The sequence below is a fragment of the Diabrotica undecimpunctata genome, chromosome 8 (genome assembly GCF_040954645.1).
Source record: "Diabrotica undecimpunctata isolate CICGRU chromosome 8, icDiaUnde3, whole genome shotgun sequence".
In the NCBI taxonomy this organism is placed as follows: Eukaryota; Metazoa; Arthropoda; class Insecta; order Coleoptera; family Chrysomelidae; genus Diabrotica; species Diabrotica undecimpunctata.
In genome coordinates this window covers 122,964,668-123,036,756 of record NC_092810.1, presented here as the reverse complement: position 1 = coordinate 123,036,756, position 72,089 = coordinate 122,964,668, and positions in this window count along the sequence as shown.

Sequence of the window (72,089 nt, the reverse complement as noted above, 5' to 3'; positions counted from 1 at the left end):
AACCTATTTTTTTTTCTAATTTTTGCAATTCTTGTTATCAATATACTAAATGTTGCTTTTCATTTTAGATTTTAGTGTGACAAGGATACTATTACTAATATAAAAGTAGACTGTTAATTTTTTCATTTATATAGTATAATTTCAAAATTATATTAAAAAAGCAATAAAGACTTCTTTTATATATTTATATTCACAATAAGTAACTTTTATAAATCATGTACAGAACAGTTCAGTCCTACGAAGTGTGAACTCCCAAGATTAGTTCATTATCAGGAAACCTTTCATTGACTCTATTAATTTATATACGTGCTCTTTCACAACTCTCCGGTAATACCCAGTAGACCAGCAAAACTAATTTCAAAGCAAAAATTGCCCGTTTTTGATACTTACAGAAGTGGAATTAAATATGTGAGTAGCGTCCATTTTTCATTATGAAGTTTAATCTACGCCAATGATTCGGACATAAAACTTATTAAATCGCAAAGCGCGCCATTCAGGAGATTGGTCTTTCTAGAAAATATAAGTCTGAACTCTTAATTTTTATGCTGGTCCTGTCAGGCTAAGGTGCGAGAGAGTTTACTGACCATAGTACATGGGAGCATTAAGTTGATTATTTAGTTTTCGACATTAAACGGTAAATGGTTAACATCGCATATCTGAGTATTAAGCTATTGCAAATCAAAAATATATGAAAAGTCAAAACGGTATTGCATACAACAAAAAATCTCTAAAAATCTCTTTCTTTTTCTAAAACACAAGACTGTCCCTTTATTACACTTCGCCGAGAAATCCTATGCTCTTGATAAAATCCAGCAACTTTTCTATGGGTTTACCAGTATATACTTATGTAACATCACTAGTATATCATATTTATTTAGAAGACATGTAGGGGAGAGTGGCCCAAATGATACTTGCGGGCAAAATGATCCTTTATATTATTTTTAGGACTGGTAATGCCATCTGTATTTCTAGTGGCGTACCCACACACTTCTACAGTCAGTTAAATATAAGCATTTAGTGTAGAAATATCGCCTTTCCAGAATTTCCCGAAAGTTTGATTGTTACTTTTAAACAAGTAGGAATGTTCAATTGTAATGTAATTGCTGTACATTCAATATTTTGACGAAAATTTAAGATGTTTACAAAATAACAAACCTTTACCGCTACGTAATAAACATGGCTGCCAGCAAAGTGTACCTGTTCTGGCAAAATGATCCCTATGCTGTCGAGTTAAATGATCCCGGGATAATTTTGCCCTCTCTATTAAAAAAATTAGGGTAAAAAATATAGAGGTGCCGTTGATGAGTTTAGAGCGACGTTGTAAGGGGAAAACGAGCTAGACGCAAACCATTTAAAGAAACTTGGAAACAAAACTAGCATATTAACCGAGGAGGAACAACAGCTTGTATATACTAATATACATACCCATATTCCCAAATATCCATATTTCATTCTTCACATGGAAAGCCGAATATACGGCCTTACCACCAAAGACGAAAGTCTATGTCGTACTAACTCGTAGTTAGAAATGCCATTGTGAATAGGATTTCGGACCAAACAAAACTAGTTGATGATGACTAGTTAAAGGATTTTTGCACGAGACATCCTCTACTTGTACTTAGATCTCCTGAAGCAACATCGAGCATCCGCACACGTGCTTTTAATAGAACTGTTGTTTGCAAAACAAAATTTTTCAGTTTGCTTAACAGCATTTATTGGATAAAACGCCATTCCAGCCATTCAGGATATATAATGTAGATGAGACATCTAGGAGTACAGTACTAGGAGGAAAAAAACTGTAAGATTCTTATCAAAAGAGGTCAATAATAAGTTGGTAGAATAGTCTCTGCCCAACGAGATGTATCTGGTATCGCAGTCATTTGTATGTATGTGGGAGGTTCATATTTTCCACCGATGGTGGTTTTTTCCCAAAAGAGGATGAAGGAGGAGTTAAAAGATGAGGCACCGCCAGGAGCAGCATTCAGATGCAACGATTCTAAGTGAATAAATTTCGATGTGTTTGCAGATTGGTTTGATCATTTTATAACTTGCATTAAACCATCAGCAGAAGCACAGGCGCTCCTAATTCTTGACGTTTACCTTTTTATATTAAGAACTTAGATGTCATTGAAAAAGTTAAGACTAATTTTGTTACCATGTTAAGCTTGACTTCGCATACTACACGCAGGCCACAGCCATGCACTAGAAAAATGGCTGAGTAGTCACTCAGGAAGGGATGTTACAGTTTTTCAAATTTCGAGAATTATTACTGAAATTATTACTGAATCCTACATGAAAGTCTGCAACGTCATGAATACTAATAATGGATTCAAAAAAGCAAGATTATACCTTACAATCCAGATGTTTTCTCAGAAGTCGATTTCACAGCGGCTGACGATACAGTGCAAGACAAAGCGAAAAATATGCAACAAACTGAAAATATCATCATAACAGCTTCTTCAACTTCAGTTCAGCAAACTCCTTGTAAGAAAAATTGTTGTCCAGCTCATGTTCAGACAACGATGGCCTTGACGAATCAGAAACTAGGCCTTCTTTATCCGTTATTTGTCAGCATATTGACACTGGCTCCACAGCTGTACCTTCGACTTCGTTTACTATTTTCTCGAAAGATATTTGCCCATTTCCCAAGTCGTCACAACCACGAAGCACTACTAAACGAAAATCTGTTGGAACGGTTAGTCTTACAATCACTACTTACAAAAGCTTTTAGGTGAGCGACAAAAAATTAAAAGTTCTTAAAATAAAAAATAAAGCTGCAGTTAAGGGAGTGCAAAAAAGGAAAAACAAAAAGTCACGTTTAAGTTTTAAAAAACAAAAAGGGGGACCTACATAAAGAAGATTTGGATGCTGAAGAAGATGCATAAAGCTTTATTTGTTCTTATACTTTTCCAAGATCTCCCGCAAGAGAGGGCTGGGTGCGGTGTAATATTTGCAAACGTTGGGTCTATGATGAATGTGCTGGAATAGAGGACAATAATTGCCAACCTTTACACCTGCAATTATTGTAATGAACATGCCAAGATAGATAGAGTTCGTAGAAAAATGTAATTATTGTACTACATAACACATATTACATATCCTACATAAGGACACTAACATCAGCAGAAATAGGAAGCGATCATAAATTGGTATTGTGCAAAATTCGACTGACAATACATATATGTGATAACAAAACACCAGAATACACCATAAAGATTAAAATCGAAAGCTTACAGGATGACTTCACAAGATACTTATTGCAAAAAAAAATAACCGAAAAAATTAGAAACACATATATCAGAAAAAGTAATAAAGTCGAAGAAAGCTGCGCAAAAATTAAATATATTATCTTAGCCTCGGCCAAAGAAGTTCTTGGTGAAAGAAATATAAATAAAAATAAATCGTTCCCAAGGTGAAAAACTCCATGATTTTGTATAGACATAAAGGAAAAATTTAAAGAGGAGAAAAAAGAATACCTAAAATACATATCATCCAAAACACAAGTGTCTTGTAAGAAAAATAAGAAATGATCACTGGAACGCTTTTCGAAAGAAATGGAACATGATTTTTACTGTCTGCAAAACGAAATATGGCGCTTCATAAGATATCAAAGAACGAAGGTATAGGAACTAATAACAGAAACACATAGAAAAGGACAAGTGTATTGACTACCTAAAAATACTCTATGTAGAGAAAGAACAAACGACGCTACAACCGGAAACACCAGAAATTACCACAAATGAAGAAATTAATTTAAATTGTCAGGAAGTTCGGAAAATACATGAAAAACTGAAGAACAGAAAAGCAGCATGTAACGACGGGATACCAAATGAATTACTGAAATATTGTGAAGCAGCAATGACAGAACAATTAACAACATTAATCAACAAAATTATAAAACACAATAATATACCGGAAGAATGGATAACAAGCGAACTAATTCGACTATTCAAAAAAAAAATCGGTTGCCTGTAAAGTCGGTTTTACGGGCGAAGATTTTACGTGACAACGTCTTTTTCTCGGTAGAATATTTATTGATATGAATATTATTAAATTGCACAATAGGAACAAGGAATTGAATGAAAATAAGAATTGCACAAATTTTAACTATAGAAATATATTTTGTTTACTAAAACGCTCGAGAAAGACAGAGACACAAACACGCACCGATTCAACGTGCCTAATTCTCTAGTGCCGCGCGCGCAGCGGACCGATCATGTTTGAGTGGGAGAGAGACGCAAGGCATTCGCCGGTCCGGCGGGCCTCTCTCTCGTTCGGTGACTCATCGTAACAGACGGCGGGCGTTACACTTTTTCATGAGTGACTCCGAGCCACAACCTAATTTAAGACGTTGTCACGTCAAAAGGAGATAAAAATAGCCAGAAGCAAGAGGTATAAACTTGTTCAATACTACGCTAAAACTTATCTATTATTTACTAACTTACTTATCTATTAAAATTTTACAAGTGCTAATAAATCAGAGCATTAGTTTAGCAGATAAACAACAGGGTTTTCATAGTGAAAGATCGTGTACAGATGCAATATTCATCATCAATTATTTTATGAATTATATTCAATTTGAAAATTGTTATATATCTTCTTTTAGTATTATATTTTCAGCAGTAATTTAAAACTATTGGCTATCTACATCACTGTTTTTCCATAAGGTACAAAGATAGACACCAACTGATAATATAAAACAAACAGAAAAAAATCTGTACAGTTTACTTTAAAAGTCTTTACATAATCATCAGGGAACGTATCGGTCTCTTCGGTTTCGTATGCAAACGCTTACTAAGGTTATTCATCTGAATAGATACAGTGGCGTAACAAAATAAGCTGATAGTATGAAATAAAAAAACAGTTAAATTATTAAACAATCATATTATATATTCACTGATACATACAATCATTAAGTTAATTTTTGCTTTTGTTTAGTTGAAAGTCAAAAATCTGTCTTCACTTCAATGTCTAAATGTTATTTCTCAGATTTTCTCAGATATGTAACAATAAAACACTGAAAACTTTGTTTTCAAAACTTCCACAAAATTTTGTGGAAGTTTTGAAAACAAAAGTTTTCAGTGTTTTATTGTTACATAAAATGAATTTCCATCAAGTAACGGTCGAATCCATAAATTATTTCTCAGATATCTCTATTTATCAGGAAATGTTTTTATTAATAAATTAATAAAATTTATGCCCTTATGCTATTGAGAAATTTCTTGATCGTACATTTCGGTTTACAAATAAAAAGCAAAATAAAGTGTTCAAATAATTGAAGGATGTTTTGAATTAAAAGGTTACAAGGAGCGGATAAGCTTTGGTCCTGTACCTTATAAATACGGGTGACATTCCAGAGTTCGAACACAACAACGTTGCTACATTCGCGGATGACATAACCATTCTAACGGTAGAAGACATCAGTGAAGTAGTAATTAACAAGCTGCCAACATTATTAAATTTAATACATTCTTGGAACAGAAAATAACGAATCTAATTAAATCAAGCCCAATCTAGGCCTACTAATTTCACAAATAAGAGAATATAATACATTTCTGTAGCATGTAAAACATCTGAAAATTATTTTTATAGGTATCATTTTAGACGAGAATTTGCAGTGAAAAGTGTATATCACCTAGAAAATAAAGAAGTTTAATATTGGCTAAAAGAAAATTTATGGGATTGGTGAATGAAATTTTACATGAAATGTTAAATGAAATTTTGACTGAAACTAGTATAGATATATGGTGGTAAATTCCAAGTCTACTCCAAGGCTAGTACTCTAGATACTGTTATTCTAATTCACGAGAAGGATGTCAAAAAAGATGGAAAAATTACTTTGATAGTTTACTAAATAAAAAATTTGACAGAAAACCAGTTGAGTTTGTAACGGGACAACGGAGACTGTAAGAGCAATGATCACCAAAATAACAAACAAAGAAGTGTTTCAAGCACTTCAAAAAATAAAGAAAGGAAAAACTGTTGGACCAGATAATATTCCTGGGAAGTGTGGAGAAACAGTAACAAGTTGGCTAACAGATTTATTTAATAGAATTATGAAAGCTGGACAAATACCAGACGAATGGAAAGGCAGTAGTACATGTTTACAAAAACAAGGGAGATATACAATAATACAGAGCCACAAAACTATTTAGTAACACCATGAACTGGCTTTATGCAACGCCTGTCAACAAAAGATGCAATTTTCGTTACAAGGACATAATATTAAAGGAATCAAGAAACAAACAGAATAAATAAAAAAATCAAATAAAACAAAATGAATCACAGATATTAGACATTAAACTATTTAAAGAAAGAAACTGTATTGTTACGAAAGATTTATCCCACATAGGAAAAGTCCATTGACGAAAAAGAAGAAGTAGTTCGAGAACATTCAAGATGACATCGAAAATTTTTGAAATGTCTAGTGAAGTTTGGAGCGTCAGAAAATATATAATTATATAGTTGTCAGTTAGTTAAAAAGTATTGTAATATTTTTGGTGTTGAATAAAGTTAATTTTCAAGACGTGTAACATTGGTGACAGCGGTGGGATAAAGCAATATTTAGCAGTTGTTAGTGGTAAATACAAGATCCACTGAGTTTGACAAAGAAATGGATACGTCTGGACTCCCTGCATGGTTTTTAAAAATGAAAGAAGAGAAGCGTAGACAAGAAGAGAAAGCGGAAAATGAGAAGCGTAGGCAAGAAGAGAAAGAGGAAAAGGAGAGGCGTAAAAAAATAGAGGTAGAAATTATAGATGGTTTATCCCAAATTCACGAAAATTTTTAGTTAGAGAAAAGTCAAATCACTAGTAGAATAAATAAATTAGAAGAAAAACCAAACAATTTTGAAAATAGAACAACAACAAAATGATTTGAAATCTAATTTACAAATACAAATAATTGAGTTAGAAAAAAAATTAATACCCAAGCTTCTTTATCTAATGTTTCAGTAACTAACGTCGAATACAAAAAAAAGGCTTCATCACCTTCCATAATTGAACCAGGTACAATTAGAACTAGTAAATTTTTAAAACCACGCTCATTCGATGGTCAGACAGCATGGGAAACTTATCGTTTTCAATTTGAAGCTGCAGCTAGAGTAAATGGCTGGAATGAAAAAGAAATGGCAGCTTCTTTTATGGTGTCGCTTCGAGGACAGGCAGCAACCGTTTTGCAATTCCTTCCCCAAGATGCACCCAGTTATACCTCTCTCGTTGAAGCTTTAGAGACAAGATATGGCCAGCAGCATTTAAAGCAGGTTTTCCAAAGTCAGCTAAAAATTCGATATCAAAAACATAACGGAACCCTGCAAGAATTTGAAGCCGACAATAAAAGACTATTGCACTTGGCATACCCTCAGGCACCTAAAGATTTTCTGGAACAAATTGGAATACAGGCATTCATAGATGGACTACAGGATGTTGAAATGCAACAAGCTCTCCGATTACAACATCACAAATCGCTAAATGGAGCACTAGTCTCAGCCCAGGAGTATGAAGCTGCAAAAAGCATTTTCAGATCTCGCCCAAAATTAAGAGAAATGAGATTTCAAGAAAATGAAGAAATCACAACCGCAGATAACCAACAACCTATTTTATCCCAAATTTTAAATATACTGCAAAATCTTCAACAAAAACCTCGAAATGAAAACAAAAGATGTTTTAATTGCGGGAGAATAGGACATTTTCAAAACAATTGCAGAAGCCGATCCCAAACAAGGAGAGAACATCCAAAGAATGAGGCTAGAAGGTCGCCTAGATCGACATCCAGATGCCCATCACATAGTCCTATTAGAAATACTAGTAGAGATAGGTCTCTAAGAAATCGATCTCCCACAGAGAGAGGGAACAAGTATTTAATGGGAGCAGTGGATAATTTTTTAAAATGGCCTGAAATTGTACCCTGTCTAATTAAGAAGCGACTACAGTAGCAGAAGCATTTATAACACACGTCGTATCAAGACATGGAGTTCCTTTAGAGTTACATTTTGGTAGAAAAATTTGGTAGACAGAATTATGGCAAGAATTAATGAAAACCTTGGGTATTAAGAAAACGCGCACTACGCCTCTCCATCCTCAAACAGACGGAATGGTCGAAAGACATAATAGGACTGTTTGTCAATACCTTTCAATGTTTGTCTCTGATAATCAACAAGATTGGGATAGTTTAATTCCTCTATTCCTGTTACCCTATAGAAGTTCCAAACATGAAGCAACTGGTTATTCTCCATCAATGATGATCACCGAAAGAAAAATGAAGCTTCCTCAAGATCTTATTTTCGGAAGATTGCCTCCCTGCGAAGAAAAACGTTCATCCCCGACCTACATTGAAAATTTGAAAGAAAAATTAGAAAAAGTCTACGAATTTTCTCGTAAAAGTTTGAAGGTTCAAAGTGATAAAGTCAAGGCCAGGCTCGACATGCATGCTACTGGTACAACTTTCGCAAGAGGTGATCCAGTATGGTTATACAATCCCACACGTAAGAAAGGACTTTGTCCGAAACTTCAACGAAACTGGAAATGCCCGTATACCGTCATGCGGAAAATAAATGATCTAATCTATCGCATCCAGTTTTCAGCTAGTAAAGTAAACCCAAGGTAGTTCATAATCATACCATGGAACTGATCCACCCCGTTGGCTTCAATCGATCCCCGATAGTCCAGTTATTCGAGGCGAATAACTATAAAGGAGGAAGCAGTGTTACGAAAGATTTATCCCACATAGGAAAAGTCCATTCACGAAAAAGAAGAAGTATTTCGAGAACATTCAAGATGACATCGAAAATTCTTAAAATGTCTAGTGAAGTTTGGAACGTCAGAAAATATATAATTATATAGTTGTCAGTTAGTTAAAAAGTATTGTAATATTGTTGGTGTTGAATAAAGTTAATTTTCAAGAAGTGTAACAGTATTATTAAAGATTAAGAGGTAAACGTTCCAATTTAATTATATTCTCAATATATGCACCAACTGAAATAGCATCAGAGGATGGTAAAAATGAATTTAACATCTCTCTAAATGAACTATGCACAGAAGCTCCTAATCATGATATCAAAATAATAGTATGGGATATAAACGCAAAATTATTCACAGAAGAGTAAGTAATACCGATGACAGGAAGACATAGTCTGCATAAAATTACAAATGTCAATGGATCACAATTGAATGATTTTGCGAAAGGCTGCAAACTGATCCTCACAAACACCCAACTTGTTAGAAAAAAATTTATAAGATAACTTTGAGATCAAAAGCTGAAAGAATAAATAATCAAATAGATCATGTGTTGATTGATGGAAAGCATTCTAGCAACATAATAGGAGTAATAACTATAAGAGGGCTAGCTAGCCACATAAACCATTTACTCGTGAAGGCCAAGCTCAAACCCAGAATTTTAACACAAACAATAGATAAACAGACGAAGATTTAGTATTGACAATATTAACTAAAAATAAGCAATAGGTTTTGGAGATAAATAAAAATGAAAATGAAAATGTAGATAAAAAAATGGCACTCCATAACAGGACTTCTATTACAAAAGCAGCAGAAAATATATCGGAGAACAAAAAAAAACGAAAGTAAAAAATACAGTGACGAAGAATGCGAGAGAGAATTCAACAGAGAGAGAGAGAGAGACAGAGAGAGAGAGATGCAGCAAGAAGAACACTAAGACAAACATGAGACAATATATATACAACAACAAATTGAAAAGAAGAACATAGACATTATCCAAATAGATGGACTAAATACTTTGAAGGACTCCGGAATGCTCAGAACATCACTGATAAAAACAATGATAACGATGGAAGCAATGGAAAAAATAAGTATCATTGAAATATAAATACCTCCACCAAGCCTAGAAATAATTATAAAAGCTATAATAACCCCAAAAATGATAAATTCTCTGGTCTGGACAATATTGACGCAGAGTTAGTGAAAAAATGCGATCATGAACTTATAATTAAAATCCATTAATTACTAGAAAAGGCTTGGCAACAAGAAATACTACCGACAGAATAATGTTGCAGTAATATTGTACCAATATATAAGAAAGAAAAAGAGAAAATGAAAGGAAAGCATCGTGTATGAACTATAGAAGAATTATTTCACTGATCAATACTACGTATAAAATATTGGCTTCGGTATCGCTAAAAAGATTACTACCATACGCCGAAGAAATAGTTGGTGACAACCAGCATGATTTCAGGCCTGGTAGATCGAAAATTGATCAAATAATTACTACTGGACAAATTCTTGAACAGTATTGGGAGTGTAATCAAGATGTATATAGTATCTTTATAGATTTTAAATAGGCTTATAATTCAATTAATCGCCTAAAACCTAAAACTATGGAATGTAATGGTTGATCTGGGCATACTTAACACACTAGCTGCGGCAAAGCGAATGTGTGTAACTGCACAATTTTGAATAGGAAGAAAAATATCAAATGCTTTCTACGTAAATAATAGATTGAGACAGGGAGATACTCTGTCCTCATTGTTGTGTAACCTGATATTAGAGTGTGTCATTATCAGTATATTACGTATGGAGATAAAGGTACAACCATGAACTCTACCAATAATTGTTCTTTTTTTAAAATTCAGATATTTCGATGGGCTGGTCATGTAGTCAGATTTAGACTGAAATATTGTCGAAAAGAGCCCTAGATTGTATAATTTATTTTTATTTAGTTAATGGCTTTGTAGATTGTATAATGTATGTACTAATTTTTTATACGTGAGTACCTGAAGAAGATCGACGCGGGACTGGCAAGGGTGGAAGCATACTTTGGAGGAGGCCAAAGATTGATTTGGGTTGTAGCGTAATTGGAGGAAGAGAGGGAGAGAGAGAGAGAATATGCCATGCGAAAAATTTATTCGAAAATCAAAGCAGAATAGCTGCCCAGGGAGCAAAGATCGTTCTCGCCTTTGCCGATGACGTAGATGCAGTAGCAGCAGCATAACCAATATTAGAAATTAAGAATATTTTCACGAGCTTTAAAGAATCTGCATTAAATATTGGTTTAGAAGTAAATGAAGATTTACTATTTTTATAAAGAATAAGTCACAATTTTATTTTAAAATAAGTTTATTTTGACGTTTCGATTTCCACTTCGTAAAAAACTCTCAAAATACAAAACGTTATTCATTTGATCAATTTTGTTTTTGTTACTTGCTAAAAACTTCTAATAATTTAATTTCATCCGAATTATTCATATTGACAATTCAGACATATATTCTACATTTTAAAGTATATATATGACTTTAAAAATATATTGTCAATATTTTTGAGTTTCGATCCTGGGCTGAGTTTATTAGAAGATTATAACATGTGGGACATCAAAAAAAATTACAAGGTAAGTTGGAAACCTGGCATATTTTATTTAAAAAACTTATAAAATGATCTTTGTCATGATTTACCAAATTTAGAAACTTAAAAGCTTCTTAAACAATTTTTTTTGTAAAAATCTAAAAACTTGATGACATTCCAACAGGTATATTTAAAATGCCGAATAACGAAAACATTTAGCAGCTTAGGACATTTAAAACCAAATCTACAAACTGGGAAGATTTCCGAATACTAGTCCATCTTTATTACGGTAGAAGAGGCTTGGGAGACTTTGGACAGCTTTTAGAGATACAACCAAAACAAGGATTAGAAAATTAATTTAAGCGCATACTATATTTTACCAAATACAATACATATTAACTAACGTCTAGGCAGTTTTTCATTGTGTTAAAATGATTACAGTCCTTATGGGAGAGTATAACTCGCAGAGGTGCTTCTGTCCATAGTCTCTTTACCCCCAAAGAGAGGATGGCCAACCATAAAGGAGATAATGGACAATGCATTTCGCCAAAACAACCTTTATTTTTAAGAAAAACTAAAACATTGTATATTCAGAAACTCTTACAAAATTTATAAATTTAATAATTAATGTAAAGTGTATTGTGATAAATTTGTATTAAAATAAATCATTCCCTCATATCTTGCTCTATTATCTTTTATTGATGGCTTAGAACTACTACAATATCAGTAACACTCACTGTAGCTGTGGGCTTAGAAGTGAAACTGAATCTATTTGATGGCATATTTTTCTTTAAAAATCTGACCTCATAATCTGTTTGATCCCCATTATCAACTACTGCCACAAAATTTCTAACACGTTTTTTCCCAAACACTTTGGTAACAATGTAATCGCACTTAGAAATTTCTGTATCTAGCCTTTCTTCTTTTAATTCGAAACTATCATCTGACGAATTATCGTTGTACTCTACTTCATCCCTCTCGGAGTTCGATGATTCCTCCTGTAGGATTTTCTTCTTAACTTAGTTCTTTTTTTTTTATTTGCGACTATATTTTTTCCCTTCAAAGTTTCCTCGAGTAGATTTTTCTGCGGTGTGTCGGTTGCAATGATACATCGGCCTCTTTTCCTACCTCTATTAGAAATTTTTCTAGCAGGCGCTTTTGGATAGTTCTAAATAAGTTCTGAGATATAAAATTATTTGTGTCTTGTAATGAGTTGTTTTTAGGTGGTGTTTGCGGATCTGAAATTTTCTGATCTTGAACCGAACTTGTAGATATTGTCAGGTATAGGATGATCTGTGACAGATGAAGATAGAAAATCCTATTTAGAAAATATATTTTTATCAAATGAAACAATCGCTGTGGATCGAAATCCAGATTTTCAGATTGATGTCAATTTTGTCAGTTCCCATTTTTCTGGTATTTCTTTTTCATTTCTAATAGCTCATTCATAGGCTAAACTTCTGGTTAATTTTGGGTGTAAGACCACAAAACATTGACGAACATTTAAGTAAATAATTTTCTAATTGGGTTTCCATAGTTTCCATCTCATTTGTGAAAATTTGTGATTTATGAAAATCTTGGTTAAAGTTCATTTGACTTTTGGTCACCCCATAGTGCTTAGCGCTCTTTCGGATGCCCAAGTTATTTTTTATTACATCCTCGACGGCTTATTTCATAATTATAGGTTCAAAATTTAAGGATTTTTTTTGTTGTAAATGTTTAGTATTTTTAACGTACTATCCTACAAAATAAAAAGCCATATTTATGATTTCATAAGGAGACAATGGACATTGTTAGGAGACTATGGACATATGTCCATTGTCTACTCGGTATAGACAAGAAAGAGTTTTTCGCCACAGAATGAAACGTGTTCAGAAATAGACTTAGATTATCAAACCCTCGCCAAAATACAAGAATATAAATACTTTTTATATTGGAAGCATAGCTTACATATATACCATCTGAAATTACATAGTACTTACCAAAAACAAAAAATATTCAGTATTTTTAACACTATGTTCTTACTAGAGTCCTCTCTCGGTACACACCAAACTTTATTTACAAAGATTCTTTTAGCAGTTCAGTGAAGTCGCTAATCATATATTTCCCGGAAAATTTAAACGCGTCCATTCTCTGCTTGTGTAAAAAGTCTCCCAGGCCTCCCTTAGTCCTTATTACATTGATGAGTCCCAAAATGCAGAATAGATCACGTTAAGGAGAACAATCATGCTGTCATACTGACAGCAAACAAGGGTAACATTTTATTTATTTAAGCAAAACAACATAAAAAACATCTTACCCCTTGCATGAATGAAAAAAGATCGAGAATATAATTTAATATATTAAATAAAATCATAAAACTTTGACGCTACACTGAATGAATATTTTTTATTTTTCTCGAAGTTGCAGTTCATTTTGCAATAAATTGGTAGTAAATATGCAACACTCAGTATACAAATTATCGATAAATTTTGCCGCTTTATTCGAACAACGAACGTTTGTTAATTAACTGGCGATTTGGTTGATTGAATGCAAAACCTTGTTTTATTTTTTATTTTCCCGTGTAATACGAGGTAGGCTGTGCATTATCCATTTTCTACATAATGAGGCATTCTCTCATATCGACATCGAAGACCGATTAAATGGGCTCCATGCATAAACGATTTTACATTATTATAATATTTTAAAGCGCCCAAGATCGTGATAATGCTATATAGATTTTCATCTATCAATTCTCTCCGTAGCTCGATTGCTTTTTGTATAAATGATTGAATAAAGTATTCCCTTGTTATTAACTCTTAGTTTTTTATATGGAAATAATAACAACACCATCAAACCACAAGAAACTAAAGCATTGACTTCGGCACCAAGTTAAAATATGAATTAATTCTTCTAGACTTGATAAATATAGGTAAATATGCAAATAAAATACTGATAAATATGATAAAAATAGTTTATTAAAAAGTTAGTTACAAGTAAATTTTATTTTATTAATGAATAAAAAAATATAATACTATAAGGGCCGGTTGTTCGAACACTAATCAAAACTTGATTGTGATCAAATATTTAATTACAAGCAAATACGTCACAGCAGCTGTCAAAATTATTAAAAATTGTTTATTATTATTATTGATTTATAAATAAAAACATGAAATTAACATCAAAAAGAGTTTAGTTATGGTTTATTTTAAATTAAAACGCAAAATAATAAAATTGAATAAAATAAATTTGTCAACATAACCCCAAAATGTGACGTATTTGATTTTAATTAAATATTTGAGTTTTGATTAGCGTTTGAACAACCGGCCCCAAATTATTAAAAAGTTAAAAAGGTATTAATTATATTTAACTAATTAAGTATTTATACTAATTACTACCGGAAATCACAATAGACGAAATAAAACTAGCTCTTAGAATACCTAAGAATAACAAATCTCCAGGCGAAGATTGTGTAGTTACTGATGCAATTAAAATCGGAGACGCTTACCTACTTAAGAAAATAAAAAACCTTTCTCACGTGTTCCTTTTGGACAGTAATATACCCGACAAATAGCACAATGCTGAGATAATTCTACTGTACAAAAAAGGAGATCCTTATGAGTTAGAAAACTACAGATCTACAAGTCTTCTTAGTCATCTATACAAACTTCTTAAAAGAATTGACTTGGAAAAAAAAAATTGATTTCTACCAGCCAATAGAGCAATCGGGATTTCGTATCGGATTTGGAACAAACGATTACTTACAGAGCATTAAAACGGTGGTAGAAAAGACTATCGAATACAATCAACCACTTGTTCTGGCTTTTGTAGATTTCCTTAAAGTCTTTGACAGATACTGACAAAATCCTGGAAGCACTACAAGCATGCCGCATTGACTACCGATATACAAAGGTAATTTACAATACATACAAGAACGCAACTATGTCGATCAAACTATTCAAATTTAAGAGTCTAAGATCTATGATGTCCCAGACATGTTCAATTGGGGATAGATCAGGTGATCGTGGTGATCAAAGTAAATGGTTCATGTATTGTTGATTCATGAAGTCAATATGCGGTCTGGCATTATCTTGCCAAAAAATTGGGTTTTGGATGGTGTTTAGGTATGGAATAAAATAAGGCTTCACTACTTATGGAATATAGCGTCTGGCTGACATATTATCTTTGATAACAATTAGTGGTGATCTGCTATTATAAGCAATTGCACCAAATACCATAACTCCATGGTGTAGTAACTACCCGCTCACTATCAAATTATAGGTCACGTCTTTCACCAGCCTTCTCACTGTTGCCCGACCATCGTGCATTCCTAGACAGAAGCGGGATTCGTTACTAAGAACCACTTGATTCTATTCCCGGTTTTATAGAATTCTTTCTATACACGAGGGCAAGAAGATTTTTAGCTGTGAGAGGTAGCACCCAATGTGGAAGATAAGAAAAAAATGTCAAACTATCGTATTCGGCGATAGGGTAAGTCAGAGAGAGATGGCTCGTCGGGGAAGATGACTCGGTCGAATATATCACAGTTTTATCCTATTTGGAGTCAGTTGCATTGCGTTATTTGATGCGTGCGTATGGTATTAGCAATACTCTGTTTCCGTGTTTTTCTCAAGGTTGAAAGGTAAGACATTTAGAAATTCTTATTTACATTTTCTTAAAACTTTTTTCGGTAATCGTAAAAACTATTGTGCACTTATTTTTGTCTGTATTTTATCGAAGTCACGTTTTGATGGCATGTTGTTTGTATCGTTGAGGTTATGTAGGCATAGTTGCCAGTCCTTTCAAACGTTACCAACACACGGAAATAAAGTGGGCCATCTCACCCTGACAATTCGGGTTAGTTGGCTCGCAAATGTTACGGAGATATGGCCTAGCTCTTTAGTCACTTATATAAGGATATATAAGAAAATGAAAAAAGTTGCAGAAAGCTGGTTTTGCACCTACAAGAGCTGGAGTTAGAGAAATGGCATTCAGATTAGCGGAAGAGTTACATAATTACATATTAAAACTACTTTCAACAAGGAAAAAAAACTTGCAGGTTTTGACTGGTTACAATCATCCTTAAGAAGTAACCCTGACCGCTATAAGAAAATCGGAAGGCGTATCCTTAGCAAGAAGTCGAACATGAACAAAAAGAATGTAAGCGATTACTTTGACCTGTAAAAGCAAGTTATTCTAGAAAATGAGTTGATGGAGATCCGGGAGTTTATTTAACATGGACGAAACAGGACTCCAACCGAATAATAAATCTGCATGTGTTGTAGCCCAGAAGGAATCTAAAAATGTAGCATCAGTAACTTCTTCGGAGAGGGGGGAAACAATTACATGTATCACCTGTTGCAATGCTGAGGGTAAATTCCTTCCCCCGACCTGCATATTCAAAGTCAAAAATAAAAAGCAAGAATTCGAAGATGGCATGCCCCCAGGATCAAAGGTTTACATGAATGAAAAGTCCGCTTACATAAACACAGATATATTTATTGATTGATTAAAACATCACTTTGTTCCTAGAAAGCCCCCAGGAAAAGTCCTACTGGCTTTGGATTATCATGCATGTCATTGCAACTCCGTAAAAATGATGAAGTATGCAGACGAAAATGAGATAATTCTACTGTGTTTACCGAGCCACACTACACAGTTTTTGCAACCATTAGATCGTTCATTTTTTAAGTCGCTGAAGTCACATTATTACAATGCTTGCAATTTATTTGTTAAAATTAATCCTACAAAGGATGGGGTATTTATCCAGTCAACCTTAATGCAATTCCAGAGTACGCCTTTCTTAAGAGTTCAAGAACACAAATTACTGAAATAGATGATATCCAATGTCTAAACCTACCATCTACAAGCAGTTCGACGCCGTCTCACACATCACCATCTCACACGTCACCATTAGAACTACTATCTATACCTGGTAATAAGCCGAACTGTAAAGAAAAAATCACTCCCGGTAAAATTTTAAATAATATCTCTCCAGTACATTCTACATCAGGTATTTCACAAGTAAAAAAACGCGGTAGACAATTGGCTGCAGTACTTACTAGCCCAGTGAATTTGGCAATAAGCAAAGATTTAGATGTTAAAAAGAAAGAAAAGGATGCTAAAAAGAATAAAGGCAGAGGCCCTTTAGAGAGAAAAGTCAAGAAACTCAAGAACCAAAATAAAATGTTTTGGGAGTCATCTTCCGAAGACTCTGACGATCATATGGAAATTACTAAAGACTCTATTGATGATCTACAAGATGAAACAAATTGTGAATGTGCCGGCTGTGGGGAAATATATTCAACCACATCGAAACAAGAAGACTGGGTACAGTGCGTGCATTGCAATTCTTGGTTTCGTGAAAACTGCTCAAAATATGTTAATTTATGTGATAATATATGTGGAAAAGTATTGGCAAAAAAACGTGCCAAATAAAGTTTATGATCGAGTCATATCACCCTTAGTGTCCGAGTCATCTCATGTTTACTGTTTTTGCATATAAGTATTTGGCTTAACCAACTCTGTACACTTTCTTCTAATGGTATTTTAATATAAATATATAAATATTTCAGATCATAGACTTTTTTGTGCTAAGATACAGACAGTCAAAAAAATGTGAGCCATCTCTCCCGGACTTAGCCTATACCGTACGCATACAATCATCCGTTCATGCACTTTAATTTAAAAGACTGATTTGCAAAGGCTCGATAGCTACTGAATCTGCCTCTTAGAGCCAGAAGTTTTAATCGGCGATCTTGTGGTTCTGTCGTCCCTTTGTGACGTCCGGAAACCTTCACTCGATGTTCTCGGTCTTCTAGCGTCCACGCTAGTTTACACTGCAGTATGCTGCGTAAGGATCTGTTGGTCCTTTTAGGTACTTCTCTTATCGATAGACCGGCTTTACGAAACTCGACAATTCGACGACTCTTAACCCGGCAACTGTGTTTTGGGGTGAAAATCACCCACGTCGTTCATTAGCGCTTGTTAAAATAGTGGCAACATCGCCAGATTCATCTGGCGCCACGAGTACCTTCCCATAATATAACAGATCTTGTATTGCATCATAAATTTCAGTATATAAATAAGATTTGAACGAGTGGTGTCGCGTTCTTTGGACTTTTGGGTGATTTTAACCCCACCACACAGTTGAAGTGCAGCAATATTTAGTTTTTGGGTAATTTTAACCCCACAACACCGGTTAATTATTAACAGGTAAGTTCTTATACTAGCACAATTTATCTTTATTTTTTTAACAGAAACATAATTTAATTGGTAGGAATATTGAAAATTGATTAGATATTTTTAATTTCAGACATATAGAAATATGTGTAGTTGGGAGAAAGAACACGAAGCTCTCTTGAAGCTTTGGCAGGATGAATTAACTGGATCAGAGTTAGGATCAGAAAGCGAATCTGAAAATGAAAGTCAGCAGGTTAGCCTTCGTCCCAGTGAGGATGTTTTAGAAAACCAACTTCAATCAGGGGAAAATTGTCAGCCTGGAAGTTCTAATCAGAAAAATCAATCATCGTCGGAAGATTCTTCTCAAGACAACAATAAGTTTGAAGATAATAAAGTAAGACGATCTAAGTTTTTTATCGGACGGAATGGGAAAACAAAATGGGCAAATAACTGTCCTATTAAATCGGTTAGAACACGACAAGAAAATTTAATAAGTTTACTTCCCGGTGTTCGAAATAATGCAAAATAATGCAAGTCGCCCATTTCTTGCTGGGAATTATTTATGGATAATATTATTCTGGAAGATATTGTCCAGTGCACTAATAAAAAAATCAGTTTAGTCGCTCAGAATTATATTGACCAACATAAATATATCACCAAATCTACGGACCCAGAAGAAATTCGTGCAGTTTTCGGATTATTATATCTATCAGGCGTTTATAAAGCCAATATGTTAAATCTGGAGGATCTGTGGGCTACAGATGGAACAGGAATTGACATTTTCAGGCTAACAATGTCCCTGCAAAGATTTATATTACTTTTAAAATGCCTACGATTCGATATTATCGAAAATAGAGAAGAACGAAAAAGAGAAGATAAACTGGCAGCTATACGAGCTGTTTTTGATTGATTTGTATCCAATTGTCAACAATATTTTATTCCTAGTCGATACTTGACGATCGATGAAAAATTAGAATCTTTTCGGGGACGTTGTTCCTTTCGGCAATATATCCCCAATAAGCCGTCCAAATATGGAATTAAAATATGTGCCTTAGTGGATGCCAAAACATTCTACATTTTAAATTTAGAAGTATATGTTGGCTCACAGCCTGAAGGACCTTTTGGATTTAGTAATAGACTGTTTGATGTAGTAAACAGGCTTGTAAATCCAATCCGTGGTACTAACCGCAACATTACATTCGACAACTGGTTTACCAGCATACCGCTAATGGAACATTTGCTTAATGAACATTGGTTAACATCTGTTGGAACTATTCGTAAAAACAAGAGGGAAATATTGACAATCTTTTTGAATTCCAAAAACAGAGCTAAAAACCACGCAATTTTCGGATTTAAAAAAGACATTTCTTTGGTGTCCCTTGTCCCGAAGAAAAATAAAATAGTGTTATTAGCTTCTTCACTTCATCATGATACAGAATTTGACCACAAATCAAATAAACCTGAGATTATAGACTTTTATAATCACACAAAAGGTGGCGTAGATATGGTTGACGAAATGTCTGCGTTATATAATGTGTCTCGTAATAGCAAGCGATGGCCTCTAACAATTTTTTTTTCACTGCTTAATAATTCAGGAATTAATAGTTCTATTATTTATCAACATAACAAGCCAACTGAAAAACTAAAACGCAGATTTTTTTTTAAAACTTGGTTTGGCACTAATTAAACCATATATTGAAAAAAGAGGTAACAATCAAAGAATACTATCAGGCATAAGAGCCAAACTAAAAAGAAATGAAGGCGGAGAGGACTCTCAAGGAACTCCAAACCAGAAGCAACGAACAACATCCAGATGTGGAGTGTGACCCCGTGGAAAGGACAGAAAGTGCCAAAAAAATGTGTGAAATGTGACATTTTTCTTTGTATTGAACATTGTGTATATTTTTGTTCTAAATGTGCAAATAATTGTTAATTATGCTATTTAAATAAAAGTTTATAGTTACTTTTTATAAAATTTGTATTTTTTGTTATTCTATATATCTAATAAAAATTTTGGTAACAAAAATTGTGATAGTGGTTTAAATATAAACTAAATTTTAGTATATTTTTTAAATCGTTGAATTTTTAACAGAAATTTTTTAAATGATTTATCTTTGAAAAAGATTATATAACCATATACCATGATTTAAAATTTTAAGGTTGCATGTAAAAATAAAATATTTTCTCAATTTTATAAATAAAAAAAATGGGGTGATAATTACCCCAACACACAGCTCCTGTCAGAAAATTTCACCACACAGTCGCCGGGTTAAAGTCACTAGCTGGGACACCCAACCAATTCTACACAATCAGGGCATTTTGAAGATAAAAAAAGCTTCCCAAACAGCTACATGAAATTTAAATTTAAATGATACCGTAAATTCACGAAAACTGAATGCTTCTTTACTTTACAAAAACTGAACAGATAAATCTGAAAATTTAAGTAGTTGTTGTTCATGGCAAGAAGTCGATATGTAAAAGATCAATAACTTCTAATAAACATTCGTAATTTACCTTTTTTGTCACTTACATATCAATTACGAATTTCAAATACCAAATATTAAATGTTTTAATTCTTCAATAACTTCTCTAAAAAACCATGAATTTAAAATAAATTCCTTCAAGAATTATGAACACACTGTATTAGAAAATTACACTTAATAAGATGTGAATGAATGGTCTACCGTTTCTTGTAGATAATGAAATAATTTACTTCTGTTTAACGTGTCATGTACCACACCCGTATTTTTACTTTATCGATAATTTTTGTTACCATTAAAATGAATATGGAAGAAAGTGAAATTCGATTATTCTTTACTATTATGTCATTTGTTTACTACATTCTAGTCCAAATACTTTTGTAATGATATTTTATTTCACATGATGTCTTACATTTGTACAATTTGTCCTACAACTTTTATTTTGATAATTCATAAAATTCATATTTTTTGTATCTGATAGAATTTGGGAAAAATACAAAAACAGGTCGATTTCTATCGTTCTTTCTAAACTGTAATTTTTTGTTGCATTTTGTTGTAAATCGATAAAAACCTCCTTGTTGCTTCCTGTCTTTTTTCTTTTACAAGAAAAGAAGAAGAGACTGACAGATGATAGTTGCTGTTGTAAGACATAGTTTGTGTGTGTGATTGTGCATTATTGGCTTCGGAGTCTCTGTCCATTCGCCATCTTACTAAGACATAGTTTAAAATATGTAAATAAATTTTCTGTAATTCTAAATAATCCAGTACAATAAACTGACATTAAGAGAGGAGGTGGTTTTATTGAATATTCAAATTGATATGTTCCGTGGTTGTGTGGATGCGTGTGTGATAAACTTATTTTCAAAATGATAAACTTATTTTGGAAACAAAATAAAAATAATAATAAAATCGAATATCGAATAAAACGTAGAAAAAACTGTTAATAATATTTATTTTTGTAAAAGTAATTAGTTCTCGAAGGGAAGGTATTTTTGTATGTATCGCGGACCGATGCAAATTGTGACTGATTGATTACTAAACTAAAAACACATTCTTTAATTTAAAAGCCAGACGATAGACTTAAATATTATCGGCCTGGTCTCTTGTGATGTCATTGCTTACAATATAATATTTCGTTTTCAATACATGAAAAATGCAACGTCTGCAAGCTAAGGGAGAAATAAATATATTTTTGTATAAGTATTACCAACTGAGAAAATGTAAATTTTAATATGAGATCTGTTATTTAATTTTTGAATAGAAATGTTATAATTATTCGTTATTAGCTTGTCGCTACAGATAATAGAAGAAAATAAAAGATTATGTGCCAGTTCACGAATGAAAAATAATAATAAGGTATCAATAAGTGGATACCGGTTATATGCACATGAACAGTATGGCACAAGTAAAAATGTATAGCATTGAGGCCCTAACAGTGGAGAATTACTTATCATGGAAGTTTCGAGTGGAAATAGTATTGGCAAAAACTGAGGTATTAGAGTGCGTAAAAAGCGAAACAGACATAACAGGTTTAAGCGAGAGTGAGATGAAAAAATTGCACAAATACAACAATAAAGCGAAATCAATAATTGTCCAAGGTGTTTCCGATGCACAGTTAGAGATATTGCCGGACAAAGAACAGGCCTACCAGATGTGGAAAAGTTTAGAAGGAAAATATGAGAAAAAGGGGCTACCAGGACAACTGTTAGTAAAAATAAAGTTGATGTTCATGAAATTAAAAGGGGGTGAGTCATTGGAGCAATTTATTGGTAAATTTAAGAAATTCTGAGGAACTGAAGATTAAGATATAATATGTAATTTGTTGTTAACTTTGGCAAAAATACTATGAAACAGTGGTAACAGTTATCGAAAATTTATCTCTGATATACTGTCCTATGAAGGGGTAAAGAAAAGGTTATTGAGTATCGGATAGCCAAGCGGGCTGGGCGGCTGGCTTCTCCTTCGCTTCAATGCGAGAGATGTCAGTTCAAATCCCCGGCTCGGTGAATAGCAAACAAAAAGTCTAACGCAGTAGTTTAAAATTCTAAAATGAATCTGCGGCTTAGTCTAGAATATGCTGGTATCTGATCGGCCTATGGTGGAGCAGTACGGCAAGAGATAAGGGCTTGCGGCTAGGTGATACTCCTCCATAGATCCCTACCGGAAGGGCGTGGAACGCCTAAATACCGGGTATATATATATATATATATATATATATATATATATATATATATATATATATATATATATATTGAGTAAAAAAGAAAGGAGGTGCCTGGGTGCAAAAGCAAGTCGGGTAGCTGGTGCTGAACAAGTTGCTTTCAATGTAGACACACCTTGTTATATGTGAGGAAAAAAAAGCCATTATAAAAGGGAATGCCAAGCAAGAATATCCACAAGTTACCCAAGAGGACCTGGCAGATTTAAAAATAATTACAGTTCAAATTATCAGAGTCAAAGTGGTTTTTTAAGATGGTCTTCTAGGAAATAAGTCAAATCGAGGTAACAGTTTCAGGAGTACGAGAAACATATTATATCAGAACAGAAAAATTCATAGAAGCAACTTCACACAATAGCAGGAAGGGTCACATGAGATTAATGAAATAACTAATGAAGCGTGTAAGGTATGCGAGGTATATGTATAAGCGAGAGTGATGAAAAAGACAAGGGCATAAATATTAGCGGAGTAAATTTTTGTAAACCATGTATACAAGGAAAATTATCAGGCTTAACCTTTTTCAACCAGGACAAAAATAATAGAATTATAGAAATATATAATACATTCTAATATATTCGGAACAATCAGCCCACAACCAATTGACGGTTGTAAGTATTTTGTCACTTTTATAGATTGTTTTTCAAATAGTATGCTTTCTTTATTTAAAAATTAAAGTGAGGTTTTCAGTAAATTTAACGAATATTTATACTGGCACCAAACGGCAACAATTGAAATAGAGCACACAATATCCGAATACATACAAATCCGACGAGGAGTGAGACAGGGTTGCGTCTTATCACCGCTGCTCTTTAATTTGAATTCGTCTGAATCACCGCTTCTCTGAATATTCGAGTCTATATTCAGAGAAGCATTAGACGAGATCCAAGGCGGAATTAAGATTAACGGAATCAGCATAGACAACATCAGATATGCTGATGATACCGTCTTAATAGCAAGCAACGCACAAGAACTACAAAATATAATAAATGCGGTAGTTCACCACAGCGAAATATTCGGTTTACATCTAAACGTTTCCAAAACTAAAACTTTAGTATTTTCAAAGACACCAATAAACGTACAGGTATATGTCAAGAGTCAAATAATAGAACAGGTAAATTCCATAAAATATTTGGGAACAAATATCAATAGTCAGTGTAATCAAAAAAAAAATCCTATCAAGAATCGAACAAGCAAGGAAAACATTCATGAGCATGAAAACATTTTTTACAAGATCAGACCTTAGTCTACAGCTTAGAATCCGAATGATCAGATGTTACGTTTTTTCTATCTTATTGTATGGCTGTGAAAGTTGGACAATGGACTCTGAAATAGAAAAAACAATAGATGCCTTTGAGATGTATATACACAGACGAATGTTGAGGATTCCATGGGTACAAAGAGTTACTAATGTTGAGGTACTTCGTCGCATGTGTAAACAAAGAGAATTACTAAGAATAATCAAAGAGAGGAAAATGCAATACTTGGGTCATGTGTTGAGTGGCGAAAGATACGAATTACTTCAAGTTATACTGGAAGGAAAAGTACAGGGCAAAAGATCAGTAGGAAGACGCCAGAACTCGTGGCTGAAAGACCTGAGGAGATGGTTCGACCGCTCATCCGCAGAGATCTTTCGCGCAGCAGTTTCCAAAACTACAATTGCCATTTGGATCGCCAACCTTCGAAAGGAGACTACGCAATGAGAAGAAGAACGAATATTTTAGGTTTGTAAAATCAAATTTTAATTCAAAGGTTTCTAAACTAAGGTGTAATAATATGGGTGAATATGTCCTATGTGAATATGGAAAGTTTTGTAAAGATAATGAAATTCTATTAGATTATACAGTGCCATACACACCTAATCAAAATGGTAAGACAGAGAGGATAAACTGTACTTTGGTGGAAAGAGCCAGATGCGTAATGAATGCTTCAATGGTTCCTAAGTCTTTCTGGGGAGAAGCTATAAGGGCATTATGTTATGTGATAAATAGGTCACCTTCAGAAAGCCTGGATGGATACGGTACACCAGCTGAAGTATGGAACAATAAAAATCAGATATTAGAAATTTAATAGTTTTGGGAGTACTTGTTATGCTCACATTCCTAATGAATTAAGGAGTAAGTTTAATGATAAGGCAAGAAAATGTCTATTACTGGGCTATGCACCTACAGGTTATAGGTTGTGGAATATAGCTAAAGAATAAAAAATAATTGGCAGGGAGGTGAGGTTTATATAAAGGATTGACAACAGTGGATGGAGAAGTTAGGAGTAATGGAGTAACCATGATGAAGGTATGAATAACATACGCAACATAATAAAACAGGAAATAAACCACAAAAATAAAATAGGGACTCTGTTTTAAGCACTATATTATTTTTACATAACATAAATGACTTTCATTCATATATAGAACCACCAGTCAGTAACTGATATATGCTGATGATATTTTATTATACTGCCAAAGCAGAGTCACAACTACCACCAGCGCTTTGCTACAAAATACAATAAATAAAATAGACATTTGGTCTACCCTGCTGGCTTTGTTTTTTAGCTTATAAATCCAAAGTAATTCACTTTTCCAAAAAACATAGACCTAACTTACCTTTTATAACTAAACGGATATCGTTTACAAACAGTTTACAAATAGACATTTATATTTGATAGGTCTGGGTGTCACCTTCAACCCTGCATTAGTTCAATAATTCAATAATTTATTCAAAATTCAATAATTTATTAATTAGAAAATCAAAACAATACTGGTGTATTATATAGCTTTACTTCTTTATGAATATCATTTAAACAATACAATGTAATTTGGGCCCAATAAATAATATTAAGCTTCCAAAATATTTAATAAATGATGGATGTTCATGAATTGTAAAAAATAAAACAAGGGTTCATGCTAATTTACTTTTATTTTATTAAGGGTACAAAACTTTAAATTATAAGATTTATTTGTCAAACTTGATCCTATGAGTTGAACTTTTAAACATTTTGCAATATAAAATCAGGCCACTGAAACTGGGCATGTGTTAAACAAATAAATTTTTTGCACATTTAACAAAAATAACGAGTTTTACTGTCTTTAACGCAAAAACTACATCGTTTTTTAATATTTAAAATTTCGGGATTACCTCTTGGAAGTTCACTTAAAGTTCCAGCCACTTCTTGACGTCGGTTGCGAATAGCTGGAGAAATATTTTCCACCATGGAGCGACTCTTTAGATGCTTGTCGATTAGCTCTGCGGTCAAACGTTTTATGTATATTTTACAAAGCAAATTATCATTTTGATTATTGGCAAGATATATAATTTGGGAGTTTATTCCATCCACATTCATAAGTGAATAAAAAATCACTATTGGCAATCTCCGGGTATTTCGAGCAACATTATACGCGGCACAAAGTTCTTCAACAGTGTCGACCCCACCTTTAGTGGAGTTATAAAACGTTATGATCTGTGGCTTCTGTTGATCATCTGTTGATTCATGTATTTGGTCATTATTGTGCATACTTGAGGCCAGTATGACATTTTTTCCCTTCTTGGGTACCTAGGATACTATTGTAGTATTTTCTTGAAATCCAAACATACTTGAATAAACGGGTCGATGTTTGGTGTTTACAAACTCCAACAGTAATTGTCTTTTGTTTTTTCTCACTGTACCAACGTATCTCAGATTGTGATCAACGAAGATTTGTAATAAGCTCAAAGCTAGTAAACCAATTATCACACGTAAGGTTTTTATCCAGTACCCGATATTGGACCAATTAATTTCTCGACAATACTAACTGGATCATTTTTTAAATGAAAGGATCCCTCTGGTTGTTAACCAACCTATAGTCTAGATTTAATGTATATCTAGTTTTTGCTTCAACTACGGCAAAGATTTTTAATCCATATTTGTTCGGTTTGCAAGGAATATACTGTTTAAAACCACATCTTTCCCGAAAGGCCTTAAGTTTTTCATCTATAGTGCCATTCTCGCTAATTGTGTAGGCATTTTTGCAAATTTTTACAAAACTTGTAAACAGTTGTCTTATAGGCGCTAGCTTATCAGACAATTTTCTTTCTTATCTAGTTTCTAAATCATTAAATCTAAGATGTCTTAACAAAAATATAATTGTTACTGTGACATGATTAACCAAAACATTTCAATCCCGCTGTCATTTTGCTCCCGCAACTCTTCTGTGCTTAACCGATTACTTTTCAAAGACCCAGCTAAATATAGCAATCCTAGTAAAGCTCTTGTTTCGATTACATCAGTATTTTTAACAAAACAGGCTCTGTTATACATCTTTCATTTGATCTATATATTTGTTCGCACTTTCAACAATAATGTTTAAAATATCTTCGAAAAAAAAACAAATTCCAACAACCAATTATGGATTTGACATTCTTACCATATGCTTTTACACCCGGTAAGTGAAAAACTTTATTAAATTGGCGAGTTCTTACCATTTGCACTGGGCCGTGTTTTTTCCAGATTGCTCCATCTTTGCCTATAAAAGTAGCAATCCGTGAAACTTTTGCTGGTATTACATCCACTTCGCAGTCATCGCCATCACCCTTTTGTTCAGTATCTGAATCTGAAAGATGGTTCTCTATATTATCTACTTCATACTCTGATTCAATGTCATCAAAATGTTGTTCTGTGTCAATTTATATTTCCTCAAGCAATTCAAGTAGACGACTTTGCTTCTTTTCATAACTCATTGTGCTAATAAATTTGACTAATCAAAATATAAAATAATACTGTTTACATAATAGAATACATAATATCAGCAAAATTACTCAACACTTATTAGTGTTGAGTACAATAAATTCCAAGAAACGAAAATAAAACAAGTCACTTGAGTTACTTAAGTGATGGCGCCAAGTCTAATGAACCCAAATAGGCTATAACAATAAAGATAAAAATCTGGCAAAAGTTCTCTGCTCGACGGTCGATGCAATAATAAATATTAATAAGGTACCAAGAGCACAAAGTTCATAGTTTAAACCCCACTCTTTTTATACCGTATAGTACGACGCTTGGGTCGGAGGAACTTGGTGCCACCGCTGCAGGGTTAACACAAAGGCTTACTTGGAGACAACATATCCAGGAACTTAAAGGAAACTGTGCCAAAAGAACCAATTTATCTAAATCTATTGTTGATTACTCGTGGGGAGCTGATGAAGAATCACTATTTAAAATACATAAAGCGTTAATCCGCTTTAAGCTAGAACATGGAAGTATACTTTATATGACATCCTGTAGCCCTTCAGCTAAATATCTTAACACAATTCAAAATACACCCCTATGACTATGTCTTGGTGCTTTCAAATCAAGCCCCGCTGAAAGTATTTGTATTGAATCTTCAGAACTACCACTTCATCTAAGAAGGCAATAACTTCTACTTTCGTCGTTTGTAAGAATTTCAGCAAATCTTAGTAACCCGGTAATAAATTTAATCAATATGGTAGAGCCTCCCCAGCAAATCCATCCAACCACAAACTTACGTTACTACAAATATTATCTCCTTTATTGGAGTCTATCAACCTTTCAAATACTCCTATTTGCACCCTTAAGACAGCTTCATGGATGCACAACCTTTTAATATTCAATACTGATTTATGCAGATTCATCAGAGATGCAGATTAAAGCAGCATGTTCTTCTGACTCAGCCTTCAAAGAGGTCCAAACTTTATATGGATCTTAAAATTTTGATTAAACCAAAAAGCCTTATCTCATCTCCCTATCCGACTACGAATAGGGCATACACGTTTCACACATGTATATCTTATGGCGTAAAAAAACCCTCTAGTATGCCACTACTGCAATACTCGACTATCCATCTAACATGTCATAATAGACTGTTGTCAGTTTGATTCTTTTAGAAGCAAGCACGACTTGAAAGGAAATCTAATTACATTATTCGTGTTCCAAACCGTTTTGACTCTCTCTCTCTCCAATGGCGCTACAGCCCAAATCGATCCTTGGCCTCCACCAAACTATGCCTCCAACCTTGCCGATCCCGCGATGATCTTTTGGCAATGTTTTAAATCATTTTGACAGTGTTCTAAAATTTTTAAAAGAAACATGTTTATTTCAGTTAATCTAACTAGTGCATAATGTTAAGTTTTATTGTTCAGCTTCATAACTAATATTGTTTATACTAAATGCTAGTATCTATAATATGTATACTATTGTAAACAATATCCATGTTAATGACCATCAGCTGTCGAGACACGTTAATTATAAATAAAAAAAATTATCTGAATTTATTTTCTTAACGTCTTTCTCAAAATTATAGCTCCTTCAAGAGTTTTCCCACTTATTTGGTAAAGCATTTTAGCTTTTTTTAGCATATTGCACCATATAGTCAAGGTGCGCTTTAATTTGATAAAATTAAATAAATCTTTGTTAAGACATTTAAGAGAACTTGTACACATGTGTTAACAGACTATGTAACTACATACAATCTTTTTAATATATTGGTTTATAATTAATCACTATAATTATCTAACCACACCATATTGCTAAGTTTTTCGATATGGTAATAAATTTTAAAATTAATTGAAGCTGGCTGTTTTATCGGAACACCATGTAAATCCCTTAATTAAAACTAGTTAGCTCTAATGTGGATAACGACCGTTTTATCGTAAGTGACTTGACTCGTGACGAAGTTGATTTTGGTCCACTCCACCCGCTCAAGCGACTCATCCGAACTCGGTTTGAAACGAATTTACAATATAATTATAGGTATAAATTAAATATTACAACATAATATCTTTTAAATTGTTGCAACAAAATAAACTAATGTCCAAAATTAAGAGATTCACAAAAGTTCACTTTTTCTAGCACTTTCCATTGTATAATAATATTTGTATTATTAATTTAATTAAAGATTAACATTATTATTATTATTAATAATTAATTTACATAATTATTAATACCACGTATTGTATAAATACTTGTTTATCCATTTTGGCAGCTATTTAGATATTTATTTTACTTGCTTTCACATATCTTTTGTAATAACTAACACCAGGTTTAGATTCTCTAAAATATGACTATAAACATGAAGGACTCCCCAATATGAAGAAAATCATATTGTTCAAAACCAAGTAGATTATATTACAATCAAGATATAAACATGGTATTGTTATTGACAAAGCCTACCCTGGATGTTAAAAATATCCAAAAACTCAAAATAGACAACATAATCAACTGGATCAGACAATATATAGATAATATAGAAGATATATGGATAATACTTAAAAATGCCATCGTTGGCAACAGAAAAAATTACAATGGGTAAAGTAGATAACAAAAAAAATAAGAAAAAATGGATGACCGATGAAATATTAGATTTGATGGAGGCGAAACGCAGATTTAAAAATAAAGACATAAGGCTATACTTGAATCATTCCATTGAACCCTATGTTTATTTTCGCATGCGTGTTTACATATTTGAGATCTATCAAATTCTCTATTTTTAGTATAAGATTGATGTTCACTTATTCTAACATTTAATATTCTTGATGTTCTACCTAAATAAAACTAATCACATTCACAAGATATTTTATAAATACAATTCTTTGTTCTTTCTTGTTCATTATTAGGTTTGGTTTTAGATAAAATAGATCTCAATGTGTTTGTTGTTTTGAATGTTGTTGAAATGTTGAGACAGAGTCAAGGTTGCTTGTTCTTAGAGAAAAAACATTTCTTAACATCTGTTTTATTAAAAAATGATTATCCTTTATCATTTATAAACAGGGGAATTTTCAACAATCGACCGAATAGAATAGAGCAACTTAGAACGAGATCGTACATCATGCATAAGGAATAACACGAGGACGATAACAATACCATACATAAAAGGAATATTAGAAAAACTTAAAAAGATAGGAAATAAATTTAACCTTTTCAACAACATGCATCAAACACATTGAGATCTATTTTATCTAAAACTAAACCTAACAATGAACAAGAAATAACAAAGAATTATATTTATAATATACCTTGTGAATGTGATCAGTTTTATTTTGGTGAAACATCAAGGCCATTAAATGTTAGAATAATTGAACATGAATCTTATATTAAAAATAGAGAATTTGATAGATCTTAAATATGTAAACACGTATAAAGACATAAGTTAACGCAAGCAATGAAACAAGCAAATAGACTAACGAATTCAAAAAGCAAGATATATGGTTAGGCGATAGATGTAAGGAAGTAGAACGCCTCAACACAGACAAAAAATTGCACAAACATATTAAAGAACTCTCAGGTTTTTGAAAACCCAAATACCTGTCAATAATAACTTATAAAAACAATGAAATAGAGTTCTTCTACTTTTTCCTCTCTCTGTGTATACTTAACTTTGTTTTTCAATTTACTACCAGTAAGTTGTCGTTCCATCATTTTAGTGGTCTTCCCTCTGATCGTTTTCGTATTGGGGAACCGTCTCTCGTCGTCTTTACTACTCTATTATCTTTCGGCTTATATGATCATTACACACATAGTCCCATAGTGTATTGCCATCGATTTTTCTAAGGGTATTTATCTATGCTGTTTCTAACATTCTTTTTTGTTCTCTATGAATTAGGTCGTGTGTCTATCGAGTGCCATTATTGGTCTGATGACTGTTTTGTAGTTCTGCCTTTTATTTCTTTTCCAAAACTTTTGTTCCTGTACGAAGGGGTGCTGAGGCTACAGATGCGAAGGAGATGTACTATTATAGCTTATGCCGATGATCTTGTACTGGTTGCAAAGGCGAGTCAGAAAACGGACATGGCTAATGCCGCTAACACTGTTCTGCTTCGTAGTAGTGGGTGTATCAGAGACAACGATCTATAGCTAGTACCCCAGAAAACTAAGATGGCAGTTTTCAAAGGAAGCCAAAACAAATCCTTTCTTTGCTTAATAGTGAAAAAAGGGAGGTTGCAACGATTAAATTCTGAGGTTCAACTAAATGGAGTTTTCCAGTCAGTAGTGATCTACGTTACCCCTGTGTGGTGTAGTGTCCTAAACATTGTGAAGTACGCCAAGCTGTTGCAGAACATACGCAAAGACGAATGGTCCTAGTATCAAAGAGCAAGCTAGGGTGTATGCGAGGAGCACGGATGAAAATAACCCCTTGGTAGCACAGCTAAACATAAAATTAAAAAAACTAGGAAAGCAACTGCAGAAAACAAGTTCGATATCTGTCGATTACTGGAATGGAAGAGTTAGAGAAAAGCGAAGAGAAGAGATAAATAAAAAAAATAACATGATACACGTTACAAACCATCAATGAAAAATGGTCAAAACTTAGGAAAACACTAACAAAACCATGCACACATCTACACAGAAAAAATAAAAAAAAGAGAAAAATAAAGACTGGATGGCGGAGAAAATTTTAAACTTGATAAATAAAAGGAGAATTTACAAAAACAAACAAAGCAAAGATTAGAGTAATTCCATCAAAAGTTCGTATAACGAAAGAAAACTGGCTAAAAAATGTAATGAAATAGAAATATTACAAAATAAACATGATAGCTGTATCACAGTATATTGGTCGATGAAAAACGAGATATAGTTATAGACACGGAAGACGAGCTAAAAATATGGAAAAAGAAGAATTATTTAATGCTAAAAGCTAAGAAAAGAACAATGAAGATCTTAAATATGAACCAGATATAAGAAAAAGTGAAGTAGATTACATTATTCAAGAAACAAAAACTAGTAAACCAAATGAAATACCAACAGATGTCAATAAATTAATTGATGACTACAATTAGTAGCATGCTGCAAATATATTATCATGCAATTATTCAATGGCATATACAAAAGTTGTACATTGTTTAAAGAATGGCTTTTATTAATATTTATAACTATATCAAGGACGAACCAAGACAATCTGGTAAACATCGCGATAGAATTCGATCTGCTGTTTCAACTAAATTAAATGGTTGGGTTCTGATACCCCTACCATAACCAAATTTTTTAATGTGTTTTTGTGTAGTCCAGTGTACAGTCTTCTCTGTGTTTTTTTAATAAACAATTAAAATAAAACCTAATAGCGATACTTTAAATACTTGACCATAGCTCTGAAAATGGCTTTATAAATCGAAACGCTCAGCTAGGAATTAAATGTTTACACACTTCAAAAATACTTTCGTTTTTCCATTCTTAGATTTGTCATATGTGTGTACAAAAACATATCAGTCTTTTCGGAAAACGGAAGAGAATAGACAACAGTCCAACAATACAAGTAAAAGCGAAACCCCTGATCTAAATTAATGCTCAAAATGCGCAAAATAAATAATCATTTTAAAGTATTAAATAAATTCCATGATGGACGAGAAGAAAAAGATGTATCTGCCAAAAAGAAAAAAATTCCACCATTTATTTTATACGGAGTAACCAAAGAAGTCAAAAAATTTTTATTCTTAATGAAATCAGCAATATTGGATTTTATTTACAAAATATTAGCTGGCAGTTGAGAGTTATAAATTAGTAAAAGAACCTAGTTCAATGTAAAAGTTGACAAAATTATGACCATACAAGAAATCAATGCATCCTATAATTCAGATGTGTTAAATGTACTAGAAAACACGACTACCGTAATTGTACAAAGGAGAAATAAATACGAAAAACCAGAAAAACGTGTTTTATGTGGGGGCGCTCATCCCATAATTATAAATACTGTCAAGTCTACGTTGAATTATTAAATAAGGAATTCCCAAAAAATACTAATAATAATAGAAATAAAATCCAAAAAACCAAATCAATGTATCCATCTACATCACAGCAATATATTGGTCCTAGATCTAGGTCAAGCCGGCTCAAAAAAACAACTCAATTACATTATGCATAAGATGCATCAAAAAATATACCTACAAATGATATCTTTTCATATCCAAATCAACATAACATCTACCTGCAACAACCAAATTTTTTTCTTCGCCACTCTTTGTATAAACAGCAAAAAACTATAAATGAACTTACACAAGAAATAAGAAAACTAAGAGAAAAACTTAAACATGTAATTTCTTCCAAAAATTATTGGATGAGTTACTTAGTTACTTAAGATAGAACTCTGGAATGCAAATAGAGTAGCAAATCAGAAAAACGAACTTCAATATTTCCTGCTAGAAAACAGTATTGACATAATGCTAGTAGCAGAAACATATTTTACAAGCATTTAACTACAACCTTAAATTTATTGGATATATAATATACACTGTGTGTCAGCCAAATGGAATAAATTAGCCAATAAATAAATGAGGGAGTATTCGAAAAAACGGTCGAATACGTCGATTAGTATTTATAGCTGCGCATTTTTTTCCATACAAACTTTTTATACGGGGTGTATCACATAACGGTGGCCAATACCAACTTGCTTATTTTAAATAGAACACCCTGTATATTAATTAATTTTTAGATTTCTCAGATCATTTAAAACATTTTTTGAATACAATATCATATACCTATCTTTGACTGTTTCTGAAATATTAAGTAAAATGCAAAAATTCACATTTAGAAAAGAAAATTATTTATTTGTCGAAAGTCGCTACAACTTCAAAAACTTCTAAATAATACAAATCTAAACGATAATGTCAATGTAGGAGATGTTCAAAATGCTCCTCACGAACGTCTTGGCAACACCCTAACCGTGAATAGAAATTTCTTCCAACGTTACTCAACATCTCAGATGTGATCGATCTAATCGCAAGCGTTATTCGTCTTCGGAAGTCAGCTAACTCAGTGAGTTTAGTTTTGTATACAATACTTTTCACATATCCTCATAAGAAAAAGTCTTATGGCGTCAAATCGGGGGATCGTGGTGGCCATTCCATCTATCCTCGCCTCCCTATCCACCAATTTGGAAATATAGTCGGTTCGCTATATTTACGCGGGTTTTGGATTAACAAAATTATGCGAATGACTCATTGATAACCAGTTGCAGTAAACGACTTCCCAGAAAATTAGGTAAAAACTGCATTAATGGTCATATTTTAAAATACATTAAAATAACATTAGGGTAGGTATAAATTTGTTACAATATTGCAGTTGAATTGATTCTTTGCCAGTGTTGACATTGTATGTTTGGTGGAAATATTTAAAAATGCCTAGACGTGTGTTAGATGTAGATAGTCTAATTTGTAATGTACATAAGTATTTTACGGATGAGAAAGAAAATGGCGGTCCTTTAAAATCGGTAATGACTGTTCAACAACGCGTGTGTGATGCTCTAGGAATTAGTGAAACCAAACTAAGAGGAGTATTACAAAATCGCAATAATGAACGGCCGAAAGAAGATCACCGAAAAATTTGCCTATCATTGAAAACGAAAGATATTCCAGATGGAAAAAAATTTTAATTCCTGATACCATTTTTCGAATGCGAGCCAACAAGGAACATGTGACCTTAAATACAATTCTCTCGGAATTAAAAGATAGAAAATTTGACGAAATTGGCAGAACAAGTCTATGGCAAGTGATACATAGTTTGGGTTTCAAATTTCAAAAGGAGGATAACAGAAAAGCCCTTTGTGAAAGAAGTTTTGTTGTGCATAAAAGAATTAACTTTTTAAGAATATATTCTAAATTAAAAGAGGAAAGGGCAAATTTTATATATTTAGACGAAACATGGATATTTTTTAGGTGTGCAACCAAGAGAATATGGCAAGATGATAACGCAAAGTCTATAAAACATACTGATGGAGAAGGGAAGCGACACATAATTTTACATGCAGGAGGGAAATCGGGTTTTATAGAAGGTGCTGATTTAATATTTTCATCTAAATCAAAATCAAGTGACTATCACGATAATATGAACACAGAAATGTTTGTAAAATGGTTACATGAAAAACTTCTCCCAGGTTTAAGTGAGCCCAGCGTAATTATTTTAGACAATGCACCTTACCATTCTGAAGTATTAAACAAAAGTCCAACGAATTCTTGGACTGTTAATAAAATTAAAGAATGGTTGACAAAGGAACATATACCATTTACATAACATATTTTAAAATCAGAATTATTACGCTTGGCAAATATCCACGCAAAACCAAAAACCTTTGTTGTGGATCAGATTATTGAAAGTTACGGTCATCAAATTTTACGTCTGCCACCGTATCATTGCCAGTTTACTCCCATCGAATATATATGGGGAATACCAAAACAATATTATGACAACCATATTGGGCCTAACGGTTATAGCGACGACGCAGTTCGGGAAACTTGGCGAAAGGCACTTTCAATTGTAACTCCAGAAGTGTGGTGCAACTGTATATTCAAGTGCGAGAAACTAATAGAAGATTGGTGGACTCGTGAAAATAAAATAAACGAAATAAGTCCAATCATAATAACAATTAATGGTGATGACAGTGATGATGATGACGATTATGATATTTTTGATGATAATGACTGATTTTCATTTTTGTTGGCAAGTTAAATTTTTTTATTTTTCATTAGAAATTCTCTCCATGGAACAAATATACATAGACCATATTTTCTGTGTGAAGTGTAATATAAAATTATTATTAGGTTTATATTAGCCTCATTAGACTCCATTAATGAAGTAATTCTCCCTATTATACTGTCAATTATATAAAAGATTTTCCATTATTATTTAATTAAAAAAAGTTATGGATTATTTTTCATTTCATTTGACCAGTTGATATTTCCATAAAGAGCAGGTAATTAAAACTGGGTACTTACAATAAAATTTTTAATCCGAAACCCGCGTAAATATAGCGAACCGACTATATTTGGTAGTGGGGTGGTGCTCCATTTTGTTGAAACCATATCATATTCGCTGGAACTTGTGGGTTTCCTGGATCAGGATACAAGTTGGCCAACGTTGGCGCTACATTATTTTGGAGCAATGCTAAAATTGCCATCTATGAAAAAAAGACCTATTATCTGATCTTCAATAATTCCTACCCTCACATTAACCTTCTCAGAGTATTGAGTATTGCCTTCTCTTATCCAGTGAGGATTTTCCCTGGACCAATAGCGGCAATTTTGCCGATTAGTGTGAAAGTGAAGATAAAACATTGCTGTCAATTGGATCACATTGCTGTCTAACATTGCCATCATTTGTTCACAAAAATACGTTCTCCTGTCAAAATCATCTTTCATGAGCTCCTGAGTGTGTATAATTTTATAGGGATTTTGTTTTCTTGTAACATTCGAATAACCGATGAATAGCTAATATCGAGTACTGGGGCTGCATTTCGAACAGATGTATGTGGGTGTTCCTCAAACTCAAGCATAAATCAAGAACTTATTGCATTGGCAGCTTCTTTTTTTACCTTCCTAACATGGCCCAGCCCGTGGAATTGCTTCTCTATTTTACTAATTGTCCCTTGAGATATGTGCCGCAAGTCAGAAAATGCTTCGTGAAATAAACAAGCTACTTCCATTTGCGTCCGTATCTTATCTCCATAGCCAATCATCTGTATAATTGTAATTTTGTGCATTTCTGTTAAATAAATCATTTTTGTGGCTTGCGGTTAATGAAATTCAAACGACTATAGCACTGACAACTACTTCTGTCATGGAACAATAAAACATTGGCGTTTTAAACCAAAGTAAACATTTTTTTGTTTTTTTTTTAACATATCAATAAAAAGAATTGCTTAAATAGTTTTTGCTTACTTTATCATTACCAAGACCTGAATGGGCAAGAAATATTAAGGCACTAGTAGCGACTTTCGACAAATTGTCATCGAATGCCATAGTCTGTGGACTAGTACGCATTTCGATGCGCATCGCCCCGCCTCGAATTTTCCCATTGGCTCTTGACCTGGAAATCCCTATTTATCGCTCGAACAGCACATATAAATATTGGCGATTTTCAGGTCAGCAAGGTCAGTCCTTCACGGGCTCTCCGAGAGCTTAGTGCTCTCGGGGCTCTGCTCCTGTTCTATTTTCCATACTCTGTGGCTGAGAGTTATTTTCAACTTTAACTGGGTGTTTTTATTTCGACAATCCTTTGTCGTGTAAGAAAATATCTTGTCTTTCTCAAGACAAGCCATCGGAAGACCACAACCTAATGTACCATTTTCGACGAGGAATTTGTTGTGTAAGAAATATCTTGCCTTTTCCAAGGCAAGACACCGAAGATAAATATTTTCCAAGTCCATAACCCGAAAATGGACTTAAGTAGAGGAGCTCTCGACAGTATATTCGAAGCCCTCTACAGAGCACCCGGAGACATCAGAAGGTGTATAGACCCTTAATTGTTCCCCCGAGGTGACAAAATAAATAATTTTCTTTTCTAAATGTGAATTTTTGCATTTTACTTAATACTTAATTCGTATTTCCGAAACAGTCAAAGATAGGTATAGGATATTGTATTCAAAAAATGTTTAAAATGATCTACGGAATCTAAAAATTATTTAATATACAGGCTAATTTATTCCATTTGGCGGACACACAGTGTAATAATGCACCACACTCTAATGTTGTGTGCAGTGTGTACTTATTTTCCTTTTATTATAATGTTCAAACTAACAAATTGCTGAGTTTACGTTATAAAAAAAATTGACAAAACATTTTTTTAACGATATTGTTATAACAATTTTTATTGGAAAGCAAAGGAATTTATTAATGACACTTGAATTTATAATAAATTATTGAAAATATTTAAGAAAAAAGAAAGAATGTTTTTAATTTCACGTTTTTTAAATAAATTATGGTAAATTTAACTGTAAATGATCTATTCCTATATTTTGTCAACAAAAATAGTCATAAAAATATCGTAAAAATATATTTTTTAATTGTTTAAACAAGTTGTCAATGAGTTAGAAGTTCCTATTTCATTTTTACATATCGCCGATTAAAAAAAAAGGGCAAACTTCGTCCAAAATAACCGCAGGAAACTTTTTTTAAACTTGCCAGCATATCGAATATGAATTTTCCGTGGGCAATAGTAAAAAAGTTATTTAAATTGTTTATAAGCAAGAGATGGAAATGGTTTTTTAATTTTTTTTTTAAATAATTCTTTTGATAGAATAACTCTCTCTCCCTCTCTCTCTCGCTTGTGCCCCGTAGAATCGTTGTGAGTTCATTCCTCCCCGACTTATGTTATTGCAAAAGAGAGTTGTATGGGATGAACAAATCGAAAAACTTTTAAACTAATTTATGAATGACTCTAAAATTTTAACAACATTTTTAATAACAACATCATAAGACCCAACTTTCCTCGCAAAATCAATCTTGTGCGTTAATTTTTAAAAAAGGTGTTGAAATTTATTAAAAATTAAGAATTTTTGGGTTGTTTTCTGAACAGCAAATTAGTAAATCAACATTCATAAATCACCACTTTAAAGATTTAAATGTGTTTTATCAAATAATTACCTCCAAATCTGGATTTTGGCCTGAAATTGTTAATAATTTGAAAATTACACCCAGCCCACTGCAGGAAAAATAGACGTTTTGGTTATCGAGGTCCATACAACTCAAAAATCAGATACCTGGCCGGGTTATATTAAGTCCTAAACAGGGTATTTTTTACCTTATTTTTATGGACTATTTAACTATTTAATTATCTAAAACTGGATGATAAAAGACTGAAGATATGCAAGAATCAAAGGTTAGCAATGAGAGTAGACGTGATAGTTTTGCTACTAACAAACACAAATATATAGAATAAACAGAAAAGGTAATTTATTTAAGTAAATTGTGTAAATATTTCACTTTGATTATGTCTAAACAAAAGAATAAATTAATTACAAAATGATTATACACATAATTAAAAACCGCAATGTAGTTACCAGGACTATCGTGTCTATTAAAATTACTAATAAAAGAATCATTAAAATAAAAGTACCAAGTTATCTCCATTTTTATGAAGCAAACAGAATTTTTCGCATATTTATGAATAAACAAAGGCCCATTTGCAAATAAATTAAACTTTAATCAATGCAAAAAATTGTAAAATGCTTAGGAAAACTACTGCTATTTAAAAATTTCCATTAATGTTATTATCAGATAATAATCTGATGCAAGAATTAGTAGTTACAAACTGATCTTGATGCCATCGCAAATTGCGTTCGTTAAAAGGCGTAATTAAATAATGATGGTTTTAGGACATTACTGATAATTACAAGATAATCAGAGCTCTTGGAAGCTGAAAATTATTCATAATCGCAACTCACACCGTAATGATAATGAAGATTGATGTTCCCTACTTTATTTGCGATATTTAGTACATCATTTCAAAGATGCTTACAAATATACACGTACTTTAACAAATCTGCTTCGTTCAAGTACGAATTCAATAAAAATTAATTGTGTAAACAATCATTTAATTAAGGATATGCAGATTTGTATTAGATATTAGCTGAAAAAGAAAAATAGTTCACAGTGCATAATTAGATTTTTAAAAAACGGCAAAAAGAACATTCCTAATGATGGAACGTCCAGAAGGCCTTACCAGAATCTACCAACAGCATTACTAGAGGCAGATAAAGGTGCAGAAGTTGATCTAATATTTGTTTAATGAGATCTTCCGACAGTTAAGGTTTTTTTTATACTAATAATTATTGGAAATTGATCTTTCGGTTGTCCATATTTTTTAAAAAGCAGTACTATTGTTAAAACTATTTTAAAAATTTATCCAATTACTTTTTTTTCTTTATTTTAAATAATTGTTTAAATATACAGCCCTAGTTGGGGCTGCTATATTTTTATAGTTTATGTAATTATTAGGGTTACTTTGTATCCAATACGCTTTCATGGCTTCTAATTATTTTGTTATTTCATATGGGTGGTCCAACAGGCCGATCTCTCGGCTATATATCAGAAACTATTCATGTTATAACTTTAGGAGAAAAAATTCCTTAGTAAAAGTGGCCAAGAGAAATTGCTGAAAATAACTTTCAAGTTTCTGGGTTAACCGCTAGGGGGCGTAACCTGTGAAGAAAACTTTGAAAACCAGTTTTTTGGAAAATATGCCCAATTAGCCCAATTGTTAAATAAGTAAACTAGAAAGAGGCCTAAATTCTACACAAAGTTGTTCAAGTACTTTTTTTTATTTTTTCAAATAAAGGGCGGGGGAGAGTGGGAAAATATTTGTGGATAAATACCTATAACTTTGGTTTGGATCAATCGATTTTAATAAAATTAGTGTCATTAGAAAGAGTGTGGATGAATTAATTAACATCTACTATAAATTTAATTGTCATAGGTAGAGGGTACTTTCGAATAGAAAAAATTAAAATTTGTTTTTCTTCAAAATGTTTAAAGGAAACACCTATTTATGTAAATTATAATGGAACTGGATTAAATTCGTAACAAAATGACGCAAACCGCATGTTAATAGCTTTTGTCGAACTCGAGATATGAATAAAAACGCATAACCACAAGTAAGGATAGTATTGACTCACCCTGTATTATAAATTAAATTAAAAAATAAGTCAGTAGGTACTTTCAAATTTTTTTATAGCAGAAGAATGTTGATACCTATTTTGACCATTGTTATTTCATATGATTAAAAATAGTTTTTTCGAAACTAAGTAGGCTACGACAATGAATATGACCGGGAGTATATATTGTTTATTTATTGACAGTAGTCAAAACATTGTTAAGAAGTGTTATATTATAATTCGAATTGAAGATTGCACTTTTTTCAATAGATATTAATATTGGTAATATTAGTAATTAATTATCAGTACTAATAATTCGTGATGAGTATATAAAATGCAGAATTGTATGATATGATTTGAGTTTATTTCGAATGTCACCAAAATGCCGATATTGTCTCACGCATATATTCTGTAAGATATCCTGACAGGAGACATTATGGCAAAGAAGTATTTGAAAGAAAGGCAAGAAGATTAAGAGATCGTCCTTGTTTTAAACGACGTAGTAGAGATATGACCGAAAATAATTCAATCAATGTTCTTGGTTTAATTCAACAGAATCCACATATAAGTAGTCGGCAAATCTCTATAGAATTAAACATACCCAAAACTACTGTCCTAAGGATTTTAAAACATCACAGATTGGTTTTTTATATTGTAAAGTAAACGTTTAGGTCAGAAACTTGGAATTCCCTTTAAACTTTAGATTTAACTGTTATTTTAATATTCCGATAAAAACGGCAACACGGCGCTTTTATCCTTTTATCCGTTTCTTAAAAATACTTATGCACGATTTGTCTTGTGAAACAATTGTGGATTTTTCAAGATTTTTTGAGTTTTGGTAAATATAGTGGTTTCTTTTTCACCAATATTTGTTGTTCTGTTTTTTAGACTGCATCCTTATCATGTAGTTCTCCACCAAGCTTTACATGAGAGAGATTTTGATACAAGGCTGGATTACTACAATTGGATGCTAGGTCTGCTAGAAGAACAACCGCATATCATGTCAAAGATTTTGTAGACAGACGAGGCTACATTTAATAGTGCGGGTGGTGTTAATCTGCATAATATGCATTATTGAGCTGAAGAAAATCCGCACTGGATACATGAGGTGCAGGTTCCAGGTAGATGGAGTCTTAATGTTTGGTGTGGTATAGTTGATGGAAAGATCGTAGGTCCATATTTCTTTGATAGAATTTTAAGTGGCGAAACATATTTGGATTTTCTGGAAAATCAGTTGCCTGTTTTATTGGAAGATATTTCCTTACAAACAAGAAGAGATATGATATTACATGACGGGTGTCCTGCGCACTTTTTTAGACGAGCTCGAGATTATTTGTATGCAAGTTATCCAAATAAATGGATTGGAAGGGGAAGTATATTTTCATGGCCAGCTAGATCTCCAGACTTAACATGTCTGAACTTTTATCTGTGGGGAAGATTGAAAAACTGAGTGTACCAAACTCGACCAACCATGCGAGATGACATGAAACACCGCATTATAAACGCAATAAATAGTATATCCACAGCTGAGATTGACGCAGCTGTTATGTCTACGCGGGAAAGATTACATTTTTGTGTGGACAAAGATGGAAAACAATTTGAACATTTAATTGGACATTAAGTTTTAATGATCGAGATATTTGTATGATCTTTCACATATTTAATTTTAAGTTATAATAAAAGGTGAGTCAATACTATACTTATGTTTATGCGTTTTTATTTATATCTCGAATTCGACAAAATCTATCAACATGCGGTTTGCGCCATTTCGTTACGAATCTAATCCAGTTCCATTATAATTTACAATAAATGGGTGTTTCAATTAATAAACATTTTGAAGAAAAACAAATTTTAATTTTTTCTATTCGAAAGTACCCTCTACCCATGACAATTAAAACTAAATGCAATTTTATAGTAGATGTAAATTAAATCATCCACACTCTTTCTAATAACACCAATTTCGTTAAAATCGGTTGATCTAAACCAGAGGTATAGGTATTTATCCACAACTACTTTCACACTCTCCCCCACCCTTTTTTTTTAAATAAAAAAAAGTACTTGAACAACTTTGTGCGGAATTTAGGCCTCTTTCTAGATTACTTATTTAACACTTGGTATAATTGGGCATTTTTCACAAAAAACTGGTTTTCAAATTTTTCTTCACAGGTTACGCCCCTTAGCGGTTAACCCAGAAACTTGAAAGGTATTTCCAGCGATTTCTCTTGGCCACTTTTACTAAGGAATTTTTTCTCCTAAAGTTATAACATGAATAGTTTCTGATATATAGCCGAGAGATCGGCTTATTGGACCACTCGGCCCCATCCCAAGAATAAGACTTGGCGTTGAAGGAGGTAAAAAGTTTTTTTATGGTCATGGATTTAAAAGCAACTACAGAGGCAGTCTGAAAGAGTAATAGTAAAAATATAGATAACAGTTTCTCTAAATCTGTCTGAAATAGCTTCCAGTCAGCAATCGTTCCATTTTGTTGATGCATATATTATAATTAGTAATGAAAAAGGGTTAACTATAAGTACTATTTTAAAAGGAACATGATCAGATCTCAATGTGTTGGGATATACTGACCAGTTTATACAATTTGTTAATGTGGCTGAGGTGATAGTCAAATCAACGGCAGAAAGATTCCCACTCGGGGCGATTCTAATAGGTGTTCCGTCATTTGGAGAAACTAATTCGAAAAAATCCATGCTTTCGACTATTCTACGATTACGTTCATCCGGGATCGGGCTCCACATGTAATGGTGGGTATTAAAATATCCCAAAAAATTGCTTTTTTTGTAATCGAATTGTTCAAATAAATGTATCCAATCAGCCTTTTCTACTCTGACGTTAAGAGACACAACAGATATATTAATTTTATTAAGTAACACTGCACACACTTCTATTCCGGTATTAAAATTATGGCTAATGTTAATTATTTGATAATCAATGCCTTTTAGTATGAAAATTATTACACCACCATAGTCACTTTCACGGCATTTTGAAACAAAATGATACCCTTGTAATTTAAAATATATTTTGCTTTTCAACCAAGTTTCAGATAAAATAACAATATCTACATGAAATTGTTTAATAAAATTTACGAGATTTTCCCTGTTACTTATTAACGATCTACAATTTCATTGTAAAATATTTAAGGAAGATTGAGTAGGTTGAGTAGGTAGCATTTGGAAATTAATAATACGAATGAATGCTTTCATTGTTACTCGTCCTTACATTACCCGTTTCTGTGTTAGTACCTGTTTCTTCTGAAATATTAGAAATGAGTTTTCTTAATTCATTTTCTATATGGTTTGAGATTGATTATTGGTATATATAAGTTGATAAATACGAGATGTAGCAAGTAACGTAAGTTTCTCTTTATAGTCAAAAAATTCGTGCCTGTAGGGATTGGGTTTTATAGGATTAGATTTAGGTGTAGGTCTTTTGCTAGAAGTTGAGACAGAGATATGATGTATTTGTTGTAGTTGCGTTATTAGTTCTTCTTACTGATTTATTAAATGTGACATTAGAGACATTGTTAGAAGAGGTAGGTAAGCATGGAAAATTGTAAATGTTAAAAATCTATTATTAGTTATTATTTTTGCGTAGCTTGTATTGCTATGTATTTGTTCTGCTTGAACATGCAGAACATGCTATGTTTTGAAGAGTGCATTAATTAATTATTATGTTTTGTAGAACCTCGTTGTCCAAAAATTCTACAATTGCCATTTCTCTTGTTACTAATTGAGTTGTGTCGCCGTTGTTCGTTGTTTTCCATTGCATTCTTTGAATATTTAATACTTGTCTCTCCGATATTATTACATCCTTTAGATAATCCTCCGAAAAAAAAAGTGTCAACCATACGAACTATGCCTGTGCTATGTGTATAAAAGTTTGGGTTGTAAGCTATAAGATCATTTTTATTTATTAAATCATGATTAATTATTTTATTTGCTATATAATAAGTTTTAAATCTTTACCCTATTAATAATAATTGTTTTTATATCAACTAGGTCGGTTTTTATTGCCTAACCATTTAATAAAAAATGTCCTACGTTCATTGGAAATAAACTACTGATATTTTTATTTGTGTGTTTAATATATAGGTACAAAGAATGGAGCCTTATCGCTGGATTTGTGCCTTTTTTCTAAATCTATTAAAGTATTTACACACGTGTTATCATCCATATTAGTTTTTTCAGAAGTGTTTAATTTAATTAAACAAATTCATAAAATAACACAACACCGATCACTTTTAAATTTACCCCGAAAGCAATATTAACACAACCGTCTTTAACGGCTATCAACTAGATACCCATGTATGTTAATTTTCCCATGCGTGTTTACCTATTTGAGATCTATCAAATCTCCATTTTTAATGTAAGATCGATGTTCTCTTATTCTAACATTTAATGGTCTTGATGTTTCACCTAAATCAAAATGATCGCATTCACAAGGTATTTTCTAAATACAATTCTTTGTTATTCCTTGTTCATTGTTAGGTGTAGTTTTATATAAAAAAATAAATAAATAAACTTAAATTGTAGCTTATTTCCAATCAAACTACTAATTACATTAAGATGCCAAAAGAAAATAGCTTCAAAATAATATATACTATTTATTTGAATCTACGTTACTATTAACCCTTTCTTTACCAGCGACGTATATATACGGTTTGGTAAAAAGTGTCACTGTTCCCAGTGACGTATATATACGTTCTCGAGTGAAAACGTTATTAATACCATGCCGTTTGTATACGGCATCAAATTCTTTTTTTACACCTCTGCCAGCCTCATTGCCGCATCTATCCGGCATTGTTACAGTGCCATCAGCCCCAATCCCGTATTGGTACGTTCGAACATGCATTGTGATGAACCCACTGCCGTATTGATACGGCAGCTTCTGATACACGGCGTTTCGGTAACTGCCGGGTATGGTCGGGTTTTGGTCTATTTTTAGCATGCGTCCGCAATATCACGTTAGCACGGACAAGGCGCTCATGGGATACAAGTGGTTTCTGTAGACTAACGCAAAAAGAATATGATGATATACTGGCATGCTTGGATTCTGGTGAAGAGCCTTTTGTAGAAAGTGAAAGCGATTATGTACCAGATAGCGATGATTCACAAGAGGAGGAGATTGTTAATATTATTTATGGGAATGATGAAGCTATTTCTAAAAATGAAGGTGCTGATAAAGACAAAGCCGACGTTGTGGTTGCAAATACATCGAGAAATGAAAGCAAAAGAGCTTTAGCGGATGATTTTAGTATACAGTGAGATAAACAGCAATTTGTTCCTGTCGTGTACGAGTTTGATGACACAAATTCAGGTGCTCATTTAGACAATATTGAGAATCCTGCCAGTGAAATAGATTGTTTTCTTTCCTTTCTAAATCCAGGTACCGTTAATTTAATTATACATGAAACAAATAATTTTGCTGCAGCGGAAGTTTGCAAAAATAAAAAGATTGCTTGGTCGCCACTTACAGAAAATGAATTTTTTACATTTATCGTTGTGCTATTGCTCGCAGCACGCCATAGAAAATCCAAACTTACAAAAAATTGGTCAACAAATAATTTGTTTTATACACCCATATTTTCTAGTGTAATGTCCCGGAATCGCTTTCAGTCTATACTGAGAATGTTACACTTCGCTGAAAATGTTGATCAACCTCAAGCGGATTCTTATTACAAGATGCGAGGCGTTTTTTTGCAGGTAAAAAACTCATTTGCTAATAATTTTACGCCATTCCAAAACCTGGTAATCGACGAAAGTTTGGTTCTATTCAAAGGACGGCTGCAGTTTAAACAGTTTATAAGAACCAAACGCCATCGATTTGGAATAAAATTGTTTCTTCTGTGTGACTTTGAAACAGGTTATGTGTTAGACTTTATTGTTTATGTAGGTAAAAACACCGAAATAAATCATTATGAGGATATTGGCCTCTCAGGATCTTTGGTTGCCACTCTTATGAAACCCTACTTGGACAAAGGTCACTCGTTCTTTACTGATAACTGGTACACGTCTCCTAGTTTGTCAAGTTACCTATTTGACCATAAAACTAATTCTTGTGGAACAGTCAGTGTCAACAGAAAACACATGCCTAATTTAGCAGAAAAACTACAAAAAGCTGCAACTTCCTCAATGTCGAGTTGCAATATGTTGGCACTAAAATGGAAGGATCGAAGAGAGGTCACTATGCTTGCCACCAAGAAAAAATGGTAGAATTGGCTTAAAAGGACAGAAAGACGAACAAATTCATTAAAAAACCAGATTGTGTAATAGATTACAATATGAATATGGGAGCAGTGGACAGGACTGACATGTTACTAAGTTCCACAGAAAGCGTCAGGAAAACCGTCAAATGGTATAAAAAGCTCTTTTTTCACATATTGGACCATTCTTTTTTAAATGCACATGGGAGACATTTCAACACCCAGAGAAAACACCATTGGTCCAGTTTCACTTGAATCATATTCGTCAGCTTCTAGACAGGTATGTGGATCTAATCTTGAAATTATCTTGTTACAATGAGATGTTATTTTTAGGTATCATTTACCAAAAAAACTTACAACTGTAGTGCCTGTGCGAAACGTTTTTCGTCTTGTAGTTAGACATGTTTCTGATATTGTCCCCAACAACAAAGTTCGTAGATGCACTGTTTGTTCAACGACAAAGACTCAAGCAAAGAAACGGCGCGAAGCAAGGTACATGTGTCGGGAATGTGACGTGGGTCTCTGTGCACATCCTTGCTTTGGCATTTACCATACCCAGGAACAATTCTAATGACTACTTTCGTATTCATTTCATATTTAGTTTATAGTTAGTTATTAAAAATATTTTCGTTTTATATTTTTTTGAACATTAAAGAACATTTTCTGAGTTTTTCTTTGCATTTAATGAGCAACCGTATATATATACGTTGTACGTCGCTGGTACTGCTGGCACTTCAAAAACCCTGAGAACGGTGGCACCACGCCGCTGATCAGGTCTGGTAAAGAAAGAGTTAATATTGCTAAGTATGGTTTAGGTTTGCTCCCAAACCGACGTATTAGACGATATAGAATACGTGAAATAAATTATACTTTTTAAGGGTTTAATAAGTGTCATAATAACATTCAATTTACTTCTGAATTAAAATAAAACAACAAAATTACTTGTCTTAATTTTATAACAACAATAACCGGCTGATAAATACTAACTGGTTTACAAAATACGTTCAATAAGAAAGATACTTATTTAAATTTTTATACCAACGCACTTATAACTTATAAGAAAAGTGTTGTATTCAGTCCTACTGACAAAGTGATTAAACTATCAAGCCCACAAAACCATTCCGAAAATCTGAAAAAAGTTAAGGATATTTTAGAATAAAATAATTATCCACCAGAATTTTACGACCATCTAACAAAAAAAAAGAAGTTGCATTATTAAAAATCAATCTAATTCCGATACCAATCCAAAATCCAAAATCCTAAAGTATACCTAGCAATAATAATAGTAACGTCGCCGATTTAAAAAAAAATAGTATACACTCTTACCATACATTAATGGATTCTCCGAGCAAATGACGAAAATATTGGCAAAATTTAACATCAATGTTGGACATAAGTCATCAAAACCACCCGGAAAATATTTTTTAAACTTTAAGCCAATGTTACTAAAGATTATCAGTAGGATGTTATTTATACAGTAAATTGTAAAGAGATTTCACAAAATTCATTTTATCTTGCTTTTTGACACCAAAAATTTGATGACGCTAAACAACCGGTAAATATCGAGTAATGTTATATATTAAAAACGGTTCTGATATAATCAAAAAATACGATAGCTTAAGGGGCCTCTTGATTATCTATATATCAAAAGACTTTAAGACCGTTTCCTGACCACATGGCCGATATAAACAAGTGATTTCCGTGAGATAATGTCAAATTGGTGGTTACAGTTGCATTGACTACGTATAATTTTGTGACAGGTAGGTAGTAATAAGAAAAGAAAAGACTAACTCTAATTTGCGAATATACAAAAGGGTTATTATTTTACTTTATTTAATTTTTTTACGATTATTTATTATTGGGATCTATATATATATATATATATATATATATATATATATATATATATATATATATATATATATATATATATATATCCTAATAATAAATATAATATGCTCTCTAGTGTAAAACAGTTGTTTTCGTAAGAAAATAGACATCGGTTTTTGGTGAAATTTTCACGTAGTGTGTATTAAGTTTCAAACTGCAATTACAAGTGATTTTTTTATCCATTTCATGGATGCAAAAGAGAACATTTGCAAGACTATTATTTAAAAATTGTACGCAACATATACAACAGCAAACTATATTGAATATAACAAAAACTTGTATAATTAAGCTTTAATTACTATTTAAATACTATAATCGATAGTAAAGAAGTTCAAGAAGTAGAAGAAAACTGTGCATTTATACGTATCAACCGTTCAACAAGTTGATTGGGGGTGGGTGTCATCCGCATTGCAACAGTACTTCTTGTTATGGCTCGGGACATGCTGTCTGATGTTAAAGCTAAATTAGTTAGGCATAAAGCATAGTTATTTTTGGACATAGCTCTCGTTTCGTATTTTTTGGGTATATTGGCATTTTAAGTTAAATAAAAATGTATTTTTCTGGCTTTATTTTAATAAAATCAAATTTATTAAAATAGTATTTTTAGTCTAGAAAGCAAATAATACAAATAGGTAGATAAAAAATGAAAAAAAAAAATAAAAGCGGAGGAAAAAAACACAAACTGGAACACGACAGCTCTATTGAAGAGGACATAAAAGTAAGAAATCTCCAGACACATGCATAAAAAAGGTAAGTATTAGGTATGCACAAATTAAAAAAGATGTCTTAAAAAGCAAAACAGAAACTTAAGCAAAACAAAGTAGAAACAGAAAATTCAAAAATAAAAGTAGAAAAGAAAGAACAAAAATCGGAAAAAGAAAACAAAAAACTCAAAAAAACATTAACACATAAAGAAAAAATACGCAACAAATTAATCATATCAGGAATTAAGGTACACCTAAAAGATGAAGAGAGACTAAGAGAAGACATACAAAAAATGATGGAAAAAGAGCTTAAACTAAAAATAGAATTTAAAAGTGCATTTTAGATAAAATACAAGAAATGTATAATACAAACAAAGAGCTGGAAAGACAAACAGAAAATGCATTCAAGAAAAAGGTAAACTCAGATATACAAGAGACGGTGAAGAAATATATATACAGATGCAGCGCTGACATCCACGAAAGCAAAGATGCAAAAAGAAATCAGAAACATAGGAAATCAAAAAAGAAGAAGAGAAGCAAAAGCCAAAGTCAGATGCCAGAAATTAAAAATCGACGGCAAGGTACTGAAATGGATTGCAATAGAAAATAAACTGATAGAAATTAAAAATGCTCCAAAAAACTAGGAAAAGAAGAACGGATGGATGAAAAGGAAATAGACAATGCAAACAAAAAGGAAAAGGAGTCAAGGTATATTCAGAATAACAAGAAAAATACAAAAAAAAAGAAAGGTAATTAAGAGAATGACAAAAAACATTGGAACATAGAATGTGAGGACGCTGCTGGAAACAGAAAAAAAGAAAAAACTAGCGACAGTTAAAACAATACAAGATAGATATTGCAGAAATTTAGAAAACCAGATGGGGGACATGGAAACACAGAAATGAAAAATCATACAGTATGGTATTCAGGCGAAGAAACACAGGGATATGACAACATGGGTAGACTACTTTCGATCCCTATTTGCTAAGGATGACGATGAACTACCAACACTAGATGTGACGACAAACGAAGAAATAAATATTGAGGAGGAAGAGGTAAAGAAAACATTAAGGAAATTAAAAAATAGAAAATCATCAGGAGAGGACAGAATACCGAACGAACTCCTAAAGTAAGGAGGACCAGATCTGACCAAACAACTATTAAAACTAATCCAAAAAATAATAGAACGAAACAGAATTCTTCAAGAATGGAGATCAAGCATCCTAATACCTCTCTTCAAAAAGGGAAACAAATTGGACCCGGAAAATCACAAAGGAATTAATTTATTAAACACAACACTAAAACTAACAACCAAAGTGATAACAAATATAATGAATGAAATTATAATACTAGTAGAACAACAAGGTTTTAGGTCGAGAAGATCATGCACCGATGCTACATTTATAATACGGCAAGTGCAAAAGAAATCATTAGAATACTACAAACTGGCATATTTATGTTTCGTGGACCTTAAGAATGCATTTGACCAGGTAAAAAAAAACAACACAATAAAAGTAAAAGTAGAAAAAGAACTAACCGACCCTATTGAAGCTGGCAATGGGATAAGACAAGGAGATTCCCTGAGTTCTCTATTGTTCAACCTGATTATGGATGGAAAATTTAACATGTTAATTTCCCCAAAAAAGACAAAGTGCATGGTAGAAGATCAAGTAAATAGAACAAATAGAGCCCCAGGCTGCCTGAATGAAACAATATGGAGAAATAAAAATATAGGAAAAGAAACGAAGGGCAGAATTTGCAAAACAGTCATCAGACCAATAATGACATACGCGGCAGAAACAAGACCTGATACAGAGAAGACAAAAAGGGTGTTAGAAACAGCAGAGATGAAAACGCTTAAAAAATTTATGGTAAGACATTATGGGATAGAGCTAAAAGTACAGTAATACGACGTAGATGCAAGGAGTTAAATGGAACTATCATATAAGCCGAATGACAACAAATAGAGTAGTAAAGACGGCAAGAGACGGTTTCCCAATAGCAAGACAATCAGTAGGAAGACCAGAAAAAGGATGGAACGACAACTTACTGGAGGCACATTGAAAAACAGACAGAGTCATATCTATATAAAAAGAAGAAGAAGAAGAAAAAGAAATTGTTTTCGGTCTACTTCTGATATCTGCTGATATCTGATATCTTTTACGTTTCACAGCCGTATAGTAATACAGCTTTTACATTTGTGTTAGAGATTTTAAGTTTCATTTTGGTTGAGTAGATCAAGAATTTCAATATGTTATTAAGCATATTGTAGGCATTACAAGCCTTATAAGTAATTATTTTTCGTACACCACGCTCTATACCGCCGTTACAATTACGGCCCAGATATACAAATTTCACAACTTTCTCAATTGCCTGGTAATTGATCACAATAGGCTGATTGTTTCTGGTGCCAAATAGCATTTCTTTGGTTTTGTTGATGTTTATACCTAGATTAATCTACTTTGATTATTCTTTGAGTGATCTTTTTTCTTAGAGTTGTTTGTCCTATTTTGTATATGGTAAGAGGCATATATCATCAGCGTATACTAGATCTTCCAGGTTGTTTGTTAATCCCAGTAAATTCGTCTATTAGACTTTATCTTTATCTCATCTCAGAAAAACTAAAACAATAGTAGTCAGCAAAGAACCAACCAGATGTAAAATATAAATTGATGGCATCAGTATTGAACAAGTAATGGAAATAAAATCCCTGAGAATTACACTGTCTAGCTATGGAGACCTGGACAAAGAAGTGAGAGATCAAGTACAAAAAGCAAATAGACTGGCAGGGTGCCTTAATAACGCTATATGGCGAAACACATACATTAACACTGAGATGAAATCAAGAATTTATAAATCCAGTGTAAGACCAATAATGACGTATGCCTCAGAAACAAGATCCGACACAGCCACAATGCAAAGGCTACTGGAAACGGCAGAGATGGGAATACTGAGAAGAATTACAGGAAATATACTGAGAGATCAAAAGAGAAGTGAAGACATTAGAAGAAAATGTAACGTACAGTATACTAAATGTAATAGAAAAACAAAATGGAATAACCACAAAAGCAGAATGAAGGAGACCCCTGTCGTCAAAATAGCAAGAGATGAGTCACCAATCGGCAGAAGAAGTATCGGACGACCGCGCAAAAGATGGAGACAACCTTTCATTGAGGTATTAATCCGTCAATGAACAAGCAGAATTGCTTCTAAAGAGGAAGAAGAAGAAGAAGAAAAAGACTTTATCTTTGTTAGTGCGGAGTCCAGTAAAATGTTAAATAGTAAGGGAGATAAAACACAGCTCCGTTTAACATCGTTTAGTACAGCTATTGGTCAGATTTTATGCCGTTGTGTAAGTTTGTGCTGTCTGCAACACAAATATAAAGGCACAATTTGCAGTAAAAGATGCACCATTGAAAATTGTATAAAAAATATATGCTACCTGGGCTGAAATATCAATGGCCTATGGGATCATAGTTTCTCGAGAGTTTTTTCTATATCATTAGGATTTACAATCAGTAAATATGATCCTTGAAACACTGAATTCATTTACACGGTGAGTTCTAAAGCATGTTTTATCAAAAGCTAAAATAACCAACATATTACAGTTGGGAAATGTTATTTAAAGTAAAAGATATTTCATGCTAAAATTTAAATCGCATATGTGTGGAATTTTAAAAAAAAAAACGTTTTTATTCGTAAAATCACCAAAATCGCTCGTTTCATAATAGATACAATTTGCAACTTTAATAAAGCTACTGGCAGCAGTACTGCAGTTGAAAAAGATTTGAAAAGAAAGCTATTCGAAAAGATCCATTCAGTTCATAATTATTTCGATATTAAATATTTTGATCTTAAAAATGGCACAAAAAAAGATATTAGAATAATTTCAAAAGGTGCAATTTATTGCAATGATATTTTTGGTCTAATTGAGTTTACACAAAATAATCGTGGATTGTCGATGATTAACTGTAAGTTAGGGATAGATGGGGGCGGAGATTTTCTTAAGCTTTGTTTATCTATTTAGTCTCCACCTCAAATTGACTCTGATTCCAATGTACCACAACGTAGACGTACCTATATAGAAGGAATAGCTTCCAATTAAAAAAATTCCGCGATTCTGGGGTAAAGAAGCTACTTATTGTAGGACTTGTACCCGAATGTAAAGAGACGTATAATAATATAAAATTGCTTAATATTGTTCTGAAGCTATTTTCTTGTGGCATTTTAAATTAATTAATATTTAAATGGGAATAAGCCACAATTAAAGGTTAAAATACATTTATTGACGTTTCAATTTCCACTTCGGAAATCGTTCTCAAAATACAAACATTAGTAAATTAAACAAATTTTGTTTTTGTTACTTAGTGAAAAATTCTTCTAATAATTTAATTTTATCTGACTCATCTATATTGACAATTCAGACATACATTATACATTTTAAAGTAGACGACTTTAAAATGATATTGCCAATATTGTTGAGTTGCGTTCCTGGGACGACTTTACTTATAAGATAGTTCATTCGATTACATGAAATCAACTTTAACGTGAGAATATCCGTCAGAAAAAATCATAACATGTAATTCGTCTTTAAAAAGACAAATACATGCCATGATGACAGTAAAATTCTCCCGTTAGTGATTCCATAGTAAATTATGAGGGAAAAAACCAGGAAAAAACCTCATAATACTATCCCGACATGGTAAGTATTTGATCTTGCATTTAGTTTACCTTCAATAAATACCAAATTCCGATTTTATATGTTTGTTATTTAAAAAATATAAATGATGTATTCTCTATATGTTACTGACTTACCAATACTGGTATTTTCCTTTTAATAACTTCCTCTTTCAATATGGGTAACCAGATCCTACTACATTCTGCCGAGGAATTCGCGACGCAATTGGTCTCATTTAGCATAATTAGAGCCGCTTCTTTGATTTTTCTCTTTTTACCATCAGTTTCTTTTAGGACTATATTTGAATCATTCCATTGAACCCTATGTTCATTATCCCATGCATGTTTACATATTTGAGATCTATCAAATTCTCTATTTTTAATATAGGATTGATGTTCACTTATTCTAACATTTAATGGCCTTGATGTTTCACCTAAATAAAACTGATCGCATTCACAAGGTATTTTATAAATGCAATTCTTTGTCCTTTCTTGTTCATTGTTAGGTTTGGTTTTGGACAAAATAGATCTCAACGTGTTTGTTGTTTTGAATGTTGTTGAAATGTTGAATTTATTTCCTATCCTTTTAAGCTTTTCCGATAATCCTTTTATGTATGGTATTGTTATTTTCCTCAATAATAATAATAATTATTAATAATTATTAATAATAATTATTAATAGATCTATTTTGTCCAAAACCAAACCTAACAATGAACAAGAAAGGACAAAGAATTGCATTTATAAAATACCTTGTGAATGCGATCAGTTTTATTTAGGTGAAACATCAAGGCCATTAAATGTTAGAATAAGTGAACATCAATCCTATATTAAAAATAGAGAATTTGATAGATCTCAAATATGTAAACATGCATGGGATAATGAACATAGGGTTCAATGGAATGATTCAAATATAGTCCTAAAAGAAACTGATGGTAAAAAGAGAAAAATCAAAGAAGCGGCTCTAATTATGCTAAATGAGACCAATTGCGTCGCGAATTCCTCGGCAGAATGTAGTAGGATCTGGTTACCCATATTGAAAGAGGAAGTTATTAAAAGGAAAATACCAGTATTGGTAAGTCAGTAACATATAGAGAATACATCATTTATATTTTTTAAATAACAAACATATAAAATCGGAATTTGGTATTTATTGAAGGTAAACTAAATGCAAGATCAAATACTTACCATGTCGGGATAGTATTATGAGGTTTTTTCCTGGTTTTTTCCCTCATAATTTACTATGGAATCACTAACGGGAGAATTTTACTGTCATCATGGCATGTATTTGTCTTTTTAAAGACGAATTACATGTTATGATTTTTTCTGACGGATATTCTCACGTTAAAGTTGATTTCATGTAATCGAATGAACTATCTTATAAGTAAAGTCGTCCCAGGAACGCAACTCAACAATATTGGCAATATCATTTTAAAGTCGTCTACTTTAAAATGTATAATGTATGTCTGAATTGTCAATATAGATGAGTCAGATAAAATTAAATTATTAGAAGAATTTTTCACTAAGTAACAAAAACAAAATTTGTTTAATTTACTAATGTTTGTATTTTGAGAACGATTTCCGAAGTGGAAATTGAAACGTCAATAAATGTATTTTAACCTTTAATTGTGGCTTATTCCCATTTAAATATTAATTAATATAAAATTGCTGTGTTCATCAATTAATTTACAAGATATAAGTAAATGGTTTTTTTTCTGTGGATTTGAAAGTTGCAAATTTAATATGTGGAATTGGACCTTATAGCTGTATGCATCCTTGCACTTGGTGTTTCGCAATTAAAGATGAATTGGATAAACGTGGAAATCTCAGAACAGTAGAACAAATAATAAAATATTATGGAGACTAGAGAAATGCAGGTGGAAGCGAAAAAGACGCTAGATATTACATGAATTGTGTTAATTTGCCAATAGCGAAGAAAAGTTTTGAGGCACAAACAGAGACATTAATTATGGATTTACTAGTACCTCCTGAGCTCCATCTAATTATTGGTTTTGTAAATACGATCTTTAATCATATATTTAAAATATTTCAAAGTATTTCCTTAAAGTGGGCTACCTTATGTTACGTTCAGCGTAAAATTTTCCTAAGTTCTTCTGGTTTTGATGGAGGTGATTGTAGAAAAATTATTGAAAACAGAAAGTACAAATCTTTTACGTAGACTCTGTGATGATTACAGTATTTTAGAGTGTTTGGATTATGTGAAAGCTTTTGTCGACTTTATTTCTGTTGTTGAAGCTTGTTTTTCCACAGAATTAAAAAGCAACTATGTTAATTTTATTTCAAATTTTATGAAAAGTCATATTTATCTTTCTATACCTATCACTTCAAAAGTACACGCGGTTTTTTTCATATAGTAGATTTTTGAACAAAATATGAAATTGGTTTAGGATATTTTTCAAAACAAGCTTTTGAAGATGTTTACCATGATTTTAGGAATACTTGGAATTACAAATATATTATCAAACCAAACAATCTAAAATATATGAAGCAACTAAAAAAATCTGTTTGTGAATACAACTCGCTTCATATTTAAAATGTAAGTTTCATGTAAAAAAATGATTAGAAATATGAATACGCGTGAATGTTATTGTTCGTTTTTGTAAAAAAGCTTGAATTCTAATACTTTAATATTAGGCTATCTCGTAAATACAGTTTTATGAGAGTTACGCTGAAGAAACTTTACTTAAAGGGCAATAAAACCGAATCCGAAGAATATCTTGAGTCCTTTGCTCCCTTGCAATAAAACTGTAATTAACGCAGAAACAATAAGTGAAAAACACATTTTTATAGGTAATATGTGACTATCCCGCTAGCAGGGTTTGACCAGTGGCGACAGACATAAAGTTAAGGGTGGGCAGTTAGTCATACAATATTCTACAATAAATATAAAAAGCAACAATAAACTAATCTAGTTCCTGCATTAAAAAAATACTTAAGAGTTTAAAATCACAAATTCAATTAATTTTAAAAATCGTTATGAAAATTAAGTGGATATGTTCAACCATGGAAAGTAAAATATTGATAATCAGAGGCAAAGAAGATAAGGTAGATAATGAAATAGAGATAATATGTTAAAACTTAGACTTGGAAATAATTACAACTTACGAACACCTAGAAGAAAAATATACTGAAGAAATAATAAACGGAGCAAAGAAATCAAATAAGTTATAATATGCATGAGCCCCAATACTGGGAAAAAGAGAACTTACACGAGCGATAAGGATAAAAATATATAACCCGTTGTGATAACGACTGTACTTTCATCATCATTCTGGATTTACAACCCTGCGTGGGTCGGTATACTTTACTCTATGTATACATTACCTGAAAAAGAACTTATGATTTAAAATCATTTAATACAAAAAATCAGATTGTTACTTTTTCTACTAGTAGGATACATGAAAAGGAATCTGGATGGAGTCTTTTACAAATCCAATCATTAATAATAAGAAGTTAACATTAATAAGTACAACCCTCTAAGATCTTCTTCATATATCAAGTTACCACGACAAATCGAGATGAAGAAAGCAATTATTAATATAATGAATAAAGATGAAGCATGCTTTGGTTGGGCGGTAAACGCATCCTTTTTTAACCCAACAGATAAACCAAATCTTACTACTTCGTATCTAAATACGAATATTATACTAGTCACTTTTTCTTCTTCTTAAAGTGTCTATCCGTTCCGGATGTTGGCGATCATCACGGCTATCTTTACTTTGTTTATTGCAGCGCGGAACAGCTCAGTGGTAGTCGTGTCACTTGTGACTAGTCACTTACAGTACCTTAATAGAGAATTCCCTATGAAACAGTCAGGTATACCAAAATTTGAATTACTAAATAATATTTCGATTAACGTTTTTGGAATTAGTGAATATTTTAAAAATAATGTCACACGATTGGAAATCGTTAGACTATTGTATCATACAACAATACTAGTATAATCAGCATATGCCAGGATTTGCACTGCTTTATTATATATTGAACCAGTAATTGTGATTTGTGACATATGGATTACTTTTTCCAGAGCCAGATTAAACAGTTCACAGGAGAAAGGGTCTCCCTGGCGCAGCCCGTTATTTGTTTTAAAAGGTGTAGACAGTTCTCCCTGAATTCGTACTCTACATTCAACTTTTTCAAGAGTTAGTTTTGTTAAATTTACCAACTGATTTGGTATTCCTAGCTCGTTCATTGCTTTGAACATTTCTCTTCTATTCACAGAGTCGTAGGCTGCTTTGTAGTTTATAAATATGTGATGAGTATCAATGCCATATTCCAAAATTTGTTTCAGGGTTGCAATCTGGTAGATATATTTAATTATATTAGCGTAGCGATGGAGCATATGTCTGGATTACCTTAAGGTTATATGTTGCATTTGGTTTGAAGATTAGATATAAAATCATGGGGCTTATGTTGATAATTTCAACTATATTTTGTGTGTGCTTTCTACGTATGATGAATTCTACTCCACCATTTGCAATGGTTGCACCTTCTTCACTTCTAAAATGAAATACCTGTCCTGATTTAAGAGTCATTTGAGCTTCTCCTCTTCGCATTATTTCACTAAGGCCAATGATGTCCCATTTTATGTTTTTCAGCTCTTCCTTCAGTCCCATCATCTTCTGCTCTGATATAAGAGTTCTAACATTGTATGAAATAATATGCATTTGTCGCTCTTTGTAGTAGCCCGATCTTTTCCGGGAATTGTTAGCACCCTCTGCTCCAAACCTGTTCCAACCGCTACCTTGGTTGGGGGTGTTGTAGTCGCCGGAGACTAAGGGGCCATTTAATAGTTTCGTCTTTCATAGAAAATAACTTTTGGGGTTTTAAGCCATTAAAACGCCAAGCTTGGCTAGTGGGTGTTGGTGAGTTGGTTTGTAAGTAGAGGAAGGGAATGGTGGAGATGGGAATGCTTTGGGGTTGGAAATGTTTTCCCCAGGGATGGGAGGCTGGGAAAATCCATGAACTTGCATGGGTAGGTGTGCTATTCCTGAAGCAGATCTGTTCTCTGCCGAGAAATATCCACCTTCCTACCCCTATGAGGGTGGATACTTCTATGCCGATATTTAGTCATAGTCTGCATTTTCAATGTTCGTCGATACTATTAACATATAGGAAAGCTAATCTAGTAGGGTGCTAGTCTGGCCAGAATAGGATGGATTTCTGACCTTTTCTTATCCAGCTAAAGTTATAATGAATCTTGAACCAAAAATAGATATAGAATAAGAACAAAGAACCTTAAAATTAATTGCTAGGTAAGATAATACAATAATCATAGCAGAAAATGAGGACAACCTTCAGAAAATACTGCACCAATTTTATGCAACCGCTATAAAGTATAAGAACATAATTTCTGTAAAAAAAACGAACACTATAGTAATTTTAAAATATCACATCTGTAGAAAATTAGTAATTGAATAATGAAGAAGAAACCATCATTCATAATAAATAAACATTAGTAATCGCTGCCAAAACACACTGTCTGTCAATTAAAGTAAAACAGTATATATTTTCTGAAAATTTTTTGAATGAAAAATTTCCCCTCTAGCCCTATATAAAGTTCTGACAACTGCTGGCATGCTCATTGTTCAGTTTTGTCCAAAATTTAAAACATTCCAATTCATTCCTCTAGTAAAACATTGGTCATTTGCTCTAATAGTCTAATATTTCTTGAAATTGTGAAGACTATGTTCCCAAATAGTTCTAAACATAGTCATTTCATTCTGTCAATTTCTTGTTCTTTTAAAACTTCAATACCTATCCAAGAACTATGAGATTAGGCGTTATCGTGGTTTAGAATAAAATCTTCAATTTTTCAAGAATCCTCTTCGAATTCTACAGTAGAATCAATGTTTTCTTCTAAATATGGTTATTCTGTTCTTTCCACACTCCGCTGAATAAAGAAGACTATTTACATCTCAGTAAATAGACATTTGTCCGTTTACTGTCAATTATCTATACCATTGTAAGTGTTCTTTTGGCAAAGTTCGTCTTTCAACATCATGATGTGTCGCTAACCTCAAATAGGTAACATATCTTCGACTTCTCAAATAAAATTGATAGTTGACTGCATAATGTTATCAATAATCTGCGATCAGTTCTAGATACCGAAGACCTTTATTATCGATCAATATAACGCATATTATTATTAACCGTTGAAGTAAAAAGGATAGCTTTATTAACTACACTTTAACAGTTAAATACTAAACATGCCAGATGTAGCCTTCTGTGATAATGCATCATAAACGGATTTGTATTTGTATCCTGTTTTAAACTTTTAATATTAGTTTCCGTACATACATGTAATGAAAAGACAGATAAACTAGAGAGATTACTAAAATACTAGATAAACTAATAATTCATTTACTGTTAGCCCAAATGTGCCTGGTGAACAGTAAATTGTACACCATAAACATGTTTTGACTTGTACATAAGTATATGTGGATTCTTTCTCTTGGTAACAGCCTAAACTAAATACTTTCAGTAACTTAATCAACCATAAGGTGTAGTGCAGTGTGACGATAATTTTGTGATAAAGTTTATAATACGGCTTAGTTTGTAATACGATTTGCTAAGTAATAAAATATTTGTTACATCTATGCAGCAAAATATATAAAATCGTGTTGAAATAAATGTGTAAAATAATGGCAATAACACATTGTTACCCAATTCTCAAGATAATATTCTATCATCAGAGTTGAGAGAAAAAGACAGGTAAAGGTTCTAAGAAAAAAAAATTACCACTGATTAAACGAAGCCGTTGAGACATAAGCTTAGTGTAGCATTTTAGAAGAACTTCCAGAACATGATTCTAAGAGTCTCCTTTAACCCTTTGCGTCCATCGTTCATACCATCGTTCGGTGTATCCCCTCTCCGTTCGGGATTAGAATCTAGCATAATCTTGCTATAATAACGTGTCTAGCAAGCTCTTCATAACTGTTTAGTTGTATACGAAAATCGTTACTGTTTGTTTCTTCGGCTTATAATTAGGTGTTTTTCTCAAACTCTTTAAATGGCGGGTAAGTTTTGTACATTTTCTTTTGTAATAATGATTATAAAGTAGGCACAGTGATAAAAATTTAAAACAATATTTTATATGTTTCGAAATATTAGATACTTTCCTTGTGATTCCATGTAGGATAAAGGATTATCATTTATTCTTATTTTCTTTGGTTTTAGAAAAGCGGCATTTTGACGTCACCATCGTATCTTCTGACTATAGATATAGGTACTTTATTAGATGATCTGTCATCTGACAGTGGATCATATACTTTAAATGCACCATCAGAAGAAGATCTTGACGACGACATAGAACTAATTTTTTTAGAATACGAACAAAGTGATCATGTTGTAAGTGATGTTCAGTTGGAGAGCGATGACTCAGATCTGGAAGACCAGGCGCCGCGCCTACACGTCAAGTGACTTGGATGAAAACGTCACTATATGATTCGTCTAAAATTCAAAATTTTACACAACATAGTGGTCCAAATGTTTCCGATGATGTGGGTACACCTCTAGAAATGTTCTTGTGCTTGTTCTCGGCGAATTTGTTTAAGAAAATAGTTTTTGAAACCAATCGCTACGCTACACAGCAATATGGTGATCGTTATATTCCAACAACATATGAAGAATTGATATGATTCTTTGGGGTTAATCTTATGATGGGGCTAACACGTAAATGTTCTTACAAAGACTATTGGTCCGCAAAATTTTAAATGAGAGATCCGTTCATCTCGTCTTTCATTTCTCGTGACTGATTCAGTTAGATACTGGCAAATTTGCACATAAATGATAATTCCATTCAACCTAAAATAGGTAAAGCAGGATTCGACAAACTGTATAAAATACGACCGTTGATAGACATTTTATCTGAAACATTTCTTAAGTGTTACTTGCCGTCCTAAAATCAAGCCATTGACGAATCAATGGTAAAATTTAAAGGACGAATAGGATTTCGTCAATACATGCCACAAAAGCCGATTAAACGCGGATATAAAATTTTAATACGAGCAGACCAGTCAGGATATGTGTCACAAAGCTGAAACTAATCTTGGATCTCGTGCCGTGAAAGATCTTACCCGTTCTCTTCAGCAAGATTTACTAAATGAAAGTATATATGCATATGTAACTGTAAAAAAGGATGAAAAATGGAGCCCAAGGAATTAAAAGTCGGGAAATTCATCAGCAGAGGTGGTATCCGACTGGCGAATGAGTAAAGAAGGGCTGTTTTATTTTTTATGGAAAGATACAAAACGTGTTCGTTTTGTTAGCAACTTTCACAATCCTGACGATTTATGTACAGTGAAAAGAAATAAAAAAAGGGACTTCTGTGGATATTACATGCACTTATTTAGTCAGGGATTATAACAAATATATGAATTATGTTGACAAATCTGATCAACATGGAGCAAGCTATAGAATGGACATAAAATCTAAAAAATGGTGACACAGGTTATTTTGGCGTTTCTTAGATTTAGTTGTTTTCAACGCTGTTGTATTGTTTAAACTCCGATTCAATGAAGGTAAAACTTTGGATATAAAAGAATTTAGATTTGCTGTAGCTACTGGATTAATTGGAGCTCATCGAGAACTACCACAGAAAAGAAGAAAGAGTACTAAAGCCATTCCTGATAGATATAAACCTGTAGTTTTGTATGAAAAACGGTTGAATAAGATTGCACATATGCCAGTCCATGGCACAAAGGTTCGATGCGCAGCAGAACCCTATAGATATAGATGGCATTGCTCGACATGTCAAGTAGGTCTTTGCTTAACAGATGAATAGTCGAATTGTTTTTTTAAATTTCATCAAAATTTTTTGCTTCTTTTTTTCTATTGTAATGTATTGTTGTCATTCCCTAGTAGTCCCGTATAAGCACCACCTGTTTTTTGGTTTATAATAAACAAAAATAAAAGTTTCACACAAAATATAATTTGTTATCTTTATTTGCATTAATTATTCAAAACCACACCGAAAAAATTTATCGACCGACAAAATTATTAAATGTGTCCGCAAAGGGTTGATAGTTTTCACTTTTCCTTGATATATCGTCAGAAACTAATCGATATGCTACACAGAAGAATCGCCAATAAGAATTTGGAAGTATTGGTTCAAAGCTTTTCTGGGAACTCTAACATTGAGTGATTATATCAAAATTCCTCGCAGGAGAATGTTTTGGCAACGTGAAAGAGATGCTAACATTCAACTTGTGACAGATGTCCTAACTTAAAAATTAAATAAGTTATCATTTAGAAGAAGCATTGATAGATCTTTGTTACACCGATGCCCTTACTTACAAAATTAAATCAATTATCATTTAGAAATGCATTGCTAGATTTTTGTTACAACAAAATAAGAAACCTGCTTCCTATTCTCGAGGTCGTCCATCGGCTAATGGAAACGTCGATATTCGCAAGGACCGATTACAACATTTGGTGATTCCACGGGAGAAACCAACGTTTGTGCCATGATAGAGCAAGGCATTGATGTCAAATGTTTTGTTTCATACCATACCCAAACTTAATAGTAGGTTATATGCCTGGTATACCATATTTTGTAGAGTATTTTTTTTTTGTTTATTTTGCATAAATATTGTGTTTTAACGATAAATTTGTTTTTGCTACCTTATATAACGCGTAAGTTTATTCCCAATTATTTCAGGTTTTTACAATATTTTCGTGTACAAAAACCCATATCTATGTATCAAAATCAGAAACAAATTTCAACTGGAACAGGTGTTCTACTTCAACGAACGCCCAGTTAAGATATACGTACAATCAGTGGTAAGAATAACTGATGAGTAGACTTCGGCAAATATGCAAATAAAAATGTAGAAAATATGCGCATAAATAAGCACGTGTTTACCCGAAAATATGCAAATATTTTACAAAATATGCATACAAATAATTAAAAAAATCGTAAAATAGTAACAATTTTATTTAAAAAAAAAAGTCTACATAACTAAATATTTCCTACTATTCATTAAGATTTACATTTATTTTAAGTAACTACATCATTTTTAAGTATGAATAAACTTATTTAGAATTATGGTAACAATAAATGACCAAGTGGTGTTCAAAATTTTCTAACAAAAACTTGTGGCTTCTGTCTGAGTACATATATTTATATATGGAAAAACTTCGTTCAACATCAACTGATGTAACGGGAGCATTTTTCAAACTAACCAAAACATTTGGTTCTAAATTAATTGTTTCCGAAATATTTCCAGCTAGAACACTGACTACTTCAGAAAGAATATGGTAACCTTTATTTTTTTCCATAGTAGCTTCAAATTTTTTTAAAATATCTTTTCCAATATTACCTCTAACGTTCCGACAACATGACGCAAATTCTTTTATTAATGCTGTACTTTCGAACAATGACAGTTTTGGTGATTCTAACTGAGTAATTGTTTTTTGAACAAAACTAAAATTTGATTTTATAAATGAAAGTTCTTGTTGAAGCAAGTTACTCTGAAAAGTTTGTTTAGAATCCAAAAGAAATTGGGAACTTTCATCTGTTAACGTATCAATTATGTTCTTTATTTTAACAAAATGATCTGCATAAAAATTAGCTGCTTCTAACCATGTTCCCTATCGCGTTAAAATAGGTTGTGGTGGAAGAGGAATGTTAGGTAGCATTTCTTTATAAAGTTGAATTCTTATAGGAGATTTAAGAAATACTTTTTTGACACTGGATATCATGGTATTTACAAGAGGAAACTTTTTTCGTATTTCCTCTGCAACTCTGTTTAATCCATGCGCTACACGAGTAACATGTATTAAATCTGGGAAAAATATTTTTAAATTTTGTCCTGCTTTCACCATATAAGGAGCAGCATCCGATAAATTAAGCAGTAATTTATTAGAAGGAATAGTTTTCGGAAGAAAAAAAGTTGCTAATGTTTCTTGTATAAAACGCGAAATTGTTAAAGCATTTGTTTTCTCAAGTTGCTGGCATGAAATAAGATGAGATTTTGGTAAGGTATCTTCTTTAAGAATACCAATCAATAAATGAGCAATATACTTTCCTGAGGAATCAGTGGTTTCGTCTACAGATATGTAAAAATATTTATCTGCAATTTCTTCCTTAATATTAATTAACACCGACGAGTATAGCCCGTTCACATTATTTCTTCTTAGAGACCGATCACTTGGAACATTAAGTTTGCAATATTTTTTTAGAAACTAACTAAAATTTACATTTGCTAATTTTGAAAGCGGTATGTTTGCAGACACTAATGCGCGACACAAGTCTTCATTAAAAGTTTCTTGCTCATCTAATTTTTTTGAAGTAGATTGGAAACATTTAGCCATTGAAGTTTGATGTTTTCCTCCTATTTTTCCTTTTTTTGCAATGTGTGAAGCAGTTCTCACATGTTGGTCTATCTGAAATTTCTTCTCACATGCTATCTATAAATAAAAATAAAAACCTTTATTTTAAGGTGTTTTTGGTTAATCAAATAACTGGTTTGGAAAAAAAAACACTCGCTAAGTGTTTTAAATGCAGTATTAATCCACAAATTAGTTTTTGTTACTAACCATTAGTACATCATATAACTTATTTTAAAATTCAACAAAAGTTTTTTTTTTGTTAATTCAATTACAATAAAAATAATTGTGTTTTAGAATAGCTGACTTCATAAAAAAAAATAAATGTGAAAAATTTTTCTAAATACACACCATTGTATTGTACCATGGACAATTTTTTCTCACTAAAGGAAGCTATTTTTCATTTAAAAACAACCTACGAGTACTAAATTTCAAGTAAATACGTTTATTGGTTTTGAAGTTATTGTTGTTATTAACTAAAAGAATTTAATTTTTTTTAATTTTAACACCCTGTATCTCGAAAAGTAAATAAGTTTGACCCCTCATTAACTATATCGTTTTGTTCAATTTTTCGAGAATTATCTACAGTCAAACGTTGTAAGTGTCATTTGGAAACACCCTGTATGTATGAAATATTAGATATTTAATAGAAAATATTAGATACTTACAATTTTGCCACAGACTGAACAGTAGATTTTTCCCATATCCATAGACAGCTCTTTATAAGGTTTAATCCAAGTTAAAGCACTGGTTGTTTTGGGCATTATAAAATCACAATCTTCCTTTTTGTTACACACAACGAGTGTTTACGCTTTGAATATCAAAACAAAAATGATTTACAAATCTGAGCATCAAATTAGAAATGTTTAGGTACCTAATTCAATAAACTGGGAGATTTTGGAAAATCCCTAAATTAGGAACAAAACTATTAGCCGTTTACCTGCTGTTAAGATACAATAAATTGTAGATAGATTTGGGGTAGATCATAAAATGCAAATGAGCGAATCCTTAGCGATTATCCAATAACTGAATGCCTCAGTGACCGAGACTTTCTAAGAATGTTGAGGGCTACTTAAATTGATCTTCTTTGAAACTGTAAATGTTTTGTACCTGTAGAGATTACGTACTTAGATCATTTCTTGATTAAAATGACTACAAAATTTTATACAAGAATTGAAATAAATTGGTATGTTTAAAAATTTTCAAATACAGTATAAAAATCTGAACTTTTATGCACTTTATGCAAACTTTTATACAAATATGCCAAAATATGAAATATTTGCATAAAATATGCACAATATGCAAAATATGCAATATGCATATTTGCCGAAGTCTACTGATGAGCAATATATTTTTACAGTTTTTTAGAGCACAAGTAATATACGATATATTTAACATTCAACAATATTATTCTTTACAAAAAAAGCTTCGTCTTTCTCATGTAAAGTTGAGAATTAGTTGCTTATATTGTACATTCACTGGACCAGCGATGTTTCTTACATGAGATCCCTGCTTAAAAGAGAATATGTCGACGTTCATGTAGTAGACAATTTATAGCAGTGCGTAATAAACCGCCCGCCAGTCTCCTTCAATGTAACAGCAGCACCGGCACTCAACAGTCAGCAGCACTACCTCGGCGTTCGTCTCCAGCGACTTGTCGTATATTAAATTTGAATTTTTATATTACTTAACCAATCGTCTGTGCAACGTTAAATTCCATTAGTAGAAGGATATCGACCAATAAGAATTGAGGAGGAGTGGTCGGGTTTATTTGTTTGTGCATATGCTATTCACGTAGGCTTTGCTTAACATTGTACATATACTCTCTGTAAAGATAAACGTTTACTCTCAATGTTGATGCTGACCTTGTTTGAGTAAAGAAGTATTACTACATACAGAGTTTCCTATGTTTTATTAGAGTTAATAAAACTCTTATTCAATAAATAAAAACATGTCTCAAAATTATTTTTAAAACTAATAATTTTTTTAATTTTGGTAGGGGAGGTGGCAATGAAACAGACATTTTACTGTATAGGCTTATATTTATTGCAGAGAGGTTTCAAATATAAAAATAATTTGGCTGTAAAAAAGTATATTCTTAACCTATCATTAATAATAAAAATTGGCTTTCTAAAACTGAAACATCTTGACATTGCAGAATATGGAACTAATTAGTCAATTTGTCCGTTTCACTACTTCGGTGTATTGAAATGGACACATAGTGTTTTGAAAAGGACAGCAGTTTACCCAATTACTAAGGTAATATTCATGTAGATTATCAACAAATATGGAAAAAACATTACTAACAACTTAAAAGCATTAAATAAAATATAAAACATTAATTACAATTATTACAAAAGAAATGGCGCACTCCTTGTAGGCCACAAGATTCGTGACACCACCTCTTGCACATATAACATTTTTTTACCATCTTTTAGCATAAAATCTTTATAATTACGTCTTGGGAATACAAATGCTGCAGGAATTGTGCCATCAGAAGTATTCATAAAACCTACCATAGCTACTAAATTGCCTTTTTCAGCCAAAGTTACTTGGCCAACCTGTTTTATTCCTTTCACTGTTATGATCTTAGGAGGATTTGTTACGGTATTGCAGCCAGTTTCGTCAATTTTCCATATCATGTGTGGCTCAAAAGTTAATATTTTAAGACCGTTTCTAAATGATCATAGAACCTTGCTACATTTTCAGAATTAAAAGATGTAGTTCGTGATAAAGAAGTATTTTGGGGCTTTCTGATAGAAAGAATAGGATTTCGTTTTATAAAACCACGTAACCAATCCTTAGTAGTATTTTTACGTTGGTTTTAAATAGTAGGTGCTACATTATGCCTGTATTACCAATGTCCGGCTGATGATGATATTAACCTTCATCTTTCTTAGCAGTTTTACAAATTTCTGCCAAATATAACTTTGAAATACCATGTGCGGCCGCCGTTGATCTAATTGATTGCTTTCTTTCTAGGACCTCTTTTACCGCTAGGTCAATGGTTTCAATTGTGGGATGAACCCTCTTTCTCTTTACTACACTCATTGTCTAAAACAAAATAAAAATCATATAAAAAGAAATCTAAACATATATTTTTGACATGGTGTTTTGAAACGGACAGACATCAATGCATTGAATACTATATTGCATGTCCACTTCAAAGCAACGCATAGTTTATGTTTTTAAATATAAAATATTCCAACTACACTTGATTTGTATATAATATTTATATTTGATTTGAAGGCTAGAAGAATGTATAAAAACAAATATATAACTAATTGCGTATTATTACCACTATTATTTATTCTATATTCAAAATCTATATTCAAAAAGCATTAGATAAGTTCCAAGGCGAAATCAAGATTAATGGAACCACCATAGACAACATCAGGTACGCTAATGATACCGTCCTGTATATCCTGTATGTCCTTAAAGTTTACACTGTATATAAAGTGCGAAAGCATCAGCAAGCATGCAAAAGCAGAATTAATTAGGGCTAAGAAGAACATAACAGATAGCAGAAAAATCTAAATGTATTAATGATTTATTGCACTTAGTAAAGAAACACTACCGAGACTAATGAATAGAATAGTAAGAATTTGTAAGAATTCTGAATGAATATAAACACGATGAAAAAAAGACCATGGTTATTAGCCAGAAAATAAATAAAACAATAATAAATGTAAACGGTACTAAATTAGAACAGGTAGCAAAAATAACGTAACAGATTCAATCCCAGTTTAAAAATAATTTGTAAAACAAAATATTCTCAGCACATATACTAGTAAAATGTCAAATTTTACGATTCTGACATCTAAACACTTAAGTAAAATCCCTCGTAATTAGCCATTGCACATTTAATATTCTATCATCATCTTCTTTCATTACATAACATCTTCTGCAACATGTAGGTGAATAAATTAAGTATAACGTTTGTTTTGCAGTCCGAAACATTTGCCTTTTCTATTTCAAACGATATATTCTTGGAAACAGTTGCGAGAGCTCGGGAACATTTCCTGAGAACACAATATATTTGCAGAATGTCATTAATCCGGTGATAACATTTTACTCTTTAGAGTGCAGAATCGTTAGGCATACCGGAATTCTCATTATATAAAAAAAGAATTAACTGCAAGGTACCTACTCGAGAGATATTATTTTTTGACCTTGCATTACATCTTGATTAATAGTGTTTGATTAGAAGATTGCAAAGCAGCAAAAATTCAATAAAATTTAGTTTTAATTTTAAGTTTATTAAATAATAGATATTGGGAATTTTAATTAAAAACCTTTAAAAACTTATAACTTATAGTAACGAATAGTAAAGATAAATAAAAACAAATACGACAACTTGTAGAAAGGATGGTACTGTATTATATTATTCCGCTAACAGCACAAAAGACCCGCATCACAAAAATGGTGTAGGTATATTAGTAATATTTTCTTTTAGTTGTGCATATCCGTTTCGGATGTTGGCGACCATCGTGGTAATCTGTATTTTGCAAACTGCTGATCTGAAAAGATTTGTGGTTGTTGTCTTTAACCACAGACGTAGATTTTTCAGCCAGAAAATCCTGCGCCTTCTTAGTCCACGTTTTCCTTCTTGTTTTCCTTGTAGAATTAATTGCAGCAACCCATATGTTTCGCTGTTTCTCATGATGTGACCGAGGTATTCGATTTTGGCTGTTTTTATTGTGGTTAACAACTCTTTTCTTTTTGCATTCCTAATAAAACGTCCTGGTTAGTAACGTGGTCGGTACCTATAGGATATCTTTAGGATTCGACGATAAAGCCATATTAAGAAAGCCTCAAGTTTTTTGCAGGTAGCGTTTGTAAGAGTCCACGACTCAACTCCGTACAACAGCATAGGAAAGATATAACATCGTCGTAACCTGATTTTTATGGGTACTGATAAATCATAGCATTTGAATAGCTTAGCCATTTTTTGAAATGCAGATCTTGCTTTCTCTATCCCACATGTTATTTTTAAGGAATGGTCCCAATGTTCATTGACGTTCGTACCAAGGTAGGTGTATGCTTTTAATCATCTATTGGTTGGCCATTCACACTGATTCTTTTACTTTGCTGTTCCTTATTGGAGATCATCATACATTTTGTTTTTTTAATGTTCAGTGAAAGTCCATATCTCTGACTCACTTCTGTGATTCTATTCATTAACTCCTGGAGGGCTTCATATCTGTCAGCGAATACCACCGTATCATTCGCGTATCTGATGTTATTGATACATTCTCCGTTAATTCGAATTCCGGCTTTAACATACTCTACTGCTTCTTGAAAGATTTCCTTAGAGTATATGTTAAACAGCAAAGGTGATAGTATACATCCCTTTCGGACCCCACGTTTGATTTTGATAGACGATGTTTGATTCCAGTAAAGATTGGTAATAATTATTCTTAGATCACAGGTGTTAATTCCAATATTTATTATTATCTCCATCAGCTTGGCGTGTTTTACTGCATCCAACACTTTACGGTGATCAGTGTAGCATGCATATTACAATTCACACCTCTACATCGTTGAAATAGCACTTTATAATAATAATAGCGTTTATAATAATAATAATAGCGTTTATTGTCCAACAGAATCCATTTATAGGACAAAATACAATACTAAAGTTAAATGAAATATTAATAATTCTTAGGTACTAACTAAATAACACATTTTTCGACGATTTTACCTTAACATAAAGAAACTACTCAATCACCTAGGTAGATCTC